Source organism: Pagrus major, chromosome 6, assembly GCF_040436345.1.
Source record: "Pagrus major chromosome 6, Pma_NU_1.0".
In the NCBI taxonomy this organism is placed as follows: domain Eukaryota; kingdom Metazoa; phylum Chordata; class Actinopteri; order Spariformes; family Sparidae; genus Pagrus; species Pagrus major.
This window is the reverse complement of record NC_133220.1, coordinates 11,137,226-11,207,708: the sequence shown is the minus strand read 5'-3', so window position 1 is coordinate 11,207,708 and position 70,483 is coordinate 11,137,226. Positions and strand designations below refer to the sequence as shown.

At 38.6% G+C, this 70,483-nt stretch overlaps 7 protein-coding genes across 7 annotated transcripts; 4 read left to right on the top strand and 3 right to left on the bottom strand.

Annotated features, from left to right (window-relative positions):
• Positions 1-295: 295 nt before the first annotated feature.
• Positions 296-6,422, top strand: slc16a1a (solute carrier family 16 member 1a). Its single transcript, XM_073468884.1, has 4 exons — positions 296-512; positions 3,878-4,021; positions 4,202-4,975; positions 6,187-6,422. Exons 1-4 carry the CDS (start codon positions 296-298, stop codon positions 6,420-6,422), a joined length of 1,371 nt encoding a protein of 456 aa, XP_073324985.1.
• Positions 6,423-9,144: 2,722 nt separating this feature from the next.
• sycp1 (synaptonemal complex protein 1) lies at positions 9,145-18,056 on the top strand. The gene is made up of 35 exons (XM_073468723.1): positions 9,145-9,216; positions 10,363-10,492; positions 10,774-10,858; positions 10,951-10,994; positions 11,109-11,273; positions 11,456-11,523; positions 11,661-11,734; positions 11,859-11,917; positions 12,051-12,117; positions 12,305-12,378; positions 12,458-12,566; positions 13,105-13,199; positions 13,286-13,470; positions 13,564-13,631; positions 13,711-13,772; positions 13,888-14,004; positions 14,141-14,245; positions 14,373-14,476; positions 14,570-14,687; positions 14,812-14,882; positions 14,965-15,031; positions 15,131-15,193; positions 15,277-15,339; positions 15,423-15,485; positions 15,594-15,710; positions 15,798-15,908; positions 16,002-16,094; positions 16,186-16,260; positions 16,343-16,429; positions 16,523-16,669; positions 17,126-17,179; positions 17,341-17,412; positions 17,504-17,608; positions 17,746-17,811; positions 17,916-18,056. The coding sequence occupies exons 2-35, from the start codon at positions 10,364-10,366 to the stop codon at positions 18,054-18,056; spliced, it is 3,123 nt and encodes a 1,040-aa protein (XP_073324824.1). The 5' UTR covers positions 9,145-9,216; position 10,363.
• Positions 18,057-21,221: 3,165 nt separating this feature from the next.
• slc5a8l (solute carrier family 5 member 8, like) lies at positions 21,222-27,915 on the bottom strand. Its single transcript, XM_073468701.1, has 15 exons — positions 27,562-27,915; positions 27,204-27,269; positions 26,910-26,961; positions 26,335-26,402; positions 25,935-26,089; positions 25,447-25,587; positions 25,229-25,358; positions 24,702-24,790; positions 24,290-24,402; positions 22,935-23,002; positions 22,734-22,820; positions 22,425-22,618; positions 21,763-21,872; positions 21,549-21,634; positions 21,222-21,436 (listed from the first exon to the last, which is right to left on the bottom strand). The coding sequence occupies exons 1-15, from the start codon at positions 27,913-27,915 to the stop codon at positions 21,323-21,325; spliced, it is 1,827 nt and encodes a 608-aa protein (XP_073324802.1). The 3' UTR covers positions 21,222-21,322.
• Positions 27,916-30,201: 2,286 nt separating this feature from the next.
• tshba (thyroid stimulating hormone subunit beta a) lies at positions 30,202-31,286 on the top strand. The gene is made up of 2 exons (XM_073468835.1): positions 30,202-30,366; positions 31,008-31,286. The coding sequence occupies exons 1-2, from the start codon at positions 30,205-30,207 to the stop codon at positions 31,284-31,286; spliced, it is 441 nt and encodes a 146-aa protein (XP_073324936.1). The 5' UTR covers positions 30,202-30,204.
• Positions 31,287-36,527: 5,241 nt separating this feature from the next.
• Positions 36,528-42,955, top strand: slc25a55a (solute carrier family 25 member 55a). Its single transcript, XM_073469066.1, has 10 exons — positions 36,528-36,618; positions 37,289-37,393; positions 37,997-38,122; positions 38,559-38,614; positions 40,011-40,101; positions 40,194-40,312; positions 40,424-40,619; positions 41,304-41,458; positions 41,557-41,632; positions 41,729-42,955. The coding sequence occupies exons 2-10, from the start codon at positions 37,374-37,376 to the stop codon at positions 41,886-41,888; spliced, it is 999 nt and encodes a 332-aa protein (XP_073325167.1). The 5' UTR covers positions 36,528-36,618; positions 37,289-37,373; the 3' UTR covers positions 41,889-42,955.
• A 2,126-nt stretch (positions 42,956-45,081) lies between these two features.
• tspan2a (tetraspanin 2a) lies at positions 45,082-56,919 on the bottom strand. The gene is made up of 8 exons (XM_073468922.1): positions 56,797-56,919; positions 53,060-53,162; positions 48,685-48,782; positions 47,509-47,583; positions 47,320-47,412; positions 47,162-47,233; positions 46,889-46,972; positions 45,082-46,086 (listed from the first exon to the last, which is right to left on the bottom strand). The coding sequence occupies exons 1-8, from the start codon at positions 56,863-56,865 to the stop codon at positions 46,021-46,023; spliced, it is 660 nt and encodes a 219-aa protein (XP_073325023.1). The 5' UTR covers positions 56,866-56,919; the 3' UTR covers positions 45,082-46,020.
• A 7,983-nt stretch (positions 56,920-64,902) lies between these two features.
• ngfb (nerve growth factor b (beta polypeptide)) lies at positions 64,903-65,490 on the bottom strand. Its single transcript, XM_073469297.1, has one exon. The coding sequence runs from the start codon at positions 65,488-65,490 to the stop codon at positions 64,903-64,905; it is 588 nt and encodes a 195-aa protein (XP_073325398.1).
• Positions 65,491-70,483: the final 4,993 nt, after the last annotated feature.

Below are 70,483 nucleotides of genomic sequence, written 5' to 3'. Positions count from 1 at the left end.
TTTTTCATATCTGAGGGCTAAAACATGAGGTTTTACAATTTGATATGTGGATGGATCATTATATTCACTTAAGTCTTCTACATTTCAACCACTTATTGAGCAATTAGCTCTCAATCAATTGACTTTTTCAACAATAGCATGTTCTTCAAACTTCTTCTGGCTTATGAACAGTAAACAAAAGAAAAAATACCAACAATTAAGTAGTTCCCTTTGCTGTTTTCTTCTCTCCTGAACAGGTCGATACACTTGTATCTGTGTAACGTGCTGAAATCGACGAGGAGTTTTGTGAGTGAAAATGGCGCCCGCTGTCGGTGGTCCTCAAGGCTACACACCACCTGAGGGTGGCTGGGGATGGATGGTGGTAGCTGGTGCCTTCATCTCTATTGGCTTCTCCTATGCATTCCCAAAGTCCATCACTGTCTTCTTCAAAGAGATTGAGGTGATCTTCGATGTGACCAGCAGCCAGGTGTCCTGGATCTCTTCCATCATGTTAGCATGCATGTACGGCGGAGGTGAGCCAAAACAGGGGTTTGTTAACACTTGACATTTCGCACATTAAGAGGATTAATGGATTGAATTCACAGCTGTAAAAGATTTATTCCTGGAGTGTTCAGTTGAAAGCCAATCCATTGCATTTTGATCAAATACAGACTCTCATTGTAGCGTTTTAGCCTCGGTTTGTCCACCAACAGGCTAGAGATTCTCAGAATTAAATCAAACTCTCGTACTGAGCTAAAACAATACTGTAACTCCTCCATTGAAGTGTTGTTTATAACGGTGCAACAGTATCTTTCCCTGGAGCGCATGAATGGGTTTTAGCCTTGTATACCTGCTCATTGTTTCCCCTAGTGCTTTGAGAGTGGAATACCACCAGGGGCTCGCTTGTTTTCCAGCCCTGATGAGAGACGTGAGATGATGTCACACAGGTCCGGCCGGTCATGTGATGATGAGGCTCTATTCATGTGCGTGATATTCAACACGGAGAGAGCGGAGTTCAAAGGAGCTCTCCTCGTCCCTCAAGACCGTCTGCTCTGAAATCAAAACACTGCACTCTTCTTTACTCTAACGTGTGATAACCTGGGAAAATGATGACTTAGGCATCTTTTTTTAATCTCAGGGAAGTTTCAGCAAAGTTGCTTCAGTGCTCTAAACTGATGTGAGGAGGAAAATATTACATCATTACTTTGTATCAAATTTTCCATTCTGGCCTGCAAGCAATAAGATAAAAGTGGACATTGTACTTTTTTGTTAGACTTGAATTGCTTTCATTTTTCCCTGAACATATTACATCTAAACGTGTCTTTACTGTATTATATCTTTGCTATACAATGTCTACACAAGTAAGTTGCGCAATGTCTGCTATTAAAGAGCAAAACTGCACGTCCAAGTTAAGCCCTCATTACTGTACAATGAGCGTACCGTGTTGCCCATAAAGGAATCAATGCTGCTTGTAGTTCAGCAGCACATTCCCTGCAGTGGTTAAAGGTCACTGAGTTACACTGTGATACCATCCGATTATTTCTAATATGTCTTTCAAGTTATATGATGTTATAATTTGATTTCAATTCAATTCAAACTTGATTACAGACTCAGGGTCGAGATAAAATACAAGCTATCCAGTAGAATTAATCACATAGAAAATCACAATAAAAGATCATGATTTAAAAGAGGATACAAGTATATATGTGTTTTACTAAGAGACAGCTGTACAAATGTCCCCACAACTGAGACTGACAGCGCGTAGTGCTAAACCTTAATATTTTGGTAACACTTTATATTGAGGTACACATGTTAAGCATTAACTAGATGCTTACTAGCCTACATATTAGTTGCATTCTGTCTTTTTTTTTAGCCGTTATAAGGTAGTTTAGCACTTAGTAACCCATACAGGTTCTACGAGTGAATTAGCTATGAGCAAGACTTCATTTTAGAAACATATTCTTAATTAGAAAGACTTAATTCAAAGGTATTTGGACTCTATTAACACTTTCACTATAATAGAAGTGTTATAAAGGGAGCATGAGAATCTGGCACCACCTTCTAAGGCCCATACTGAGCAAAGCATATTGAAGGAAAAGGTCACCTAAAAGTGAAAATTAGGTAATTATCTAAGTTTTTTTGTTCACAAAACATTTCTGGAGTATCACAGCAAAACAGCAATGCAGCATTTTCCTAAACACCTCAAGTAGCTGGGGGCTGATGTTATTTACACACTCAACACAGGCTAACACTTTTAGCTGTGCAGCTACAGTGAGGATTTTGGCTTAAAAAAGGGTGTAAAAAAAGGGTGTAATTTTGGGATCTTGAGGTTTACAAGGACATGGATTTTATGGAGCCATTTTATGTTTTTTTTTTGTTATTGTCTCCATCTACTTCAGTTGTTTAGGAGAATACTGCAACGCTGTATGCTGTGAATCTCAAGAAATTTTTTCTTTTCATCAGCATGGGGATGAGTAGATAATGAGTGAATCTTCATTTTTGAATGAACTTTTCCTTTAAAGTTGTAATTCATGGACATAAATCTCCTGATTTAATATCATAAATAGTATGTTATTGAAGGGACACTAATAAGACGCTAATACTAAACATAAACTAAATAAGACCCTAATAATAAGTGTTACCAGTATTCTTTATCCGTAGCAGCACATAATGGCTCTAAACTTTTTTGGGTTTACATGGCTGAAGAAAGTGAGATATGCACCTGTACGAACAAGTTATGAGCCACAGTGGACTCAATCTGCATGTTCAGGTTAAACATTGTTAATAAATGCAAATGTTTCAATGCAAATATACACAGATGAAAGCAAGCTATGCATTGTAATTGAAAGTAAGTAAGTCGGTGCTGTGAGTAGATGACAGCTGAGTGTGTTACCGTATGCGTTAGACATTCTGAGCACATCAGCAGGAGAAGTTCATTAACAACCTACTGTTGCGTACCTCTGTACTCCTTCAATTTTTGATTCATTACATTCATAATATTCTACATTGGTTTGTCTCCAACCTTTTTATCCTAAGCAACTCTCCCTGCAAGGCGGAAGGAAAGAACTCATTGCTAGTGTGGAGACTGCCTGCATTACAATTTAAAAACCCTTTGTCTTGCGCCGTGCTGGCAAATGAGTCTGGACAACCTCTAAACAAAAACTGTCAGTTTCTATTTAGGTTCACTGGGCAGTGCAGGGATTTGGCAGGAAGGCAGAAGTGTCTTCCATGTGGGTCCTCATACTCATTTAGGGCCGGTTGTTATAAGCCGTAGATGGAGATTTGTTTTGTGACCTGAACACTGCGAGCATTTTAGTCATGTGTTTACAAGTCATAACGATTTTCTTGAGTTAATGTTGAATTAGATGCATGCATATTAACATGTTGATTGATTGTTACCTCACGCTGTCACTCTTTCTTTGAAACTAGTCCACAAGGTGCCAAAAAAAAAATGTACTTAACAGTTGTTGCTTTAACCCCATACACACACCAGTCCCGTGATCTTCCCTTTAAAACACACACATTTATACACCCACCCACATGTCTGAACTGAGGCACTTCCAATAATCATTTCAAATGAGTCCATTTAAGGAGAATCCACAAACAAATTCTTCCTCTGTCGATTTTTATGATTCCCTGAACCAAAATAAATGCTTATTTCATTACAGCTTTCATGGTTTTCCTGACAGATCGCATTATTAATGGCATGAGAACACATCTACTGCAGTGCAGCACTGACAAAAATGATTGCAGAAGTTGTTTGATTTCGCTGAGCCACAGCTGTGGCACTGGAGCTCTCTGGTGGTTAAATATAGAACTGTGTATTCATGATTGGGTAGAAATCACCATCTTTCAGCTTGTAATATGTGTTCATGCATTGTGTTTTTTGCTTCTTCAGGTCCTATCAGCAGCATCCTGGTTAATAAATATGGGAGTCGACCTGTGATGATGGCTGGAGGATGTCTGTCTGGATTGGGCCTTATTGCTGCCTCTTTCTGCAACTCTGTTCAAGCACTGTACTTTTGTATTGGTGTGGTGGGAGGTACCTAATTTTAACTCTATATTTTTAAGTTTGCTCATGAGTCACCTATTTTTTCCTGTGCACTGTTGCCATCTAGTGTTCTTTAAAAATAAAAACACCAAGAACTGTTATGAATCCCTCAATTTATTGCTTAAATCCTTGTTCACCAACTCATATATATGTTTTAATTGATTCTTTTAGGTTTGGGATTGGCCTTCAACCTCAACCCTGCCCTGACTATGATTGGGAAGTACTTCTACATGAAGCGGCCAATTGCCAATGGAATCGCCATGGCTGGCAGCCCAGTCTTTCTCTCAACCATGGCTCCTATAAACACCTGGCTCTTTGATAAGTTTGGCTGGAGAGGAAGTTTTTTGATCCTGGGTGGCCTCCTCTTCAACTGCTGTGTCGCAGGGTCTCTCATGAGGCCCATAGGACCAAAACCCAAACCTGCAGAGAAGACCACAGAGAGGAGGACTGTGTCACAGAGAATTAACAGCTTCATTGACCTCTCTTTGTTCAAGCACCGTGGCTTTTTGCTCTACATCCTGGGCAATATTATCATGTTTTTCGGTCTTTTTGCACCACTGGTGTTTCTCAGTAATTATGCAAAAAGTAAAGACATCCCTAAAGAAAAGGCAGCTTTCCTTTTGTCTGTGCTGGCTTTTGTTGACATGGTTGCCCGGCCCTCAATGGGTATTGTGGCAAACACCAAGTGGGTCAGGCCCAGGATACAGTACTTCTTTGCTGCCTCTGTGCTGTACAATGGTGTTTGCCACGTCCTGGCACCAATATCAGTAGACTACAAGGGCTTTGTGATTTATGCCATCTTCTTTGGGTTTGCTTTTGGCTGGCTGAGCTCTGTGCTGTTTGAGACCTTGATGGACCTGGTGGGAGCCCAGCGCTTCTCCAGTGCTGTTGGGCTGGTCACTATCGTGGAGTGTGGTCCTGTGTTGCTGGGGCCCCCTCTGCTTGGTGAGTACATCAGCTCACTGTCACTAATTTAAATGTATGTCTATGTCACAGCTTTAAGTGGCAATTTGTAGGTTATGGACAGAATTTTGGTTTAAACCATTGAAAAATGAACTAACATTGTTGACGTCTACTGAATTTAGCATGCTAACCAGCTAGCCCCGGCCCATCCTGTCTCATAATAACACTTTGTACGACAAGAGGAGTGGCCAGTTTGCAACGTATGCTGCCTACCAGACAACTTGGAACTAGGGTGTATTTGTAGACAGCAGTATTTGTATTTGTACCTCGTGTGTCATGTGTGTTTCTCCTCTAATTTGTTTATAATGCAAGGAGGCTGCACTGCTGAAGGTGCAATTCTGTTGACACTTGCCAAAGAGATGTCATTTTATTCTGGTCAATTAAGTTTTTTGTTCAACTAGGAAATTCCAACCTCCAACATTGTCTGGAACACAGCATTAGTCTAATAGGTATACAGAATTTTTAAAATGTCCAGAAAGGAAATATTTCTACACATTTTTTTAAGTCTAACCCTTACTGAACAGAAGAGTTAAGTTTCTCTCTTTTACAGAAATAAAATGAGCTTAATTCCCTTGTTAACTCATTATAGAAAACACTTCATTCAAACTCATCATAAGGGAAATAAAACTCCCCAAGACAGTCTCGGTTTGTCTTTCCACAGTCTTCCCCGATTTGGTCAAAATAAATCTAAAATTCGCAGAGTAAGATGTGTATTCTGGCTCTGCACACTGTTTCTGCCTGCTGCTCTTCCACTTCATGCCTCTCAGTCCCTGCCTGTCGTGTGTTCTCTTCCCCGAATTCAAAGTATATGTACTATACTGCAACCCCTATCGTTGAACTGGAATTCGTTGGTCTCAGAGGTGTTCAGTCCCAGTCTGGTGTTCAACCGTGTTCACTGGGAGGCGGCTGAGCCTGGTTGAGCTGAGCCCCGTTGTACACGGTATCTCCCTCCATGATCCGAGGTCCTGGTCCAGGCAGACTCCTGTCAGCTAATACAGCGGCTTAGCTCCACGGCTCACTGAGCTACTAGCTTAGGCAGCTACAAGAAAGAGCACTGTGAACAGCAGTTGGCGGTTATGCTCTCCCCCATAGTGTTGGAGCTTAAATCGTGTTCTGGCCATTTCTTACCAATTACTCCTTTTAATGTTGACAGTTACTAAAAATGATGCAATGTGACTTTTTTGTCTTCACAGGGAGGTTCAAAGACATCTATCATGATTACAAGTACACGTACCAGGGCTGCGGGATCCTCCTCATCGTCTCCAGTGTCTTCCTGTTTGCGGGGATGGGACTCAACTACCGACTGCTGGCCAAAGAGAAGAAAGAGGAGGAGAGGATGGCCAGGGTGGGAGGAAGAGAACAAAAGTCTAACAGGGACAATGCTGCAAAGGAGGTGGCAGAGGCGAGGAACACAGAAGACACTGTCTGATTATCTGTACCATGTTAAGTCACAGTTATCTGTGGGGGGGCATATGTATGAACTACAGATGCTTGAGTGAATCAGGACAGCAGATAAACATTCTTCTCTGTAATAATGAATCGTTTTTGAAGTCCAGCACAAAAATCATAACCCCACTCTGAATTCCATCTAAAATATTTACACACCATCAAAGCCCTTTAAACTCTAATGAACAATCCACATAAAATACCTCTTATATGCTTATATGGACTGTTATGTGCGTTTGTTAGACTATTCAAGTTTGTTTAGCCTTTTATGTCACTTATGTTGTTAGAGTTTTATGTTTTAAATATCAGATTATATCCCTATAACCTCTCTGTAACTTTTTCTGCAGCACACTATATATAGTATTTTAACTTTTCAGAACTGTAACATATAGTTAAAGTTTTTTCAATAGAGAACAGGCTGAGTGCAGAGCTCTAGTTTTTAAAATCAACCGCGCACATTCTCTGTGAAAGTGCATAATTGTAGTGTTCGCTCTCAAACACATTTGTAAAGATCTTTAAGTGTTTACAAGGACCTGATAGCACCATGCAGTCATGGAATAATTAAAGATGTCTTTGGTGCCACTACCACTTTGTATATTCTGCACATATATTCATACTAATTCTCTCGTAAACATGTTTTACTGGTCTATCTGTGATGATGGATGATTATCGATAATTTTTGAGTGCATTAAACCTCGTTGCATAACTTTGTTTATTCACATGATGTGAAAATGTGCCACTGACTGCAATATATGAAACACACGTCAGAAAATCAAATAAACTGTCATTTGACAAAAATCCAAAAGTCCACTGTGTTCAATGTTTCTTCTACAAATCTACCATCAGAAAAATGTGAGTTCTTTAGCGATATACTAACACTGTATTTCTTAGAAACTACACTTGTATAATGTATTTCACTGTTCACTTATGACCCACAGTATTAACTAATTTTATCACGCTGTGCTCTTGTCATGTTTTTTAACGACCACAATAAAATACGTAAATAAAAACAATACCTCACATGATAAAATAGGCTTAATAGAGCATTGATATAACCTCCACTGTAATCTTAACATGTACAAATTGATCATGTATTGTTTATTGTTTCAAAGATACACATCAGAACAATACTGTATGTCTCATTAAACAGAATGACATTCAACCAGCAGAGCCAAGGCTTCACTTGGTGCTACAGGCCTACTTATGAATTAGGGAGCAGCTTTTCAAGACTAATTAATATACTTTTTCTCTTGACACAAAAACAAGTTTAAGAAAAGGATTCCACAGAATAGACCCATGGGTGTATCTTTGCCTAACATGAACTAAGTTGTAGTAATTACATAACAAAGATGGGAAGACACACATTTGTATTCCACCTTTAAACACAATGCACGCCAGTTTGGTTGTTTTTATAATGAGTCATGTTTTTAGAGAAGGGCTGTGATGGTAGTAGTCGAGTATATTCCTTTGAACGAACGTTAAGTGCTGTGAAAGGATTTCGATATGAGAATCTGAACGCTGAGGAAATGTTCTGTACAAAACAGCACGTACAGTCACACTTTTTCCATCTGAGAAAATTTCAAAAATTAAATCTGTGCTGAATTTCAGGGTCACAGAGAGGAGTGCACATGTTTTCGTTTCATTTTGCCTTGAATAATGCATGTCCTGGTCTCATAACCCAACCAAAAAGGATGTAGAAGGGGGCCCACAGTGTTTAATGAGACAATCAAATGACTGTGGAGCCTCCTCTTCCCTCATTTTGCAAAATTTACTCAAGGATTTATTGATTTATTTCTAGCTGCATGGCTTCACTCTTAAGTCTTTTCTGAACTTATGGTTATTATGAGCCAGCAAGCCTCACCAGCGTCTTTGGCATGCAGAGGCAGTCGGCTATACTTTAGTTATCTTAACCGTACGTGTCTTGTCAAATAACCAGTGTTGTAAAAAGTACCAAAAAGGCATACTCAAGTAAAAGTAAAGATATCGTGTTAAAGTATTACTTTGGTAAAAGTGAAAGTCGCACATATGAATAGTACTTAAAATAACTGATATTATATGTACTTAAACTATCAAAAGTACTTAAGTATGAAAAGTAAATAATACATACATGTATATTTTTACATGTAATACTGTGGGTGGACCAATTACCCTCCTGGATGATTATCGAATTCGATAATTCAGGATTTTCAGGATTTCTAAAGATTAAATTATTACATTAATGTAATCTTCAAAGTAACTAGTAACTAAAATTATCAAATAAATGCAGTGAGTTAAGAGTACAACATTTGCCTCCAAAATGCAGTAGAGTATAAAGTACCAGAAAATGGAAATAATCAAGTACAAGTACCTCAAAATTGTACATACAGACAGTACTCGAGTACATTTTTGCCACCAGTTTGCAGCTGGCATTTAAAAATCACCATCTCATACTCTATCTCTATCTTAACTGGTCGGTTTCTGATACCTTCAGCGGTGTTTTCTCACTCCTAAAATCATTTACATTTCAATTTAAAGACGGTAGATGTACAGAGAAGGCATATTATTGTTAATTACACACAAAGCAGGAATAATTACCTCTTGTGAGTGAACCGTGCTCCCCGCTGTCCGATAATGGATGTATACGTAAGTGCGTCCCCCCTGCTGGCAGTTTGAACGTCAACGGTCACGTTACGCACAACAGGCGCAGTCTTGCACGCGCCCACGTACTGGAGGTGAGTTAGAAGTCGTAACCGGCTTTAACCTGTCAAGTGCTCCGTATTTTACTTTTCCAGCCGCAGGTAAGTAACTTCTCGACTGCTGTTAGTCCAAATTACGTCTCGAAAACGCAACGTTGAATGTTATTTTCCTCGCCTGGTAGCTTTTTTTTATTCTCGTCTCACAGGAGCGGTCGAAGGGAGGTTAGCGAACTTGCTAAGCTAACGTCAAGTTGACTTCACGGCTAACGTTAGCTGAACTAAACGGTTATCAGAAAGCTAATTGCTTTAACTAGCTAATGTAAAGTCCGGTCATTGGGTGAAATTAAATCATGTGAAGGCGGCCTGACATTATCTCACATACATTTATCAGTAACAGCTGAAGCTCAGTAAACTGTAACAATGTAACTAAGTAGCTAGCTTGACATACTCCAGTACTGTATTTCCACTCTATGCGGCCACTTTAGTTTTCCCTTATGAGTTGAGAACATTCTCCTACTTCTAAAGATAAAATAGGTAATTAAACCCTTTTTGGATTATCTGTTATCTATTATTAATATATATTATTCTTGTTTAGTAGGAATTGCTGAAGGTAGCGAACTTGCTAGCTAAGTAAGCTTAGCTAGCAAGTATATTGCCGTATACTACTCCACCATATCTCCGAGATATATTTATGCTTTACTCCACTGCCTTTGTTTGACAGCTTTGAAGGCCTTAATACGACCAATATGCTATTTAGCGACAGGGGTGCATTGTCACATTAAAATTAAAGTTACCGCGGACAGGTAGGAAAAACAGCGGCAGCTTGTAGAGCTTTTTATTTTTATTTTTTTATAGAGATTCTTGGTTCTCACAGGATAGCAACACTACAAACATCATGATATTATAGAATATGATGTAGCTAGGTATTCTAGATCAAATGGATAAAATTAGCACTACCACAAATATCTATGGCAGTAAAATCCAACTTTCACAACTTTAATGCATTATATACTGTATGCATTGTAAGTACAGTACTGACTGGGGCCATTTACAGCGTAATGAGTACTTTTACTTTTGATAGTTAAAAAACATTTTGCTGATAATACTTACATACTTTTACTTAAGTGAGATCTTGAATGCAAGCCTTTTGCTTGTAGTGAAGTATCTTCACATTTTGGTATTAAAATGCTTTTTTTCCTGCACCGACTACTAACGATAAAAGAGGCTGTATTTGTGTTGTCATTTCAGGATGGACAGAGACCGAGGCTTTAACTTCAAACTGTTGGTACCTCCCAGAGTGAATAACGGACAGGTATCTGCTGTTCGACCTCAGGAAATCATTGAGAGCTGTGGTGATTTCATGAATAATTCGCAGCAGGTATGTTCGCCAATAGTTAGCCAACAGTAAATACTAATGAATAAATTAAAGACAAAATACTTTGCTAGCTCAGCACTGACACTGTCCTACAGCCCAATAATTAGCAAACTTTTTTTTTTTTTTTTTTACCATTAATCAAAGTCTTATACTGTATGCACACTTCTGGGTATTGTTTTCCATGCTGTAAGCTGAAAGCATTAAGGAATGGAGGCAGCTGTAGGTAAGAGGGAGTATTCATTAATACATATGATGACTAAGCATAACTGCTGTTTTCTCCCTAGGGTTACAGTAAATATTTTGACAAAGAGCAGAGCATGCCTTTCCCCCATACAAGCATGGTTGCACCAACAAAACCTACCAGACAAGGTATTTTCTGTTAGACAACACTGGCTTCATAATTTCCGCACATAGGGTATCATCAACTTTGTGATGAATAAATAATTGTCTCTCTGTTAAAGAGTTTCCCAAGATGAAAGTCGTGCCACCAATGGAAAAAGACGAGGTAATATTTTAATTGTACAAAAATGTGAGGCATGAATAGGCTTGACTTGGCCTTGGCAACAAGTTTTTTCTAAAGTATGTCAGTTAACTTCCCATCATTGTTAACATTCTCCAGAACAATTGCAATCCTGGACAGCTTTATTCCAAGCTGTTTGATGAAGTTGAGAAAATTAAGTGTTGGAAGGTCAAAGCTGACAGTGACACTGTGCAAAAGGAAAGGAGACTACAAGAAAACAAAAGAACAATTGAAACTCAACGCAAAGCCATTCAAGAATTGCAGGTGTGTGCCACAGTGACAAGTATTATTTTCTGTCTGTCTTTCTCTCTCCAAACACATACAATATTATTTTTTTTAATTACATTTATTACAATATTATTATTATTGACAAGAAAGAAAAAGCATTCTCAAAGCTGCCTTTGATATCTATAGTGCTGGTGATATTGTTTGTTCTGTCTTTACAGTTTGGAAATGAACATCTCAGCTTAAAGCTGGAGGAACAGATCAGTGAGAATGAGGATTTGAGGAACAAGTATGGGATTTGTTTTTTTTTTAAAGTGCTCAGTGTCACACTAGATGTGCTCTGCAATAGCCAGATGAACATGTATTTCTAAAAATAGATGTTTTGTCTACATGAAATATTTTGTTTTAAAAAAAATATGAATACAGGAACAATGCAACAAGGAACTTGTGCAATATCCTCAAAGATACTTTTGAGCGGACATCTAAGAAAATGCACTTATGTAAGTAAAAACTGCTTTAAATTTTTTTAACCTTAACATATGTCTTAACCAGCCATATTATTAAGATGTAGAACATATTTACACATTTCTACATATTTTATAACCATATGTTTTTATTTTGTAGTTGAATCCGAAAGAGAAGAAACACATCAATTCTTCATGGAAAATAGTGAAAGCATTCAGGTAAAACACCTCTAAATCTGTATAATAATTTATGTGTTTATTATTGGTAATGATACTTGTTTGACAGTAGTTATTTAAACTGTAGGACATAAGGTTTGATGGTCAATTTATAAGTAACCTTTTGTTCCTGTAGAAACTAATTGCAGCTTTTGAAAGCCTTCGTATACGGGCAGAAGCTGATCAGCAAGAGATGCAAAAAGGTTTTGTTTTTATTCTTTGTAAGACATTAAGGCTTTTCACGACAGTAATTCCAAATTTTATGACATTTTATCAGTCAGACATAACATGAAGGATACATTGTATTTTAATGACATAGGATGAAATTATGATGGATTAAAAAGCAAGAAAACATCATAAAGAGAATTAACCATTTTATATTTTTTCCAGTCAAAAAGGACCTGCTGCAAATTGAAGGTCTAAAAGAGAAATATCATCAAGAATATAACATGAAAGAGGAAGAGGTTAGTAACATAAAACTCTCTTCAGATTAAAGTTTTGGGGAACTTAATGTAGCCACAAGTCTGCACACTGTGTCCACAGGTTTCTGTGCTTCAAACAAAACTCAAGGACAAGGAAAGTGAACTACAAAAACTCCTGCTTGACTTCCATGAAACCCAGAAGCACTGCAAACAGCTTCAAGAAGAAACAAGTAAGATCAAGATTAAATTCCAAGTTAACATGCCCTTGCCTATATTTTCCTAGATCAAGATTTTTGCAAAAAAAAAAATCTTGATCTTCTAAAACACACTAAAACTGTTTTGTAAACATTGTTTTGTTTACCAAAACACTTTTACTGTGTTGTCATTAATGTTTTCATAAAGAATCTCATAGAAATGCTGAATGACAAATTAGGTTTGATTGAAAAATAATCAAGTTCAAGTGATAATCAAATGAATATGATATAATAAAGTTAATAGTGGGAGCCCAGCTCTCGGTTCTTAAGGTTTAATTTTATATTTTATGGTAGCTTTGACTGTACAGTGACTCTTTGTACTGTGACCACAGTACGTTGGAATAACTGCTTATGAAAATGAAATTAAAATTGAAAAAGTAGGCCTTACTAAAACATTTTTGAAAGTTTTTTAATTTTGTGTACAATGTAAGTCCAGTGTGCAGTATCTAAACACTTTGTGATTTGAAGGAGTATGAAAGCAAAGATGACAATCATTTATTTGCTAACTTTACAGAAGAACAGTATGAACTTCTCAAAAGCTCAAAAACTGAACAAGAGTCCATTCTTCAAGAACTCCACACCACAGAGCAGCGCTGCAAAGAAACTGAGGTGAGTGCATTGAGGTTATACTTCATAGTAAGACTGGGCTCTGTTGTATTCTGTCTGCTTTGATTAAAATGTTTTCTTTCTCTCAGAAAAATAATGACGCTATTGCTGCAATGCTGGAAGAGAGTAAAGAAGAATATGCACAGATGATTAAAAGCAAAGACTTAAACTTGGAGGAGCTCAGTAGAGTCCGAAATCAACAAGCAGAGAAGCTGGAGCAGATTCAGACAACGATTCAGGAGCTACAGAATTCACTAGCCTCCGAGATACAGAGGTATAATTCACTCCACAAAATTCATGGCTTTGTCCTGATCAAATAAAAAAAAATTATCATGCCGTTATGTTCCTGTTATGACTCATTTTTAAGGGCCAAGGAACTTGAGGATAAACTCATGGCAAACAACATGGAACTTAAAAGAAAAAGTACATCTTTAGGTAAGCCTCAATGAGTTAGATATGTAGATATTTTCATTTGGTGCCATGTCAGGCGGAAAGAAAATGTTTTTCTCAACAGAAGTGACCATGGAGCAGAGTGCAAAGAAAGATGGGAAGATCAAAATACTTGAAGATGAACTGGTAAGATGTATTTTATCTTCTAGAAGAGTGTATTCTTTGCCTCTTTGCTGTTCATTGTGTTCTGAACACTGCATAAGATGACTTGAAGACACTCACAGAATGATATTGTTCATAGGACAAAAGATCAAAATCCATTGAGTCCATGAAGGGCAAGATTGATGTCACTGAACTCAGAGTGGAGGAACTCACAGCTGAGCTTTCCAGGAAAACTACAGAAGTCCAGCTCTTAAAGGTAATTCAAATATACACTTCACCTCACAGAGAAAAATGATGTTTATACCATTGTCTAATACAGATACCCAAAAATGTATGCTCTATAGTCTTTACTTTACTTTACCTTACTTTACTCTATACTTTTATTGATATAGAATGAAGCAGAGGCTGCCTTTGCTGAAAATGATGAATTGAAGAAGGCTTGTGAAGCTGCTGAAAAGGCACAAGACGATTTAAACCAGAAGTCTAAAATGACAGAGGTTTTAACAAGATTTTTGTTTTCCTTCTGCACTCATTATTTCTTACCCACTCTTTCACATTGTTGGGGGAAGTTACTTTTATAAAGAAAAAAATCAGTGAGTGATATTTTGTATTGTATTCCCTCAGATCAAAGTGCAGGAGCTCAAGGGAGAGCTAATTACTGAAAAGGAGAAAAATAAAGAAAACACCTTTCAGATGGAGCAACTGAGGAAAGACATTGTGCTCCATGAGTAAGTTCTTAATATTAGGACATCCTGTAGAATATTACATTAAACTGTTGTAATCTTAAATGTCTAATTGGTCTAATCTGTGTCATTTTTAAGAACAAAGTACAAAGAGCTGTTGTCCAACTTTGATGAGCTGCAGTCTGAGAAGACAGCCATTCAACAGCAGTTTGAGAGTGCATCGTCTAATGTGAAAGCTATTCAGGCAAACATGAAGGTCTGAATTGTCCAAACAAATGTAATAGATTATTTTCATGTGTACTGTAGCTGTCTGTGTTAGGTGTCAGGGTTTTTTTTTCATTACTAACTGTATGGTATGAATAACAAATTGGTCTGTTCAGGTGAGTGAGGAGAAGGCTGCAAAGCTCACAATAGAAATTCAAAGACTGGAAGAAGAAAGCCAATGTTTACGGTGAGTTTACGCTTTAGAGACCTAAAGAGGTTTGATATTGTGTAGTTTTAGACACTTAGATTTTCATATTTCCATTAAATAGAGAGGAATTAAACTCCATTAAAACTGAAATCCAAAGAGAGACTCCGCAAAAGAAAATTGAAGATTATGTAAGTATACAAATTAAATCACTTTTTAAGAAAAAAACACAAGAAAGATGCCTGCTGTTCTAAGGTTTAAATTATTTATTTGTTCTCTTTTGTGTATAGTGTGAACATCTGCAGGATGTAATTCTAAAAAAAGAAAAAGAAATCAAAGCTTTGGCAACAAAGGTGGTTATTATACAGAAAATTCAAAATGCTGTTATTATTGTTGATCATTTTCTGGAGGTAACAAATAAATGTTTGGTTTTTAGCTCTGCAATGTCAAGAAGAATTTTGAAACCAAACTCAAAGCCCAGGAGGAATACAAGAAAGAGGTATGTGATGACTTTGAAATTGTAGATACACATAGGATGAAGATGTTATTTATTCAGCTAACATTTCACTTGTGCATTTTCAGAATAAAATGCTCAAGAAACAAATAGCAAAAGAGACTGCAAAATTCAGTCAACTTGAAAATGAGGTATGGGGATGTTGTTTTCCTCTTCCGTATCTTAATATTGATAGTATATACTATAGATAGTATTGAAGTATAACCCTGTATGATGTAGGTGGTTGTTTTTGTGTTTAGATCAATGGTCTTCAAGAGGAGTCCCAGAAACTTAAAGGACTGAACAAGGAAGACCATCAGAAATTCCTCAAGGAGCTCCACTCCACATCAACCTTTGTAGAAGAGCTTAAGAATGAGGTAACTTAAATATAACGTTAGGTTATTCGCCCCATTTTTAGATTGTCAAAGTTGAAACATAAAGAATAAAATCATTTTGTTTTACAGGTACAAAAGCTCAGAGCAACAGCGGCAGAGGCTGTCAAGAACAAGGAAGACGCAGAACTGAAGTGTCAACACAAGATAGCAGATATGGTCGCACTGATGGAAAAACACAAGGTAAGGTCAACATAGAGTGTGTGTTTTCCTATACAGCATGACTCAAATGCAAACACATGATCCATAAGGAGGAACTTGACTTGTTATTACTAGAGCCAGTATGACCGGATGGTTGAACAAAAGGATGCAGAGCTTGATGAGAACAGGAAGAAAGAGAGGGAGGCTGTTGACTGTAGGAAATCACTGGTATGCTGAAAAATCACAAATTGATGTTTACATATAACAATGAGGAAATGAATGAATCTTGACATAACCAAAACTAAATTCTTAAAATCAGGAGTTGGATCTTGAGAAGCACAAGACCGATGAAGATCAGCTGAAGCAACAGCTGAAGACAGAAGTGGCAGAGAAGGTATGTCCTAATTTGAATCAGCTTATTTTTGTTTGTGCACTGAAACAGGTTGTACTTGAGAAACACTTTTCATTGATATTAGGAAAACCTGCAGAAGGAGCTAACTGATTTGAAGAAAGAAATGTCATCCATGAAAATCTCTCAGCTGTCAGAAGTGATAAACAAGCAGGTACAATATCTGTACATTACGAAATAGGCTACTATTGATGACATGGTTTGTTATCACTTTTACTTAACGAATAATTAATCTTCATTATCCTAGTCGCCTGCCTCAAACTGTAAACAAGGGAAAAGTTCAGAGACTCCAAAACAGAGCTCTGCAAAGAGACACGTGTTTGACTTCTCCAAGACCAGGAAAACTCCCTCCTACAGCAAGGATGATGGAAGTGCTGCAGTTATGAAGAAAGCTGTGAGTCTAATCTACCAAAAACATTTTAAACAGATTCTCTCATGTCTTTCACCTTCTTAATTGTTGAGGGGGTGGAAATCAAATTATCAGGTTGTCATAACTTACTTTGTATTTTCATGGTCAGGAAAGGTTTAATAAAAATACTGTAGACATTGTGTATTGACACGGCTGTTAATCCCATTCAGACCATCATCCCATTCAGGATGCTGACATAACCTGTCAACAGAATTTGCTTTTTTCATACAGACGTATTGTCTAAAAAAGAAGAAGATTTTTAGTGTTTGATGCAAGGGCAGTGTGTTTGTCTTCATGTGCATTTGTGTGTAGGAGAAGTGTCATTCTCAGCATACCCTGTATGTCAACAGTTAATGAATGCAGTGTGAACATGTCGCTACAGGTAATGACTCAGTGTTACTCAAAATGTAACTGTGATAACATTTTATGTCTGTTGTAAAGGAATCTGACTGTGACTCCATCAGAACATCAGATAGAACAACACCAAAGACCAAGGTAGACGATTGAATCAATTTATAAAGTTCATTTTGATTGACTGTGATAGAGACCAGTATACCGTAAGAATTCAATTTATGTCATTCTGCCTACTGCTGTTGCATTAAAAACTCTGACATTCATTAAAATCTAACTAACATTAACTTTTCTTTTAATCATAGCAAATTCAAAATGGAGACCTGAAAACCCCAAGTATAATGACAAACAGGATTGGCGGAACATCAAAGATCAAAGTAATACACAGTATCATTCTGACAATTTCCAAAATTGATAAAAATATGAATGACTTTGGCTGACATTTACTTTTTTTTAAATCCCTCACAGTCCTACAGAATTAGGACACCCCCTTCTTCTCTGACAGCACGCTGGGAGAAGACCACCATAGAGCTTGACTCTAGGTCTGACAGCTCTGATCAAAACGATATCTTGGTGAGTTGGATTTTTATTTGTTAAGGGTTTATTTGTCAGATGAGTAAATTAGCTTAAAGTGTTTGTTTAGTTCATATGATCACCAATGAGATCATGCCAGAGGAGCTGATTTGGCTTTCTGTTTCTTTGCTTGACAGAGCTTTGCAAGTGCACCCGCACCCAAGTTTTCTGCTCCACCCTCCAAACTCAACATCTTGCAAAAGGTAAGTTGAACATAGTTGTATAGTCTTAATTGACATTTTATAAAGTGGACAAAGAAGAATTAGTCCATTAATTAATTAAAAAAATTGGATCAACCTGTTTTCAGATTCAGAGCCCTGTCAGTCATAAATCACCAGGGAACTCCTTGAAGCTTGCTGCAATGAAAAGGATGAGAGATGCTGGTTGGATGGCTGTAACTGGCTGTGACAAAAAAAAGAAGAAGAGCAGTGGGAATGTCTTTGCCTAAATAGTGCTGTTACAGGTCAGATAAACAGTAATCGAAACAATCTCAGACAGTTTTAGGTGTTAATGTTCCAACTTTCTTAGCATGCATATATACTAGTGTTTGGTATCAAATAGAATAGGCAAATTTATTTCTTGACATTCATACAAAGTATTGTTATGGATTAGCTAAACAGTATTGTTAACAGAAAGATTTAGGTGTTCTTATTCTAGTTTGTTTGGAGGAAGATTTTAAGTGACTGTGGAGTCTCACCCTAAATGCTTTAAAATACTTGGAAAAAATGTATCTTTACTGGTGTTCACATGAAATCGTATTCATTCTGCACATGTTCATATTGTTGGTGTGGGAAAAGCTTTAGTTGTTCTGTATTATTATCTTAATATGTATGAAATTAATATATTTGTGTAGCTTGGTATTGACAATTACAGAAGTAAAAGTAATGTTCAAATCAGTCAGCATTGTCCTTTTTTGAATGTTCTGCCCAGTGTCATTTTCCCCTCCTCTCTGCTGTTAGCCTTTCATGAAGAATTTGAATTTCACTGGGGTGAAATCTCAGTCTTGAAATTGTACTGATTTGCAGATGTGGAAACTTGGCTTAGTCCATGCCTTTCGAGCACCAAAGGTGATCTCAAACTGTAGGAACGCTCTCTCCTTAATGAAGGAACTCGAGGCGGAATTGAGATTGGTCTTCTGAGGGTGTTGGTACGTTGTCGTATATTGGATGGCCATCATAAAGTCCTCCAGAAATTACGAGTGTGTCATCGTCTGCCACAAATGCATCTGTGGAAAATTAAATAGGTACTGTATTTTTTACTGCAAATAATAAACAAAATAGTTTGTGTTGATTGTATGATGAAGGGAAACTCCTTACCCGTGTCATCACTGTTAAGAGGTCGATGCAGATATTGGATTTTGTGTTTGCATTTGTGAAGCATGAACCCAACCAGTGCCATAGCAAACATTCCAAGTACAGCGCTGAAGATAATAGTCATGTTTTTTTCTGAACTGTTTAGTCGCAAAGCTGGTAAGAAAAAAAAAGGAAGCAATAAAAGTGAATCACTTGAGTTAAATATCAACATTCTGTACGATGAGTGATTAAATTATTGATAAAACAGGAAGCCTGATGCTTACCTAGTGTGGTTCTGTCCGGTGCATCTGAGGTTGTGTTGACAGTGTGAGATGAATTTGCAGTTGTAGTTACTGTAGTATGAGGTGTACTTATGTAACCTCCTGTTGTCTGCATCGCAGGTGTTGTCTTTGCAGTGAATGTTGGAGTGTGAGTGCCAGGTGTTGTGGTCAGAGATGTACTATTGGTGAGAGGACTCATGATGGTTGTTGACTGAGAAGTCTGGAGAGGACTTGTGCTCTCAGTTGTGGCTGCTGTAGTTGTAAAAGTGTCATTGTGCTGGGTCGTGCTGGTCAATGGAGTTGTGTTGTCAGTCAAGTTTGAGCCAGTTACATGTACAGTAGAATTAGATGGCGTTACCAGAGCAGTCGTGTCTGTCAGGTTTAAGTCAGAGGTTGTTATCGTAGGTGTGATAGTCAAATTCCCATTTTCTGTTTGTGCCACAGCAAAAGAAATGGCCAGAAGGTAACAAGCCAGGGTAGGAAGGATGGTATCCATGGTCATTAAATTCTATATTGGGTGACAAAACATGAGCTGAAAAACACTTCCATAAAATAGACACAGTAAAATCATACAAGTGTTACCTTATCTTAATGTCTCTCATAAAGTTTTACAGTTAAACTGTAAAAAGTTCGAGCCCCCTGTGTTACACAATGGAAACAATACCTTAAACATTGTATATGACCTGTAAGTACGTCATTCACAGTAAACCTTCAGAGATTACAGATCTACTTACAACAGATCAGCTGCAGGAAATGACTTCATACACACTAAACATGAGTGTACGCACTAAGAAAATACACAACTTCTTATCAACTGATCTTTTGTAGTCGATGGAAACACTTCTAATCTTCCTCTCCCGTCACAAAGTTCAAAACTCGATGAATAAAGTAAACTACTTTTGTAGAACATATGGCTGTAAATTAAATCAAGAAAATCAGGCTCACCTTGTTTTGTTAGTACCTGTCAGAACTTAGTTCACTACCTTGGCAGTGAGTCTGCCTCCATGTCACGGCTGACTCTCCACTTCCTACAAACCTGATACGGCTAAAGGGGTAGATTGCTGGCAAAGTGGCAGGTAAAAGTGGGCAGGTCGATGCTTTGTAAACCTCCTCCATTGTATGTTGCCAAGGAGACAAAGGGCAGGGTTATTACCTAGACCAAAGCTCAATTTCTGTCTGCCTGCCTCTCCCTTGCTCAGCTCAAATAAATTTTATAGCCCTGAGTAGAAGAGGAACCGCGTTGCCAAATTATTAACTACACTGTACATTTATTTTTCCTGGAGCCCTGTGTTCTCTCTCACTGACATTTTAAGGTCATACTCACTGAAGGTGAAATTGTGTGTTTTTGGTCAGCACAGTAAAACTTTGTACAAAATATTTATTAACAAGTAGAATTTTTCAATAATTCATACTGGTAGTTCATGAAGAGTTTACATATTCCACAAAATAACAAGGAAATAAACAAATAGAAATAAAATATTCCAGTGTGCCCGTCTGTGTTAGCATGAAATAGAACGTGACAGTGTTCAGGTAGAGAATATAGAGACAGCAGTCGCAATCAGGGAGAACAATTAAACAAAGAGCAGTAAAAGTTGCTACATCACTGCTAGACAGGAAATGGGAGGATCAGCTCAATCAGTGTGGAGCAAAAGATGTGGTGACCCTTGTTATTTTAAATGTCTCTCTATTGTTCTGAGGAAAACTACAACAACTTAAACATCCTGGTGTAATTAAAGCTCTATACCACCAGATGTCGAAGACATTTTCCTACTATATATATATGAATTGTTTTTGCTGTTGTTTAAGCACGACAGTTGAGTAGCAACATAACAAGGCAAGGAATTTGAATTACATTCTTTTAAAGTTCTGTTTTAGTTTTGTCAGTCTATTTTGTGAATTGTCAAGTTGCCTCTTAATGTGAAATCGGAATTATTTTGTATCTCAATTTCAGCACCACATTTAAAACACATAATTCATATCAACATAAATAGGCACAAACATAAAATTAATTTGTGTTTGCAAATCAAATGCACCACGGGAATGTAGCAGCAAAACAATTGTGGCTTGTCATTTATGCGTTAAATAAAATGTGATAAAATAATAATGATTCCTGGAAAGAACAGTGAATTAATATAGTAGCTTTACAGTTTTGTGGCCATTTCAACATTTTTACTCGTCTTGTCAGAGTCTGCAAATGTTGGGTTTTCAGCGTCCATGTGAAATTCTCCTGCAGCTTTTTCTGTGACATCAGATTCCTGTAGAGAACATTTAGCAAACTATTAATAACTTGACAGAATCTTGTGTAGTTGATAAGTAACGCATCCTCACATTGTTACCAAATATCTAATCAAAGGGTCAGTCTCTTACCTCTGATTTACTACACCAGCTGAAGCAGATCAGATCACTCATCTTCACGAATAGATCAGGGTTGATTTTTTCTTGCTTGCATCCACCTAAAATGAAATAGATACCTATTCTCATAACCGTTTTATGGTAGATTTGAATGATAATATTCAACATTTCAAACATACAAGTATCGATATGCCTTTGTAGTGAAAGTAGAGGTTAGATAATGTCTCACCTGTGATTGAGCTCACCAGCAGGCCAGACACCATTGTTGTCAATGTTCCCAAGAGAGCGAAGTAGACGTAGGACAGAGAGTACCAGCTGTCTGCCAGAGGTGGTCTGAGACTGACACACAGAGGAAATCGATTTATCAGTCATCCTCCCTTCATTCTACACACACAGTCGCACCAACAGGGTTGTAACTTCTTTTTGATGAATTGCTGTATGAAATAGAGCTAAAAATAAAGATTGTCTTTATTATCGATTAATCTGGAGATTATTGTCTCGATTATTCTAAGGTTACATTTTGTTTTGTCCAACCAAAAGTCCAAACACCAAAGATATTCAGTTTACAATTCGATAATACGGAAAAGCAAATCCTCACATCTTTGCTTAAAAAAAGAGACTTAAACAATTAATATAATATCAAAGTAGTCAGGGATTCATTAAATGTTGATCGACCAATCAAATGAAATCTATTCTGAGAATTTTTTCCCTTTTTGTGATGAATTGGCTAGTGGAAGGAAATCTTTTGAGGACAGTTTAAAGCCTTGAATCATGTTTGTGCTTTGTCTACATTTACTACATTAAAATGCTGATAAATAATATTTATTGTGACCATATCATGTGTTTGATGGAACTTTATTGATGTATGTTTATTTATGTTATATGACTCACTCAGGCTGTGGGGTCAGAGTCACTGGAGTGGTCCACGTAGCTGGTGTTGTGTAGTTTTCGCCCATTGTGTTGTTGCACCCTGCAGTGGTGAGTGGGAGGGGATTTGTCTTTTCAGCCGTTGGTGGGTAAATCTGGGCTCCAATCCCCACCCACAGAGTCAGCACTAGACCAATGATCATTCCCACAAGGCCTCCCTGCAAAGTAAACTGCAGTCAAATACTTCCTCCATGTGACACATTTGTGAAGTTTTCTTTGTGTTGTGAGATGGTGCATTTGTGCAAGTGAATGTTCCAGAAAGGAAGTACTCACTATTGAATTTGGTGTGCGGAACAGCATGCCTAATAGGTAAAGACCTAGAAGAGGCCCGCTGATCATGCCAAATATGGACAGAGCTGCCTGAAAATAGAAAACCATCAGAAGGCTTGTAATTCTTAATACTTAACACATGGTGGTGCTGTAGAGCAATAAATGGCTGCAGTACTGCTAATGCATGGTGTTGGAGAGGTTTACCTGCAAAACACTTCCCATCATTGAAGCAATTCCAGCCATCCCAATGCACAGGGCACCAAAGAATACACCTGTGAAAATGTTAAAATCTGCATTATTGAATTAAAAGAAAGGATCTAATCACATTTTTCTAAGACAATCATTGGTACAAACTCTAAGGCAGATGAGCTACATTTTTTTTTTCTAAAATTAACATACATATACATTTTCTTTTACAGTTTTAAAATCAATTTAAAAGAGCTTTTTGGATTTTGGATTTTGTGCATGTTTGTCCAGGGTATCTAAAGGTCTTGAAAAGCATTTAATTCATTAAATTTTCAAAATGGCCTTTAGTGGCCGAACACTAATTTCATGTATAAAAGTGTATAATGTATAAAAGTCCTTAAAAAAACAACAAGACAAAAAGAATGTTTTTGCATTTGATAAAAGTGGGGGTATTGCGACAGTGGAATGTGGGTGCAGGCGGCTTTCTAGGCCACATTAATTTGATCAAATGTATCATTGGTAATTACTGTTATCTATTCCTGAGAAGAACTGAATCCAGGTTATGCAAACTGATTTCCCAGTAGGCTTTCCTATTGGAGGTGTTAAAAAGGTGTCTTAGTTGTCCTGAAATGAACTTTGTGAACCCTGCAGGAACTGTGTTTTGTAGCCATTTCCCTACCATAAATGACAGCTCTTATCAACACCTACAGCTACACTGTAATGAACAGGAACATTGTGACCGTCTTGTATCCAGTGTCTGTGTTGAATTAAGAAAACGGTGTCTTTGCTGCAGAATTCTTCTCAAAAGACAGCGAAGCCACACCCTTGATCTAACCCTGCCAAAAGAAGATTAGACTGTAGTTCCTACATGTTCCTGCCTGTCCAGGTTTATATCCAAGGAAATCCATCTGATGAAAGACCTGAGATTATTGTAGCATTAGCCAGTTTGTGCATCGTGTCCTGTGAAGTCTTTTTTTGGAAACTGTTCATGAGTAATGATTTAAATTTGTCTTTGAGCAAACAAGATTGTCTTTGTTCACAGCTTTCAGTCTATCTATCTCTACTACATTTGGATCATGTCGTAACCTGGACACGAGATCTGTAAACAGTTTTTATTACCAGCTAAGAATAACAAGATAATGGTTATCTTGGTGTCTACTGGTATGCTGTGAACTGATACCATAGTATTCATGATCACCAGAATGCACCGTAGACTTAATTTAGACTTTAAGTGTCTAATTTCAAAATATTTCTTTATAAATGAGAAGATTTTAAAGAAAGGAATTCTTCAAAGCAGTTAATAGCCACTCTCAACTTATGCTTAACTATGCTTTTGTAATCCCTGCTCATTTTTGGTCTACTGTGGAACTTACTCAAGCCCATGTTCATCCAGGACACCTGTTTCTCTGTGAGGTTTTTGAACACTGGAAGAATAAAGTCTTCCACAGTGACAGCAACTAGGGCATTAATGCTGGAAGACACCGTGCTGGGAAAAAAAATAGAACAGAGAGGCTGATTCATTTAAAAAGCAGATTATGTTATGGATAAGGTTAGTCTCAGGTAGCATATAGATAGTGGCTCTCATAAATATCAATGCAACAACAACTTGCTCAATCTTCAGTGGAACAATGACGTGGACTTTTCTCAGGAAGCAACATAATCTAGGTATTGCCATCTCATTCTTTTTTAGCATTGTGTTATCTGTTGGAGCATTTCCTTATCAACAGAATATTTCTGACTGGTATGAAAACAATACATTTTTTCCTTGTTCGTGTCAGGTCTCACCTTAGTGTACCACTGTAAGCAGCCGCCACAAACAAGCCAGGTATTCCAGGGTAAACTGCCAGAATATCCATCACAAGGTAGGGCAGCAACTGGTTTATAAATACAAAGCATTTTTTACTGTCAATGCTTTGATACATTACAAACAGCATGACCTGACCTGCCAACATTCTGGTTTTTCCTGAGTTTCTCCCATATTTAAAGGCCGTGTCCCAGCGGCCTCCTATTTTGTTGTTTCACCTAGGAAATGTTTGTAATTTGCATGGCTTTCAAACTTTATTATGAGTTATTTTTACGATAGGTTAAATATGTTTGACCTCACCCAAGTTGCCAGATTGTCTATGAAGTTTAATCTGCAAACAGAATTTTACAGACAGGCTGCTTAAGCGTTAGCTGCTAGAGCAGGACGGCGTTCCACCTGTATCCACCCTCACACTAAAGACCTCCTTATTTTGAAACCCAAATATTGGCAGCTATGAGCATGCCATCGTTGTGATGGTTGATTAAAAGACAGTGGCAGCTGTAATCACCTGGTCTGGGGTGTCAACATCACCGTTTGCAAGTGGATCACAGTTCTTGTAGATGGAGAACATGGTGAGGCCAGAAAACACAGCCAGACTCACAGTTAGCCACAAGCCAACCATGTTCACATACAGAGACCTGAGGGATATAAAAAGACTTGTCAGTGCATGAACCTTCGCTCACTGCCAATAGTTTACTGTTTGCATTGCACTGCAGGAACGCTCACATCTTGGCATGTCCCAAGGTTTTGCAGGAGATGTAGCGCTGCACCTGGGATTGGTTGATTGAATAGATAGAGGTCCACATCACGCTGCCGCCGATTACAATAGTCCAGAAAGTATGTCGCTTCAGAGGATCTGGGTCAAAACTGTGACAGAAGTAAAAGAACATGTGACAGAATATTGAAGGTAATGATGGGAACGTCAACTGCACAAACTTCTGATAATGTGGGGTGATTGATAAAGGCATGATTGATATTCAGTTTTCTTAATTACTGTGAGCAAAACAGATTCCAGAGCAGAATTTTAACATACTTGGATTCAAGAGCAATTAAGAGTTACAGGAAACGATTACGAGAAAGTTGATCAAATTTGTTTTACTGTGGCTGTAAACAAATTTCTCTCATCCAGGAGGCCACATTCTTTTGGTATCATAACCAGCTTAAAACAAGCAAACAACAAATACTATTGGCCACAAGTCTGCTTGTGTACTTACTCAAACGCCACTAGTCGGCCTCCTTTCCTTGCGTCCTCCCAAATGTTTGTCAGGCCTCCCTGTAGCACAGCTCCTCGAGCTATAACAGCCACAAAACCTGCCAGCATGATCACCATCTGCATCACGTCTGTCCAGATTACTGCTTTCAGACCGCCCTGAAACAACAGCCATCAAGTCTTTCCAGTGTCGTGATAGTTGCGGCTAACTGTTTTGTTCAAATGTGTACTTTTACTGTATACATTCTCATGCAGATAATTTGCCTTTGCGCAGATCAGACCACAAAATAAAATAGTATGATGACACCAAAATGTAAAATAATGACCCAGCCTGCTTTTGATTAAACAGTTATAAATACAATCATACTTGGGCTCAAGGACATTTTGACACACGTGGTACCAACCAAAGTGCAGTAGACGATGCACACTGCTCCTGTAGCCACCAGCACTCCCCATAGATCAAGTCCTGTAACTGAGTGATAAAAACAAGTTCCATCATGAGTCATATAAACAAAATAAGCCTATTGAGACATAACAACATGACTGTTTTAGTAACTTTAAGCCAAAGTCACCATAACCTCTCTGATCCATCCTAGTCATTTTGCACACGGTTGTCTCTTTGTTTTTAGAGTGAACCTGTGTTTACGATAAACATTAGAGAAAGAGACCCTGCTATATCTTTTACCAACTCTATCCATAGTACACAATCTCTGGTATCTGGAAAAAAATAGATTAAACTGAAAAGATTAGACAGCAACACCAATTGCATCTGAGGTTTACTAATTCTCAGTAAAGTTAGGCTGATTTGTAAAGAAAATCTTGTCTACCCTTGTTTGTTGTCCAGAAGAAGCACATGGGAGAGTTTGTGGCAAGTGAAAAAAGGTGAAAAGGCGTAAACAAAACACAGGACTCATAACGATGCCATTATACAAAGTAGTTTTTATTCATAATTGTAAGAAAAGCCCATATATAGACTTACTTTGATTTAGTGCAAGAGCTGGAGCATAGATGACCAAACCAGTGTAGAGAGCCTGAGAAAAAAGGCCACCATTAGTTGATTAGGTGGAAACACATCAAGCATGTGATTCCTATCAATCTTAGAATTGTTATCTTTTACATAAAGTCAAACAGAAAAAAAGACAGGTGCTTTTGACTGTGTTAAATATGGATGTTTGTTCCATTCTTCATGGTTTTGTACTTTAGTTTTTAATTATCTAAATACAAAAAGTAACTGAATATTCCTCTTGATTTCAATAAAGGCATGTTTAGTTACCGTCTGTACGATGTACATTGATGTCCCAATTATCCGAATTGGCTGACTGAAGCGCAATTCCAGGTACTAGAAATGAAAAGGAAACATGGTCAGACATCATTAAAATGGTGTTTAATTCATGCATCCACATTTTTGTTTTTCTTTCTTTTAGTTTTAACTGAAATGTCTGCCAACGTTTCAGAGGAAACACTTTTATAGCAGTTTCATTACATACAAGTTTCTACAGTCAAGGTCACGTTTTATGTAGCCCTCCAATAAAACGTGTCATCTTTATTGATATTTTCACTGTAATTTCCTGCTTCCTGTCAGCCAGCCTTAGTACCAATATAATAATTAAAAGTCTGCGACATTTCCTTACCTCATAGGCACTTGTGATCCCCAGTCTGTAGAAAACCGGGACAAAGACCTCGGCAGTGATGGCAGACATGATGGCGTAGGAGAAGCCGAAGAGCCAGAAGGCAGCTCCGAACCGGTAGGCCTCAGCAGGTGTGCCGATGACTGTGATGCCAGACATGAAGCTGGCAGTGAGTGACATGGCAACCGGCACAGCTGTCATTTGCCGTCCACCCAGCAAGAACTCAGCGCTGCTCGTCTCCTTACGTCCCCGGATGGCCTGGAAGAGGCCAATGCCAGCCGCCAACAAAATTGTTCCAGCAAACACCACATAATCCCACACAGAGAAAGTGGCCACTGGACCACCTGTACCAACCATGGTTACTTAAACAGCTTTTCTAACACTTTTTTATGAACTGTCGACTGAGGATTTCTGTTTTATGCAATCTGGCTAATGTTTGATTTTCTTCCCTCTAAATGCTCCTGAAATTGTCATTTAGACCGACGAAAGGAACAAAAATGCACACATGCAGCAAGGCAAACGCTTTTCAGTGTATTTTAGACTCTACTGTTAGATGAATTTAAATCAGCCACACTCATATTAAACATTTCCCTTCAAACCTTCAACAAAGAATAGAAAAATCCAAAGAGTTCAGCGTTTTAGTCCTTTGTTGTTTTATCCAATCCAGCTATCAGAGTCGCTCTGACTGATAGACGATAGTACATCAAATGCAAGCGGCAGCCGTCTGGTCAACTCTGATGTCTTCAGGAAGACTATAAAGATTAGTTCACTTTAGTTAATGATCTATCAAGGATACAAAGTACTGAAGTCAGCCAGAATTTCATTGATAGTAAAGGGTGGTGATCCTGTGGTGTGTCTCAGTTTGTGTTAACCTGATGCTTTATTATGACATAGTGACACATCCATGAGCTCTCTTTATAAAATCTCATGTCACTTGTAAAATCTCATGTCATGTAGTTATGAGGAAATTCAGGAGTCAGGGCAGGTCACTGCTCCGGCTATCACATCCTGTTTAATGTGTCAGACAATCAGGTGTGATTACTATTGCTTTAACTCTGTATATTTTGCTTATCACTCCAGTGATGCAAACTCAAAGATATGCAGATGTCAGGTGGGAAATGTGTCTACAGTAAAAAATCATGCAGATAACAAAAAAAAATGTAGGTGTAAGCTGTTTGCAGGGACCTTAAGTGAGTACAACAGATATTAAGTGATGACTTGTTCAATTTTATATTCTAATGAAGACAGATTTTATGGTTGATTTCATTCAAGTCACTCTTGATGAGACCATCAGTCTCAGTAAACTCTCTTTGAAAGTTAATGTAAAAAGTACTCAGTGTTAATGTTTATAAAGTTAAGTAAGAGTTTAGGAAAGGAATGAGGCGCTGAAATGGACATTGAACTTACACTGCACTGTTTATGTTTTTCGTATTCACTGATGGCTTTAGTCACTACTGGAAAAGGACAATACAGGTGAGCCAGTTAGCCGTGTGCATTATCCAAGGTAAATGTTATTAGATGAAGACTTCGGTTTAGTAAGAGGTACTGTGGTTGAAACAAAATAGAAGAAAATCAGTCATTGTGAGATAGCCCAATTCATAACACGGCAACAGGAATGCCGAGAAATCATTTTGAATTGTAAATCAAGAGGAAATAGACAAATGGTTCACGCATATGAATTAATGTGTCAGAGAGACTCTGGCTACCTTCAGCAATCATTAAACAAAAATATAGATAAGGAAATCTGGCATCGTTTGGAGGAAAACACTCCTCATTGGTTTTTGAGTCAAGGTATTGCCTTGTCAGTAGCTTGAAGTCTATCTGTGTAAGTGTATCTGAAGTATTTGGTGTTAAGAGATGAATGCTGATGTCTGCTACAGCAGTTTTTATTTTACTTACCATGAGAGCAGATTAGATAAAACCTAACCTGAATGTTTTCTGCTCATGTTTAGTCAGTACATGTCTGGACAGTGACAGCTTGTGAATTGACTTGTGCACATTGCTGAATGGTGTAGATATTTGTAACTCACAATGCACATCTCAGCATTCAGAAAGTACCTTGAAATATTTTGTATTACATAAGTGCATTTTGTTCAGTTATTTTTTTCTCAAATGAGAACCAGATTATGTTTGTTTTGGAAAAGGAAGAAAAAAGTCCTGGTTTGACTATCTCTTTATAAATTATAAATTTTTTTCAAGCAGCCATGAAGCTTCTTGACATTTTGTCAAGTGGACACTGTTTTGGACTAATTTGCACAGAAGGTTTTAGCTTGTGCAGAATCCATTGCGTCAGCTTCCGTGGTTACTGTTACTTTGTGAATGAAGCAAATCATTAATTCATGTAATCCACATAATGGAGTAAAAGTTCAGTTCTTCCTTTTCCGTCACAGATAGAAGATAACGGCTAGTTTGGATAAAGATGGATTATATGATCTTCACATAAATACTGTTCAGCGGGATGTTCAGACTCACGGCATCAACAGGCCTGCAAGCACTGGCATCTCTGGAGCAGGTGACTCACATTCAGAGCGGAACAAACAACATTAAAGATTGCAAACTTTCTGTTATCTGGTTGTTAATTTGTCCTTTTTATCTTTCTTCCCATGCAGGTCCCGAATTGCTTGGAAAAAATAACACTCGCTGAACATGGAGACTGCACTGTTCAACTGCTGGCTCCTTTTTCTACTCTTCAGTCCAGCCGTTCCCATGTGTTTACCCACTGACTTCACCCTGTATGTGGAGAGGCCAGAGTGTGACTTCTGTGTGGCCATCAACACGACCATCTGCATGGGATTCTGCTACTCAAGGGTATGTGCAGTATGTCCTTCATGGTGAAGAATAGTATTGTCATTCATTCATTCTAATAGTGGAAAAAAGTACCTAGAAATATTGACAGACAGAAAGCGAAATCATGTAAAAGTTTATGTCATTGCCATCGTGTGAATCAATGTTTAGTAACCCTTTTTTCCCCAAAAAACTTTATTAGTGAACAAATATTTGCATTTTATGATAACCAAAGTGTTAAACAGTGTAAATGGAAGGTACAATCAAATTATATTAAAGAAAACAGAAAATATAAAAACAAAATGATTGAATAAAATACACAAACACAATACAAGAAAATAAAAGTACAGACTGAATTCTAAAATATTCACAAAAATTAAGTTCTAACATTAAATTGCATGTCATCTTTTCCTGTATTGTGAAATTTAGTAAATGTATGAAATCATGAAAGAAAAGAGTAGAACAGATTAAAGCAATCTTTTGAAAAATGTGCAGTTGTGAATAAAAAATGTTCCCATTACAATAAAATCATGACATTTACCACAAAGTTAAAGGGGCTCTTTGTAAGACTTTCCAACTATTTACATTTTATATCACTTTGTATTGGTCAGAAGTGCCCTAAAGAAAGTGTAATGTTCATTTATGTGTTTGTGTATGGTGAGCAGGACAGCAACATGAGGGACATACTCGGCCCCCGCTTCCTTATCCAGAGAGGCTGTACTTATGACAAAGTGGAATACCGCACAGCCGTGCTGCCCGGCTGTCCCATCAGCGCCAACCCTGTCTTCACCTACCCCGTGGCTCTCAGCTGCCACTGTGGGGCCTGCAGGACTGACAGCGATGAATGCGCACACAGGGCCAGCGTGGCCGGAGCTCGGTGTACCAAACCAGTCAGACGTCTCTACCCGTATCCTGACCAGAGCAACTACATGATCCCGTTCTGATTCTCCTGTAGTTAGCGCTCTCAGCTTGTTGTCTTTTCTTTTTTCTTTTTTTTCCTTAAATTACCAGGTGGAAACTGCATGATTCATGAATGTTTTGTGAGGAGACACACGTCATCCTTAACCTTGTGATGGATACTGTAATGTCTGTCCTGTCTGTATTATCTCTTGTACCAGCCTGTTTTATTGTGTCTTCGTTGCCCAACTTATCTCTGCTGCAGCTCTGCTTCTCAGTTAACAATGGGGGTGGGGGGGTGGGGTATTTTCATTAGTGCCATTATTTATCCCCCTGTACACTCATGTGTGTGTGACTTATTATGTTTACTGTGGAAGGGATACTCTGAATGCAATTCAATTAAAGCTGAAGTCTCTAAATAGCTCTCTTACTAAGCTGCACATGACTTAATGACATCCTGTGCCGGACTATGGCTTTCTGTTTACTACATAACAAACACAAGGCCATGACGCTCCACAATGTCACCTCAAGATACTATATTTGCACCAGTAGTCATTCTGGAAGGCACATGATTGTTGACACAACTCTTTTTAAATGGATTATCAGTGAAGATGTTGAACCACAATGATCAGGCACAACGCACGTAGAAGAGTCACCAAAAACTAAATTCGCAGTGTGTGTTTGTAGCTGAGTAATTTTATATCAGCCCAAGTAGAGTTTATGTGTGTAGTTTCCCATTCACAAAGGGAATTTGGGAAGACAGCTGGAGCTTATTAATAGCTCAGCGGTTCAGAGTGGGAGTATGTATAAGTCCATCATGTGGAGCTCTGTGACATGTGCCACCTCATCTCCTTATTTTCTATTTAGTCACTTATGGATACTACAGCCTTCTTCTGTCAGTGACGTTTTCTTCTGTGTTGATTAAAAATAAACAGTTACTTGTCGCTATTAAAGTATTTTTATCAAAATAGTAAAATGAAATATAACCGAAAGCCCGCAAAACATCACACAGGCAGAGACAGTCTTAATTTCATGAGTTAATAGGAGTAATCATCATCTGGATCACTCCCCTTTTCAACTTATACCTCTGCCACTGTTTCCATGACGTGATTTATAGAATTACACAACTTGAAGCAACCTTGAGGGTGGTTTGTAAGAGTATGGACTGAAAACCAGTTTGTAAAATGCTGAATCACTATAACCCGGGGGAAGCTTGTACAACTTATGTCAACCCGACACTCTGTTTAACCTTGCAGACAGTCAGCTGACAAGATGGTGGAGTATTATATCCACTTGTAGATTTGTTGTCCTTTTGTTGTCCTGATCATTTCTAATCTCATATGTTTGGCTTTTAATCATAAATTTGACTTTATCACATAATTTTGACTTTTATCTCATAATTATGACCTGGGTTTTTTTTTTTCATTAAGCTTAGTTTTCATCATCTTCTTGTTTTACCCGCAGAAACGGGCTTCCATAGTGTTTAACTGTTAAAACTGAGTTAAGAAATAGATTTTGTACTTGTTTATATCTTCAGGTAGATAATTCAGTAGAAGCCTTTTGTCTGCAAACTGTCTGCAAAGGACTGTCATATTTATCAGATTTAATACACATGTCTGTATTGAGATTTATTTTCTCATGAATGTTCAAAAAATATGTCCAATACAAATGAGCTGTACATCCACATAAATGGAGGGTTAGTTATGCTTTATACACAAACAGTTGAGCTGATTTGACTCTACAATCAAGCACAATGGTCTGAATTGCCCAGCTGAAATTCCCTGTGTGGTGGTGTTTTGAAAACCCTAATACCCTAATGGATAAAGCAGTGGATGAAATGGAATTTGCTTCCATCAGCACTCCAAAAGAATCAGCTATATGCCCCACATACCGACCACTCTTTCATTCAGACAAACCACACACTTTTGTTTGTGTTGTGTTTATTCAACTGGAAAAAATGTGGGAAACGTTGTCGCTGTGTTGGCGGCTCCAGAGACGCCAATGTTGATCAGACAGTAGGTTGAAACCAGCTGAAATATTGCTAACTATTTGACAGATTGAGATTACATTTAGTGCAGACATCCATAAATCCTACAGACTTTGGGGATTTTTTGACTTTTCATGTAGTGCATGAATTAGTGCTATTAGTAATGATAGACTGCTAACATGCTAAACTAAGACAGTGGCTCTCAACATTTTCGAGTCACGAGTGGGTCCCCCAGGTAATCTTTTCTCCTACTTTGGTGCTGTTAATGTGATCCCATATTATCTGATTCCTGAGTTGTCTTTTATTCAAAGAAAACGGGATGGCAAGATGTTTACCAATCAGACAAACGCTTAAATACAAAAGAGTCTGATCAAAACAACCCAAGAACATATGGATAGGATAGTGATGTAAGTAGGAGATGCTGACTATATGCAAGGCTGCAAACATGACTTGTAGATCATTCTGTTACACAACCTTTCTGTTACACAACCTTTTAGTGTCAGTCATGTATTAACAGTAAAAGACAGGTCCTAAACCCCTGGAATGTGTCTATAGATTCAACACCGTTACCTCCGATGCTCCACTTTCAATGCCAACAAAAGCCTTCTTGTCTTGTCATGCCCTGGTAATTTTCCACATTATGCAGCTACTACATGAGCACCTGCATTTGAAACCTATCCAGTAGAATTCACCAGACGGTCTTTCTAAACCCAGGAAAAATCCCTTTGAGTAATTCAATAGGGTACTTTTTGTTCCTGCTAGATAGACCATGTTTGTTTACGTAGTTATCTGAGGTGAATTCATTGATATCTCTTCCATCCAAACCTGTTTCATATGCACACAGTTGCACACAGCCACACCTGGGAGTTGAGTAGTCAAGAATAATGTGTACCTTCATTGAGGACAACAATGAGTAAATAGAGGGGGTAAGAACTCAGCTACTCTACCTACATTTATCCTGTTGAAGGTGGCATGAAGAAACCAGAGCCAGCTGACGGTGTAAGTAGTACTGTATTCAGATACTTGCCAACCACACAATTAAAATATATTCCTTAGTCCTGTGTTTAAAACCTTACTTTAGTAGAATCTTGGAAGTATTGTCAGCAAAATGAAGATAAAGGCACCAAATTCAAATTACTCTTAATTCAGGAAAATGGCCCCAATCAGATTTACGTATCTAATAGTTTTTTGTGTGTTTACAGACCTACAAGATGGAGGTGCAGCAGCTGTCGGTGTTCACCTAAACCTGGCTTGGTGAGTCCCCTGCGCAGCTTTCTCTGATTGCAGGCAGAACTGAAAACCTGCAAATCCTGTGGTCAAAGCTGTGAGGAGGTGGAACAACAGGGCAAAACTGGAATTTGACAACACTGGGTGGAGTGTTTTTGAGGCTGCTGCTGGAGTCCTGGATTAACTCACTGACTGAGATCTTGCATCAGTTTTTGTGAGGATATGTGTGCCAACTAAATCCTTTTGCACATACAACAGCAATAAACCTTGGTTCGCAGCTTTGTTAGGCCAAGGATGAGGCCTACCGGAGTGGGGACAGAATTCTGTGCAGCCGCACCAGAAACACAGACAAGGAGATTTAGATTAGCAAAGAAAGACGACACCCAGAAGTTGAAAAACAGGTTTTTGACCCTGCTTCAGTGTCAGAAGGAATGAAACGGGGCCTTTCTGCCAGTGGCACTTTTGGCAACGCCGAGTCAACACATGCAACACTGATTTGCATTTCCATTACCAGTATAGACTGCTCTTTAATTATATAACAGGGAGAACGAGTATTTACAGCCTCTCCCTTGACCACTATTCAATACAAGCACATCATCAGTTAAAAACACAACTGGAAAAGCAAAACCCTGATGCACTGGGCTGAAGTGCCGGGTCAAACCGAGTCAAGGCCAGCACGTGTATAGAAAAGCCCCAAAGGACATTCCGACACCAGAAAACAATAGGTCATCGGCCACATCCAGGGTGGTGGCTTGTCTGCATACAGACAGTGATTTATACCTCCTGCGCCACCTCAGGAAGTTCAGCCTGCCTCAGGAGCTGCTGGTCCGGTTCTTCACTGCAATAATCCAGTGTGTTCTCTGTGATGCACTTACCTGACCTTGACACTGAGGTCCTTGAATCACTCTGCATCAGCTGTGTCCTGTTGTTTGTGGGGTTTTTGTATTTTTTTCATTTATTTTTTACGATCTAGCTGCAAACCAATATTCCTGAAAGACACTTTGAACTCACTCACTATAAATGTTTACAGACATGTCTACATGTATATATTGTACATCATGAACATCCATTTATTGTTTATTTCTTTGCACTGCTATGTATTTCTTTGTATTGCTGAGAACTTACAGAACACTTTACATGTATATAGTTTTATTTATGTTTCTGGCCATTGTTGTCTTCTATACAGTATATTTCTACACACTGTGCACTTAATAGTCATGTTTATTGTCCTTGTTCATAGCTGCCATGACTATTCCTGTGTAAGTGCATTAAGAGCAATGAAAAAAATGTGTCAAATGTATTTTATTTGCACTCCTACTTGGCCATTAAAGCTGATTCTGACATTTTATAAAGTGATGATGTGTTTTTATGGGAAATCCTAATCTGTAAAGTAACTAGCAACTATGGCCGACAAATGTTGAGGAATATCAACTATAGTATTTCACCCTGTAATTTAGTGGAGAAGAAGTACAAAGTACTCAGTAAAGTAAAAGTACCTCACAGTTGTAGCCTCCTTCAGTGTATTTGTGTATTTAGTCAGTATTTAGTTACTTAGTACTACTACTACCAACCTCTAAGTAGAATAGATCCTAATGGTGTAGCCAGCAAGCTTAGCAGAGTGATCTTAATGCCATTAGGTTTTAACCACGAGACGTACTATGGGAGCAAGATCATCCTAATCTTAAAATCCATTTGGGAAATGACGCTCTGACCCCTTCACCTACTTTACGATAATCTCTCCAAAGGTATGTCTAGCCTTAAACATGTGTACACAGCTAATCTTTAACTTTTATAATTAAAATAATTTAAAGTTCCTCAATGAATGGTTTTCCTCTTAAATTACGCTCTTGACAATGGCTCTGCCCTTCACAATCTCCTGAACTACACGATTGGTCGGACGGTTTGATTGATCAGTCTATTCACCAATGAAGCAAGGGGCAGGTCAATTCAGCCAATCAGATCCGAGTATGTAAGTTAGCTGCTCGGTGATTGGTCGTAATTCAACGATAGTTCAGACTTGACTGAGCCCGCCCCGCCCCCGCCGATAAAATTCAATGGAAATTTCCAGTCACGTCTACTCACAGAGGAACCGGCGAAGATAGCGGAGGTACACTATCACAACGGCTCGAAACAAGCATAAAGAATAACTACAAGACAATACTTTGGTGAGTAAAATGTTTAAATGCATGTTTAAGTGACGTAGTGTGCGTGTTAGAGTCAGGAAGTTGTCCGCCAAAGCTAGCTTGTTCGCTTTCAGGGACGGTATTGTTCTGAATGAGCATCATAGCTAACGCTGCCCGCTAACCTTATGATTGAAAGTGAGAGTAACGTTACGAGACGTGGATGCTCGGAAATTGTTTCTGCTCTTTAAACCTAAATATTTAAGTAAAACTGCCTGCAGTGAAGGATACTCGATTTATTCCTTTACTCCTTTTATTTGACATGCATTAAAGCATCATATTTGCATTTAAAGAAAAAAAAAACCCAAGCTCTTTCTCATCATCTCGTCGATCTGCATTGATGCTATTTTATAAAACTTGGAAGAAGTTAACGCCACTGCCTGCACGCCGACGTTTCTTAGACATTCAGCTAGATTAGTGCCATTATCAAGAATGTATGAAAGGCGGTAATGCCCATGTATGGTGTTCCGGTATGTGAGCTAAGACACGCCCACGGGTTGTACGACTCATGTTACAACTAGCAGAGCTGCTACGTCACAGTCACATGACCCTGTGTGGTGTGTAGATAAGCCAAAGCCTCTGAGCTGCAGCAGGATAAGCTCTGCCAACCTTCCCCCCCCCAAACTCCAAGTGACTTCCGCTTTCTCTGTCTTAGGACTCTATTCATTGATCTGACTGAAGAGCACCTGGACCTACATCACTACTTTTACACGTCTACCTTCATCTAATTCAAAGTCATCATGTCTCAGCAACAGATTAGGTAAGTCTTAATTCATTTTCTTTTTTACTGTTGGTTGGACTAAGCAAAACATTTTAAGGACTTTCCCCAGGGGGAATTTTGATGGTGTCAAGATGAATAATTGAGAGAATAACTGTTTACTGTTTGTTTGTTTTTTTACTGTGAGAAAAACAGTTATTTGAAAGGGGTACTATGTAGATTTGGAGAAGAAATTCAAACTCAGAATTTCAATATTTATGATATTAACAAGGTAATTATACCAAATCAGAAATATGTATTTTTTCCATGAGTGATTAAACAAGCTGTTCTCAGAGGAAAACAAGGTCCTTGAAGCTAGAGAGGTGGCAGGGCCCATCAAATATATATTTTAAAAATCAGTCAATGAAGATCTTTCGCTTCTGATTACAATTTCTTCCCCAAAACTACATAGTGCACCTTTTGAACATGACATTTTCATTTCAACCCCTTATTAAAGGTCTTTTCTTTTTTTCACAATTTTACAGTTAAGGATTCATTATCATATTTATGATTATCTCTGATGTTTTATTTTCCACTTTGAAAAGCGTTATGTAAATAAAATGTATTACTATGTGTTGACATTCTTTTTTTGTCCTCTCCTTTCAGCCTCCCAGCCAAGCTCATTAATGGAGGTATTGCTGGCATTGTTGGGGTTACTTGTGTCTTCCCCATTGACCTGGCAAAGACCAGGTTGCAGAATCAGAGACACGGTCAGCAGGTCTACAAGAGCATGTGAGTATTTTTAGTCACTGTTGTTGTTGTAAGTGTGTTGTCCTGCATGACAACACACTTATTTCCAAATCTTGTCTACATCCATGTATAATCCAGTACTATTACTGCTAATCCTGCAATGACACATGCTGGGCGTCAGGATGGACGTGTAGAATTAGGGACATTCCTGATGCGATAGACAATAATGACTTCATCCTCTTCATTCCTCTCCAATGAGTCGATCCAAAGTCTCTGAAGGATGGAAATTTACTGCTCTATTTACCCCTCCCCTTCTTAGTTGCTCAGAGCAGGCACCATTACCATTACTGTCATTGTGATAATTCATTTATTTAAATGATAAAGCTTCTGTAAAATATTTTAATGTTTCTTTCTTTTTCAGTCAACTTAAACTTCAATGTTTCATACCACTTATATTTTCCTCTTTCTTGTTTCGTAGGATGGACTGCCTTGTCAAGACAGTTCGATCAGAGGGTTACTTTGGAATGTACAGAGGTAAGATTCATACGCTTCTGAATATTATTAACCAGTAGGCCAGAACATGTAGGAGATGAATAGATATAGTAGATCCTTCTAATGGTGAGGCTGAACATTGATTAAATGTTTATAACTCAGTACAACTCAGATTCAGATCGTGTATTTTGAGTGCATGGGTTGCTTGATTTATACAACAATATAGCCATAAGAGGAAGTAAGTTATAAAAGAGAGGTGGCCCAACATGGTTTTGCAGCTTTCAAGGTCCAATTTATTAAGAAAGTTGATTTTCGAGTCTCATTCCCAACTCGCCAAATACACTTCGGGATGGCAGCTAACCCGACCTACAATCCCAAAGCGACAGTATTTGAAGAGTTGGAAACAAGAAACCAAAATCAACTTTCTTCCAAATTGGACCTTTTTTAAGCTCTGGTGTTTTTTAATAGCATTCATGCAGTAAAACACATGTCCTGTTTTAAAGATCAGTTGTGTTGATGTGATGTAGAACAGGAAAAGTGAAATCTTGTGGTCATAGTTAAATATGAGGAAAATCGAGACCTTTTTAGTCTGGGTCTCTGCTTGTGTGAGGAATGCTGTTTGTTTGCATCTGTGTTTTTCATATTACAGACTGGGTCCCCCTGGGATATTGAAGGCTAGCCGATAAGGCGCAGCCACGCTGGAGGCAAATCATTAAATGGTTCTTACAATATTGCTCTATTTAAAACTATAGGCACAAGTTTTTGTTTTGCCATCTATTTGTTCTGTTATTTGACTACTTGTTAATAACTTCTTGGCTGTCTCTTCACTGTCCTGTCAACTTGTAGATCCTCATTTTCTAGACAATGAATTGTGCCCTGGCAGACTTTGGTTGATCTTAAAAACTGATGTGAAATAAACTTAAATTCACTTCAGATTCATTTTTAAGCTTGCCCATAGTCTGCAGACAGTGTACATAGTGGAGGATTAGGTCTGTCCTGTCACTAACACCTCTTCATTTCTCTTGTCTGTTGTTGTCATTAACCTACTTACTGACTTGGAGCCTTTCAATAGACACAGATTTCCTTTCTTCAAGTTTTCTCCACACAATGTGGGCCCTGTTATCATAAACTGTCTCCTTCGATGTTTGCATCTTCTTCTATATTCATTACCCTCCTCATTTGTTCTCTTGTCTTGTGTTTGGCTTGTTTCTCATTTTCCTTTTATGATGTTTTTTAATGTTATTCTCTTGAAGTAATCCCCCTCAATCATCATGACTGAAGCTACTTTAAATTGAGCATTTGTCTTGTCTGTGTGTAGATTAGCTATACAAATGGACTTTCTAATATTGTAATGATAGTTGCGGGGAATGTTTTTGTGTGTTATGAATGAAAACATGATTGTGACTTCAGTACTAACTGTGTGTTTGTTTGTCCTCAGGTGCTGCTGTAAATCTAACCCTGGTCACTCCTGAAAAGGCAATCAAGCTGGCTGCTAATGACTTCTTCAGACATCAGCTCGCTAAGGATGGGTAAGCAAGATCAACTCATTAAATCATCATCTTTGGAAAATACAGCATCCCATAAATTGTTAATTAATATGTTTTTTTTAATCTGTTAACAGAAAGGGGCTGACAGTGTTCAGAGAGATGCTGGCAGGTTGTGGTGCAGGCATGTGCCAGGTGATTATCACCACCCCGATGGAAATGCTCAAGATTCAGCTACAGGATGCAGGCAGACTCGGTGAGAAAATACAAAATTGATTGAAAATATAATCATTCTAAGCATTAGAACATATTAATATGTATGCAAGAAGCAGCAATTTGATTTTTTTTTTTTGTCATTTGTTCACAGCGGCCCAGCAGCAAAAACCAGTCATGATGTCTCCTACCAAGCTTGTGGCCACCAACACCATGCTCAGCCGCTCCTACAACTCTGGCATGGTGGTCTCGGCACCGCGAGCTGTGTCTGCCACACAAATCGCAAAGGAGCTCCTCCAAAAGCATGGCATCCAGGGGCTCTACAAAGGCCTGGGGGCAACACTGATGAGGTAAATTCTTATTCTCAGATGAAGAGGAACTAGGGCTACATGATAATGGAAAAAAACAATTGCAATGCGTGTGTTGTCACAGTAGGTGGACGTCACCATGGTTATAATCACTGAGTTGCAGAAAGACTAGAGTTAATATTTGTTGACTGTTAATATACGATTCAAACCAATACTAGATTTTTGGGTCCATTGTCGATTTAGATATTAGAAAGTTAAAAAAATTGGATATCATTAGTTTGGTTGATTCACACATTTTCTGCACTGATCCCTTAAATGTGGCTATCTAACACTTGTGACAAAGATATGTGACGGAGAATAATTTACTGTTTAACAACTGAGTTTAGTAATTATCATCAGCATCTTTTTCCGCATTATAATCTCTAACAAAAAACTGTTTTTCATACGGGCCAACATATAAGCAGATAGCGATATCTCCGATAGGCCAACACCGTCCTGTATTATCAGCCGATATCAGTCATGCTCTAGTTAATATTTATCAAGTGAATCTTAACATTCACCTTGAAAACATATCTACATATCTGTCATTGCACTTCCTGCAATGTGACTATTGTTCATGCGCACAATATATAATGCAGCCTTAAGAGGAACCATGTTGACTTGTTAGACCAGTTACTTCTGTATCAGGTTTTCAGTCTGAATCAACTTGTTGGTTTTTGCTTTCAGGGATGTTCCCTTCTCCATCGTCTACTTCCCGTTGTTCGCCAACCTGAACCGTCTAGGTCAACCCAGTCCCGGGGAGTCGTCACCCTTCTATTGGGCTTTCCTCTCAGGCTGCGCTGCAGGATCTACTGCTGCTGTGGCTGTTAACCCCTGTGATGGTGAGTCTGAGAGCCATTTTGTGGTGTCTTACTTAGTAACGTCTTTGTAATGTTTCTGAACTCATACCTAATGCGTTTCTTTTTTTTCTTTTATCCAGTGGTGAAGACTAGACTGCAGTCACTGAACAAAGGAGCCAATGAGGAGGCTTACAATGGAGTTATGGATTGTGTGAGGTAAGTCATTCATTGTAACATAACCACCTTTCTCTTTTTTGTCCTTTTTTATTTGTGCGTGTGTTTAAATAAATGTATCTCCCTGGTTGTCCACAGTAAAATAATGAGGAAGGAGGGACCGTCCGCCTTCCTGAAAGGTGCTGGCTGTCGAGCTCTGGTCATCGCTCCTCTGTTCGGCATTGCACAGGTTATGTACTTTGCTGGCATTGGTGAATACATCATGGACAACTCACCTCTGAGCCTCCTGTCGCCATGAGCATATCAACTAGCTGGCTATGCACAGGACCTTTCCGAGCGTCAGTGGTGGAACAACTGGCAGCTACTGTACAAACTATCAGTTTACAAGTCTTGTCTGACTGAGTCAGAAAGTCTGACTGAGTCAGAACGACTTCGGGGTGTGAAGAGACCTAAGATTTCATCTTCTGTGTGGTCTGACAGCTGTGTTGCACTTAAAACACTTTTGTGACTTATTATTCAGTAGGCTGTGGCCAACGTTTGCACTTGAAGCTGTTAGCCTTACTGGACTGGGGGGACTCAGAGTTGCAGTGTTATTCTTTCTTTGTCCCCTGCAGTCCTGTTGTTTCCCTCTGTGAGGGAGGGGAGCTCACTCCATTGAAGAGACAGATCTATTTTTGTGTTTTTCATGCATTTCAACTTTCATATTATTCTGTATGTGTATGCTAAATTCATTTTAAATTGCAGAACTGCAGCAGCTTGCAGAGCTCTGTATGTTTTTCCTCCTTTTCAGTCTGTCTCATGTTACAAAGCCTTAAGTTGAATAAAAAGGCTTAAAATGGAAGATACACGGGGCCCAATTAACACCATTTATTGCAAAGGGATTTTTTTTATTTATATATTTTTTTTACACATTTCAGCAATAACTGTCAGTGTTTATATGACTGATCATGAACCTTCCTACTAACATGGGACCATATACATGCCAAAGCATCGAAGTGTCCTGTTACATACTTGATATTCGCCCTACAGTTGTTTGGTTGTTGGCAAAAATTGTATCTTAATATCTGCAAAAACTTGAGATGCATCCATGCACATTATATATATATATATGTATGTGTTTTGTTTAACCTCGGTTTATACATTTGAATATGCAGACCTACTACTTCACTAAAAATAATAATAATTAGGGCTCATGCCTTAAAAGATCAGATTGACATTGATCTGTGAAGAAACGAGGCTCCTGGCCAAGAAAACAGCATTATTACTGTGACTGTGAGCATGTGAAACATTACTGTTACTATATTTTGTTTTGTGATGGCTTTTTGTACATACCATATACATTCATTAAAATTTGCAATGCATTCATTCTGTGTTCATGGATTTATTGACTGTATGGCCATGCAGAAATAGGGAAACAAGTATCAGTTTACATGAAGCGGATGGGCAAAATAACAAATGCTGCATAAAGCAGCCAGGTAATTAATGTTGTTATTGTTGGATTACAATTAATGTGCAGATCACATCACACTAATGTTGCAGCCGGTAAAGATAGGGCTAATTTTAATGATATGACAGCTGAGTAGTCTGTTAATTTCCCCCTGGGGCTCAATAAAGTCTATTAGTCACTGTTGTTATCAAGTAGCATGTGATGGAATAAAAACAATGTTCCCATTTAATATGTGGTTACGTAGTAGTTGTAGAAAACAGTGTTGTAAAAAGTACCCAGAAGTCATACTTCAAGTGAAAGTACTTTAATAAAAGTAAAGATATTGGGTCAAAATATTGCTTTTGTAAACTAATAGTAACTGAGTAAGATAATTTTCTTAAAGGTTATTTTCTGGCAACAAATATACTTATATATCAAAAGTAAAAGAAAATTCTACATATATTTACATCTCTGTATATACTGTTTACCATGTGTTGACCAGTTATCGGCCTTGTTGATCATCAGATTCAATATTCAGGATCTTTCCAATTATTGGAATCAGTGTCCTTTTAACTAACTGCAGATAAAACAAATTCATTTAAAAATCTGCCGCTCTGGCTGAAAAACACCGGGTGAAAACATGACCTTCTCGGCAGAGCTACATAAGACTGTTATACTATTCTGTAACCATGTCCACGCACACATGACAACACTCACATAAACATCAGTGTGATCTTGAGATAAGGCTCGTAAAAATCAGTAACTCAGAATCGCACTTCTATAGGCTTGCTTTTACGTGAACCCGCTTTTACTCCTTTTACTGCTCTTAGTCTGTTTATGTTTTTATTTGTTTATTCTTAATCTGTTTATTGTCTTTTATTATTTTTTTACTGTCCATAATCTTTTTATCTGTTCTTAATTCCTCTGATGTCGTCATCTTATTGTCCTTTATTGATTTTGTCCTTTTACTTATCTTTATTTTTGCATTACTTTCCCCCCCTCGCTCTTCCTTGTTCTGTGATTCTGCCTGTTTTATCGCTTTTATTCCTTTTACTTGCAGTTATACACATTGACTTTTTGTGACCTTTTCTGTTCTGCCATCTTGTTTTAACTCACCTTAGATTCAGCTTCCTTGTGTTTGGCTTGACTGTTGAGTGTTTATTCTGTAATATTGTCTTCCTGAGTTCTTGCTTTTGCTTGCTTGGCAGAGCACTTTGTAAACTCTTTTAAAGGTGCTATATAAATAAAGTTTATAACTATAATAATAATACGTACAATTATTATTATTATTATTATTATTATTATTATTATTATTATTAAGATAAAACCAGTCATCTTGCTGATATTTTGTGTCTCTAGTCTTTATTCACATACGTTTGGTATTGAGGTAATCAAAAAGTAACAGAAAGTAATCAAGTTACTTTACTTTTATATTATGATTCTTGGATTAGGTCACTGACAAAATGTTTTAAGAGGTAATTAGTAACTGTATCTGAAAAGAAATGGCAAAAGTCTTCTTCTGTTGAGAAATGTAAAGAAATTACAGTTTAGCAAATGACAACTGATACTGAGGTCACTGTAGTGTTAAAGCTTGGAGGTTCATTCTCAACACGAGGTCCAATTGATGTTGGCAAAGCTTTCAGCCACATCCTGTGAACTTCCTCTGATGAGTGAGTTTTTAAAATGTGTCAGAGCAAGTAGGCAAGTAGGTCAGTGGGCCTCCTGCAGAGATGAGTTTGTCATGCCAATGTCGTATTGTGTCAAGAATCCTGACTTTGTGTCGTTACGGTCTATGTGCAACTGCATTACTTAGCATGGCTCAACTGTTCCGCCATTTCATGTCAGCGAGTCCACACACACTGAGCTCTGACGTGTCCAGGAAGCTCACCGACCACAAAATTTACATCCTGACACCGCGGCGCCGCTTTGACTTTACAGGAAGCCGACGGGAAACAGAAAGCAGTCAGACACATGGATAATAGCACCCAGTATTGTTTTTATTATGGTTAACAGTATGACATAAACTATATTATTCTATAATTCACATCTTATTGGCACACCAACAAAATTTACATCCAAAAATAATTCACACAAAATGCAAAAAACTAGCTCACTGTTACAGTTCACACGTGCTCCAGAAGAGCTCAGGAAGAAGTGTTACTCATGACCTTTTAGATGAATTTGGAGTGGCAGTTTATCATCAGACCTTTTTCTAACCCTTTGGGTTGATATCACGTCCACACTTCCTCTATTGTGCTTTAAAGTAGAAATACTTGAGAGTGGTGGCTGGGATCACGCACGGTCATTATGTACATATACAAATCACGAGGAGGAGGTGAAGAGCACAGCAGCTGGAGGCTTCGCTGTGTGGCTAAATATACAGTAGGCACATCATGGAAATTTACTTTGCAAAGGTAGAACAGTCCTCAAAACATTTAAGCACACAAAGTATGATTGGCGTAAGGCCTATAAATTACATAAAAAGAGCTAGAAAGGGCACGATAAATAATGTTAACAGCCAAGTGCATAAAATAGGTGCCTGTATTTACAGCAATACTCCTCAGACCGAACAATCCTGTGTCAGAGAAGGCTTCGTGTGCTGTGTTGGAGCTACAGTGCAGCACTGTCGCCTCTGTGGAGCGTCAGCAATGAAACAGAAACTTGTTAAAACCGAGGAATGTGACAGGGTTGTGATGGAAGCAGAGCGTGTGTTACGGAGAAGAACGGAGAAATGAATTTTCAGCGCTGGTGGAGTCGAGGAGAAGGTGTGAAGATAACGATCCAGCGTGTCGTGTTGAATTTGGCCCGAGGACAACTGGGACAACTGGGATGTGCTGTACTCTCTCTCCCTCTGTGCTGCTCAGTGAACCTCCCCACCAGATCACTCTGGACTATGAGAAATGACTTTGAAATGTAACTTTGGTGTTTCCCTTCTGACGCAGGTGATTATGAAGGGATCAGTGAGCGTGTAGCGGGCCGGCTGGTGGGGGGGTCAACTCACCGTCTATATCACCTCCCTGTTGTTCCTGATGGCACAGCACAGAACCATACTGAAGATCATTCCTAAGATCTGAAAGCAGAGACGTTTCGGGACAGCTTAGAAAACATTTACAGGTTGGTTTAAAGGTAAGGTCACCCCAAGATCTCTTGAATATAATGGAACTGGGTGACACTCAAACCTCAATAGCGCCCATCCTTCTTGCAGACGTCAGTGCGAGTTACACTGGAAAGACGTAGTATGGGGAGCACCTGCTAATTGGGAGGACGTTGGCCTCACCAATGTCTTCCCATACTATGTCTTTATTCTATGCATCAACATCTGCAAGACGTTGTTGAGAGCAGTTCCATGTAGGAACTATTTTCTTTCTACCAAACTACACCCACCAACCGCAGGAGGAAGCGTGCATCTACTCATGGACGAGAAGCTCGTGCTCGTGGCAGCATGGGACGTGAATATAAATGGCGTCCTCCTCAGTTTAGCAAAGTTGGCTAGCTTAGTTAGGTAGCCTCACATTCATGAGTAGATGCATGCTTCTTCCTGCGCGGTGATGAGGAAAGAAAATAGTTCCCACGTGAAGCTGCTCACAACAAAGGCTGTGGATTATCTTCAGTAACTGGGTCATGATTTCTGTATAGAGACATCGCTGTTGAGTTCCTCCAAGGTAATTTTTTTTTTTGTACCAACTACTTCCATTATATTCAAGAGAGGGCAGACATCTCTAGGGCCAATATCTCTAAAACTTGGCAATTCAAACCAAAATAATCTAGATGGACAGATAGCACTACATGTAAGAGGAAAAAAATATGTATTTTAGATTTTGTGGGGAGCTCCACGTAAAGAAGTTTAAATTCAAGGTTTAGTAAATTCTCACCATGACTCCCGCAACACCGATCCCAATGTATCCAATAATATGAAGCTTTTCGTTGAAGAAGTCTGTTATTGCAGTGAGACAGTCCTGAAAACAATAGAGCATTCATATCATTAATTAAAGGTACAGTACACCATCCTGCTGTGAATTATTTTACATGGAAAAGTACCAGTGATACATGAGTGACCCAATGCTAAACTGAAGCAGATACTGTTCAGACAGTGGTATGCTGCCACCATGTGGATATGGAGTGTCACAGCAGGTGTGGGGGTTCACCTTGGTGTCCTCTGTAGCCTCAGCGCAGAGGGTGTTAGACACGTCTGATGTGGAGCCTCCGCAACAGTTCAGCTGTAAATGTAAAAAGCAAAAAGAATAAAATGATTGTGTTAACTGTTTAAGTCACGTGAGGGAAACTTAAGTGAAGTTTGACTCACGGTTTTGTGGTAAATTAAAGCGATTGCAGTGGCGTTGGCATTGGTGACGTCGGCGATGGAGCTGCTGTAAAACTTCTGGACTTCCTCAACAATCTAATCAAAGATACAAAAAAAAACACACAAACAATAAATTTCAATAAATTTCGAAGACATTACAGTGTGAATAATTTATCACTTGACACATCGTACCTGTTCCTTGTTTATGAATCCAAACACACCAGCAGCGATCTCTGCTCCAAAGATTATCAGAAGGCAGGCAAAGAACTGCAGAACAGACAAGAGGCTCATTATCATTGTTGCCTTCTAGTGAGAGCTATCGAAAAAGAGTCAGCGTTAATGGGTTTTTTTTATTGGCTAATAATTTCCTATTACTGAGATTGAAAGTTCAATTCAACGTTCATTCAAACAGCATTTGGCCAAACAATCTCTGAGATTAATTTGTCAATTTCTTCATAATTTCCTTGGAGGAAATATGTTATATGGTACTTATAATATGGAATGTCCATTTAAGCCAAAGTAAATATTCATCCATCATCATTAATTATTAGAAACTTTCTCCGTATTTGTCCAGTTGCTTGCTTTTCTGCAGACAAATTTCACTTTGCTTTCACCTGCTGTGCACCAACTAAAAGACTCAGCAATTAATCAGAATTAATTAATTGAAAGTACACCAATCAAACTCCATTTCCCCTATAATTAGTGCTAAATTGCCCACAGATCTTTTCAGGAAATTTTAATCTGTGCACTGAAGTATATGGACCGTATTCTTTTATGTTTCATTATCCCTTTAAACTGCACTGATTTAATTTTAATGTGCAATTGCTGTGTCTCAATGTGCAATAGTGTCAATATTTTTGTTTCTTATTTATATTGTTTCTACTGCTCTTTTACTTATATTTCTTATACGTTTTTGACTTATTTATAACTATTTTAACTGATGCTCTCTATTTTTGCTCTCCCCTTTGCTGCTGTAATATTACAAATTTCCCCCGTTGTGGCACTAATAAAGAAATATCTTATCTTAAATTCTGTTTCCTGTATTTCTTACCTGTAATTCTACACTTCTGAATTGTAAATGTTCTTTTGTTTTGCTGTATTCTTATCCTGTACAGCACATTGAATTGCTTTATGTACGAAATGTGCTACACAGATAAAATTGCCTTGCCTGATTTGGGTGTAATTTCAAAGAAATTTCAAGTATATTGTTTGGTAATCACCACCTACTTACCATGAAATTTCTGAATCTGTAAAATGAAGTGTTACTTTAAGTCTGTGAATTACCAGTAAAGGAAGATCAATGCATAACACTCAAGTCCAAAAATTCCCCCACGAGAGGCAGAACTTTCATCAAGCACTTCAACCCACCGATGCAAGAAGACACTGAGACTCACGAACAGCCCCGAAACATCCGAAGAACCCAACGATCATCATCAACGCTCCTGCACCGAGAAGGATGTACACAGCTGGGGAGAGAAAAGGTCGGACATATTGTTATCTTCAACCAGGAAATTAACAATCCTACACCTGTGCAATTCTCATGATACAGTCATGTATAACCTAAACAGACAAAGAAGACCGGAATCTAATCTCAGTGTGTGGCTGCAGTTCACAGCTTGAACTGAGGATGGCAGCACGATCCAGCTGCTTTCTTCTCTTTGTTGAAGCAGAATTCATAAAAAGCTCTGTTGTTGTGTTTGACTACCAGCAGAAAAGTGTAGGAGGAAACTCTCTGAGTTGCCTAAAAACCTCTGAATCGCCTCCCACAATTCACTCTGATTATCGGCCTACTCCTTCAGTCAAGCCGCTTTGAGTCGAGATGAAAGAAGTCGGAAACACAAAGAGGATCTCTCTCTGTTCTGTTCTCTGGTCAGAAGTTCTGCCGCTTTGGCTGAAAATAGTACTTCTTTGTAGCTTTGCCTCCACTCGGTATATTGTGTATAAACTGTTATAAATCCGTAGGAAAATATTGGAGACGGATCAGTGCTTGGTGAGTAAGTCCAGAAACTGCTGAAATAAAATATCTTTGGCCATCTGTCCATCTCTGTGAGTGTGTTCGACAGAACAAGATGCCGCCCCGCTGCAGGCGGGCTGCAAATAACTGGACATCTTACCCTAAAATCTGAGTTAAAGCTGATATAGTAGCTGAGCCTGTTTGATAAGTTGTGTTATTTCCAATTATTTCGACTGTCCTGAGGGGTAAAGCAGTAAAAACAGAAGCCATCTGTCCTGTAAAAAAGACAAATCTAATATTCAAGGGTTTGATCTCTGCAGAATCAGACTACATCCCCCAACATCCCCGCTCCCCGTGAGCCTGGATGTCGTCACCTCCTCTGTCTACTCCCCTGCTCCCAGCCCTCACTACTGAGCCCGGCACACTGTAACCATACACCGGACCGGTCTCTGAGGCCCCTGCTAAGGGTCTAATCAGTGACATAGACAGCCACCATTGCAGCAATTTAATTAATCCACATGGGGGGGTTGCAAGCTGTTGTTTTCCTACTGAGGAGGTAAAGACGAGGTGAATAGACGGTTGGGAGCGAGGGATACGCTGCTTCAAAGAAAAGGGAGTCAGCAATGGAAAATATTAACAGGCCAAGACATTTTCTACTGTATATACAATGTGTCGACACAGAGCTGATGTTGGCTGCTGATGTTTTCCATCGCTTGATCGCAGATGTTAATATGTACTGTTTTACTGCAGCACCTCCAGGTGAAATCCAGCAGATAGCCACACTTCCCGCTTGTTAATGTACATATTAGTGAGTGTAAACATCTCTTCATCTCTTAAGTTATCTTGTATATGGACCTAAAGGCTGTTTACGCGCACAGAGCAACAAAGGTGATAGAATGGAAAGTGATTCACCCTCAGGGAATGCTGCCACTTTGCCTTGTTATGGTATCACACACTGTTCACACTCTGTTCTTTGCGAGAGCTGAATGTAGCTCTGCCAGGCTGCTCGGGAGGCTCGTGACGATATTTATTTTGTTGCTAAGGCTCCGCAGGAAGACGATCGATCCTCTGCAGGATCGTTCAGATATTTACTGTAGATAAATTGGTAACTTTGCTCTGCTTCAGGCTGTTGCTGCCTGACAACAAGGGCTCAACACTTGTACAGGAAGCATTCAGACTTTTTTCTTAAGTGCCAATACGCTGTTACAAGTAGGGCTGGGAAATATATCGATATTATTTTGTTATTGTGATATGAGACTTTCTTGTCTTAGATTAGATTGTTATACCGTGATATGTCATAAGTGTTGTTTCCTCGTTTTATAAGCGACATTACAGTGAAGTGATGTTATATTCTGAACTTACCAGACTGTTCTACTTGTGCTAATACTTGCCTTTGCCCACTAAGTCATTATTTATCAATATAATCAGCAATATTTTGGGTCAATATTTTGTGAAAGTCATAATAGTCATCCCAAAAGTATTGTCACAATATCAATATCCAGGTATTTGGTTAAAACTATGGTGATATTTGATTCTGACATCCAGTTCTACCATAACAAGGCTGCTCCTGGCTAATGTCCCGTCACGGGAAAATTAAACGGATGGAATTGGGCTCAGACTGGCCCAGCAACGTAAAATGAAAGACTGTTGTGCCCACATCTTTGCAGGGATCAAGCTTTTGAACTCGACGGTAGGACCTTGTTTTGAGCCGACAGAGTGCAAGACGAGGAGAGGTGGACTCTGTGTTTACTTCATTGATGCTCGGTGCTCAAACAAAGTGAAAGTGGATGGACAGTGTTCACCTGATGTTGAACTTTTAGTGTGAAGGTGCCGACCTCATTATAATAAACTTTCATTTCATTAGGCAACCCTGTGTAGTATAAATAAATCACCTTGAAATTGAATCTTGAACCTTATGAAGTGTTTTAAAGGAGATTTTAAAATGTCAGAATATATATTGTGTATTGTGATATAGCATAAATATATTGCAATGTGATTTCAAGGCCATCTCGCCTAGCCGTGTAGTTACAAGTTCCCGCATTCAAACATTTCCTTAAATGTGCTATTTGTAAGAAAAGTTGATTTTAGAGTCTAATTCCCAACTTTTTTCCCCTAAGATTTTAAAAAGGATGTATATATATCATGTTGTGATCATGGGGCTTGTGAAGACTTATTACGCTGGACAAGCTGTTTGGAAGCTCTTTTAGATAATGGGTGAGTAGATAATGACTGAATTTAAATTTTTTGGGTGAACTGTTCCTTTAAGGTATTTGCATGTCAAATGAAACCAAGCTGAAGAAAAATTATCTCACCCCGAGTAGTTTGCATAAACAGTCAACCGTGAGAACATGCATATATTTTACCTCAATAATATCCTGTTTAACCTTGTACGCTGAGCATGAAAGCATAACTGTCCAGTTTACACTCTGTCTGTTTTAAATAAAGAAACAGAGATACACTGCATGGTACGTTTTAATGACTGCTGCTGAAGGAGTCTTCAGGATCGTCTCCTGTCACCTGCCCCGCCCAACCTGCTCCTCATGTCCTGAGGGAGGCAGCCAGTTCCATGAAACGCAGCACAGCAGAGAGCTGATGAAGTGAAGTCACCATTTTAGGTCATGGTCTAAATGGGAGTAACAAGAATAGGCTTCATTCTGATCATCTGCTCCTACGCAGCGCGAGGGAGAGAGGGCCTATTGTATGAGCACTGCGACGCTACTACACACTGAAGGGTGTTTGTATCGTCTTCTGCACGTTTTAATCACATACTGTGTGTTTTATTCTGAGCTCTGCGGAGGAACTCTTCATTCGATATCGATTATCAGCCTCCTGAAAGTGCTGTGAACTTGCAGGATGTTTCAGAGAAGAGACAGAGCCGTTCATTTATCAGTTAGAGGCTCTGGTCTATTTGTCTATGTTGGAGCGCCTCTGATTGATCAGCTTGTATTGTTCCAGTGAAAGGAAACTCAAATCAATATTTGTAAACACGAGCTATTCCCTCCATAACTCATAAACCAGAGTCGTTACACTAATGGTGCATTTCAATCATCGTTTGACATGTGCTCTTTCACTTCCCCTCAGCATGTAGCACCCTGTTTCATGTGAGTGAAGCGAGGATATGAACGACGGTAAAACCACTCAACAGTTTCAACGGTTGTGTGCAGAGGAAGTGATGAAACATCACCATGCATTGAGGGTCAGATGTGCCAGTTAAGCGTTCATTACTGCTCAGTAACACCTGCGGCCCCTGAAAGTTAAGCTGGTAGAGGGGAATCCCCCCGGGAAGTTCACAAGGGTTTGTTAAACGATTATTATAGCACGCCATAAACCACAGTGCTGCCCTGTAGAGGACAGAAAGACCTTAATTAGATTTATTTTATATGCAAAAATGTGTCTTGATCTCCAGAGAATGCGTGTCTTGAAGCATCATTCGTAGTCTCACATTTTATACTTGTTATATAGATGTCAAACATGTTTTGTCCTCGACTTTCTGGCGTTTCATTACAATTAATCAGCAACAAACCATTTAAATCCTGCAACAGAAATCAAGTTTAAGCTGTTTCGTGGCGGATAAATCTTTCTTTATATCATCACTTGCACGAAAAAAGCCGCAGACAATATCTGGATAATGCATTACTGTTAATAAAAAGACGTCGCCGAAGACAGAAACACGAGAAAATCCAACAGTTTGTCAGAATAAAATAAATAAATACCTGAAATCATTTCATTTCGGTATCTTGCACCATATTTTATGATCTGTTGATGTGTGAGTGTGGAGGCTGCACGTACCTATGAAGAAGGTGTCGGGGGCACTGTCATCTGTCAGCAGCTCCACCGTTTCTGGGTCAAACCTGAGCCAAAGTCCCACAGCCAGCACCAACAGGCCCGACAGCTGAGGAACGATCAATCATATCATCATTAATCATGTCATGATTACATACTTTTTTACTTTTCTGAATAAAAAAAGCACAATTTTCTATTCTCCTTGAAAACGTGCTTCCAGAGTTTTCCCTGAAATGTCTTCACAGTTAAACCCTGAATCAGCCATCAAGTGTTTTTGTCTCTGACTCTTGTTGATTAAGATTCAGGAGGTGCTTCCCTTGTCTTTGTCCTGTCACTGAAGTGGCTCTTGATGCTCACAGCCTGTTTTCTTCTTCTGGTTATTCTAAACAAACTCCTGACAGAAATGTTAATACATCACCTCTTGAGCGAGTCACAGCTTTAGATTTGTTTAGACTCTCAAACAGATCATTACCAGCACATGTAGCCAACAGAACATCTATTTCTATTAACTTTTTTCTCTGTTTCAGACAAAATTACATGAAATAAGTTTGTCTAGTGTTTATATGTTGAAGTATAGCCAAAGTTGAAGAACAGAATATCAGGTGTCACAACATTACACAAGGACATCACCACTCCCCGGGCAAGAAAGACCAGAAATAAACCAATCGATTAAAACCAGGAGTCACCCTGAGAAAGTTAATCCCTCTGACCTTCTGCACACACCGGACTGGCTTTATTTGGATTAGACTGACGATGTTAGACTGTGTATTAGTGTAGTTTGCTATGGGATGATAAGTATTGTCAAACACTTGTGACAAAGATATGTGACAGGGGCAGAATATTTAACAGTTTAATCATAAAGTTTATTTATCAGTGAACTGATAAAGTAAACTTCACTGAGAATTTAATAATAATAAAAAACCTGAGGCATCTTTTTCTGTATAATAAACAACATATACCTCGATACAATATATCTGTGACAAGCAAAAATCAATAATATTGGCTGACCAATATATCTGTGAGACTTTAGTTAACACCAGTTTGGAAATGAAATTAAAACCCATGTGTGTCTTTGTTTTATATATCAGAAATGACGAAGGTGATCCAATCATCTCAACCTTTTCAGCCTTTCACAGTGAACATGAATTTGAAAAATAACTCATTCTCGGAGGAAAACAGTAATCAAAGCTGTTTAGTCTTTGATTTCTTTTCTTGGCACGATGGTTGCACTCTCACTGTTGCCAGGGAGCTGATGTAAAAAAAATGCTGGAAAGGGAAGACTTGAACACTCTGTAACAGCGTCTTTATTACCATATGGACCATCAGAATATCTAACCGGCCGTCCCTCTCCCATGGTGCATTTCAGCCACAGGCTGTGCCAGCCTCACAGTGCCTTGGTGATGTAACTCACACTGGCTCCGCACCCCAAAATGACTACGTACTGTAGACGCCCCTCCTGGCTCCGGCCACAACAGCTCTGCTTTCAGTCCTGAAACTCCTCAACAATGAGGCCGCTGTCTGTGAGTGTGACACAAGTGATCGTCTTACAGAGCACAGATGAGTCGATTCAGCCGCTTACATCCATATATACTGCATCAATTAGCAGTAAAACATGAGCATCCAGGGCTGAAACACTTGGTCGATTGATTGGGGTAATCAATCAATTGTTCAAGTGATCTTCAACAGCAAATATGCCAAATATTTCTTCATTCAAGGTTCATCGCAATGTGCTGTTTTTATGTCTTATCTGACAATATATTTAATCTTTTTGGGGTTTTAGACTCTTTTTCAGACAAATGTAGCAATTTAAAGACATCATTTTCAGCTTCGGGAAACTGTGATTCATACATTTTATCAAACCCCCCAAAAACATGTATGCAAATCCTGCAATCTGAAGTTGGAGGGAGCGTAAACAAATGAATTTGGCACTGATGTTGTTCTCTAGTGGATCTCAGCCTGGGAGTCAGGACCCCCTGTGGGCTGCAGAACAAATCTGCAGAGTCGTGAGATGATTAACTGAACAGGAGAGCAGAAAAACACAAACCTTTCTGACTTTTTCAGACATTTTTCAGACATTTTTCTTTGATTTTCTTAATTATCTTGAATGCAAGCGTATTGCTGCCAAGCTGGAAAAAGAAAAACAGAGCAGAGCCATGATATAATGTGAAAAGTTTATTGTTATAACGAGTTGTTTTTCATGTTATGATAAGATATTTTCACGTTACCGATCATACATAGTTTACACATTATAAGAAGAAACTTTTCATTGTTATAACATGAAATTTTTCACACCGTTACATGATAAAATAACGTGAAAATATCTTGTTATTACATGCAAATATCTTGTTATAATGATATAATGTGAAAGTATCTTATTATAACATGCAAATATCTTGTTATAACGTGATATAACTTGAAAGCATGTTGTTATAACGTGAACATATCTTATTATAACATACAAATATCTCGTTATAACGTGCAAATATCTTGTTATAACGTGAAATAATGTAAAAATATCTCGCTATAACATGATATAATGTAAAAAATATCTTGTTATAACATGATATAATTTAAAAATATCTTGTTATAACATGATATAATGTAAAAATATCTTGTTATAACATGATATAATGTAAAAATGTCTTGTAATAACATGATAAAATGTAAAAACATCTTGTTATAACTTGAAAGTATGTTGTTATAATGTGCAAATATATTTTTTATAACAAAAATCTTTTCATATTATAACGTGATACTGATCCATTTATCTTTTTCTGGCCTGGCAGCAGTACACTTCTATACTTTTGTGGCTCTTAAATCATTAAAATAAAAAAAATGAAAAGGAATAACCGCTCTTACATCCTTAAGTTGAACTAGTTTGCATATGTACACAACCTGTGAGGATGGATCACAAACATACAAACAGCAGCTTTGCTCCAAAACTTTTGGAAACCAAGTCCCTAAACTATTTCAACCAAATGTATATCCCATCATCTCTACTGATAATAAGCTACTTCATCTGCAGCAAAACAGCCCAAAACAAAACCTGCTGTGATGTGCCCAAAACAGATTAACCCTGTGTGCAATAAACACCCTACACACCCTGAAACCTGCAGCAGGAAAGTCACAGCACAATGCAAAGACATGGGAGAGGATCTGAACAGTGGGTGTGTTGGAAAAGTAGCAACACACTGCAGCTTCACAGTACATTACATACTACATAAATCACATGAGGCTTAAAGGAGTTTGTGGCTTACAGGCTCTCAGTTGATTTACTCATTAATTATTAAAACACTTTACAGATAGAGGAGGCTTTAAGAGCTGTATGATGAGGTATGAGTGCTGAATGATGGGTTTAAATGAAAAGAAGGTGACTGATAATATGAATAAATATTGATTTGACCATTTAAAGACACACAGGTGTGGGTCAGAGTTTGCACTGAGCAGGTGGATGAGGGCAATCTGCAGGATTAACGAAAACCAGGTTAATTAAAAACCATATCTGACTATTATCAGCAGGCAGACAGGCAGCCTGCAGTGTGTTGAACATGTAAACACCACAAAAGGCGGAGCACTAACAGGTTTTCCACATGCAAACACAAGCATGATAGGCATTTAAATGAGACAAGTCATGTATCCGCTCCTGTAATAAAACATAAAGATAAAGATGACCCGGCTGCAGAAAACACAAGGTGATATTAAAATAGCAATAACGTTGTTTCCATGCAAACCGCTTCACTTACCCAGAAGATGAAGTTGAACACGAAAAGCAGATATTTCACGCATTTCATCCCGCCCTGCACTTTGCTCATGATGCCACCTGATTTGTCGCTATCTCCGGTCTGAACGCGTGTCTGTTCGCTTCTCCCAGTTGGACATCAACCATGAAATGATGCTGACCTGCTCCGCTACATCCAAACATGCGCACAACCAGCTGCACAGACAGACGCACGGACAGACGGGCGGGCTGAGCTGGCTGCTGCACGCCGCCTCGCACCGCCCATCGGCGTGTACATCCGTGTGATGAGGTACCGGAGTGGGCTTCAGGGACCAGCCGGGACCCAGGGGGGAGCTCCAGGTTGTCACCCCACAGCATTAACAGGAGTCGGCTCATTTCTGTCTGTAATATCACTGCTAGGAGTTTGACACGGTGGTTATAAGGGTGAGGTTTGACACATGTTTGCTAATTTAAGTAACATGTACCTTAAAGTATAAATAGACAACTTTTCAAACCCCCCCTCTAGTGTTTCTCTGTGGTATTGCTTTTGGCGCCACTGTCGCGAAAGAGCAAGCAACATGGCTATGGCAATAAACCTCATTTGAAAATAAAATTTCTGAGAAAATACCAAATTATAGAAGGTATCGTATATCTATATGGGCATTTTTGCTATATTTATTAGCCTAAGCCTTAACATAATTGATTTTAACAGCTCGTTCAAAGAAAATATATTTCCCATATATGTAGATCTAATATATTAACATATTGTAAGCACCATTTACAACTGCACGTGTATTTTATTTTGTCGTGTAATATAATTTTCTAGAGTACAAAGAAGAAGGGGTTTATTTTATTGGATTTGGTGAGAAATATGGTTGAATAACTGCTGTAACTGTCCTGTATAGTTTGACTCATGGATGTTTGCGGGGATCCTGTGTGCCCACCTCGTCATGATTAACAGGAAGTGGAATTTTATTTATCAGATATTCTGTCAATGCAATTTGTAAATTGTGATTTTGTTGTTCAGTTTTTGTACATGCAAAATCTGTCTGTACATTGCATGTCTGACCGTCCTGGGAGAGGGATCTCTCCTCTGTGGCTCTTCCTGAAGTTTCTTCCATCTTTTTTTTCCCCCCACAGTTCTCAATATGGCAAGTTTTTCCTCACTCGGATCGAGGATCTAAGGACAGAGGATGTCGTTCACTGTACAGTTTGTAAAGCCCACTGACGCAATGTGATTGTGATTCTGGGCTATATAAATAAAATTGATTTGATTTGATTTGATTAATTGGACTGAGCAAGACAATTTTAACTAGCCATTATAAAAATCTTTATATTGACTTCTCTTTCACCTTTTATACCTCCTTGACTTTTACACTAGACATGTATTCACTCAGTGATCCTTATTTCCCACGGACACCTCCTGCATGTCATCCTACACCAGGCCTCTCATATCAGTGTATTATGTAAATATGAGAACGTGTGTACAGTATGCACCTAAAATACCTGACCTGACCTGAGATAAGTGACTGACACAGTTATGAGAAGATGTATCAAGGCCTTGGTCAAGATTTTTAGAAATACTGAAGTCAAGAGTGCCTAGTTACCCACAACTCCAAAATATTTTTTACTAGAAACAAAGTATAAAGTCTGAAAATTATTCTTAAAAAAGATGTTCGCACTGTCAAGAAAATACCTGTGAAGGGGCCAATTCTGAATCCTACATCACGAACATTTTAACATTTTTAACATGTTTCATTTTTGTTGGGTGGTCCACCACTGTGGTCCATGCTGAAATATATCAGAAAACAACCATTGGATTGGATGCTATGTAATTTGATAGCCATAATCAGGGTACCAAGAGGTTGTACCCTAATGACTTTGGTGATCCTTCAACTTTTTCTCTCCGGTGCCACCATAAGTTTTGACATTTAAAATGATCATAAACTATTGGAACAAATCAACGAACGCTATGATATTTGGTTCAGACATTCATGTCATCCTCAGGATGAGCTGTAATAACTTCAAATATTTAATCTGTGACCATCATAAGTTCCAAATTGACCTTTTTCCAAACCTGATTTAATACAAAATGCATGCAAAACTATTGACATTCACATGAGCCTCAGCTGTACTTTGTGTTTACTGCTGATTATTAGAGAATGTTAGCATGCAAAATGAGATGGTGAACATGGTACATCAGGACTTTTTTTTTTTTTTATATATATAGATCTGAATGTATTGAGTCTAAAATATTAAGTTTTTGTTTTTAGTTTTAAGTGTGGCTTTAAAATGTAAAATCCCTGCAGGTTGCTATAACCCAAAACCAAGGACATGACTTCTGTGTGCTTCATATAGCTATAGATTGCAGTGTTAAGTCTTTAGTGTTACATGTCAGGACAAAAATCTATACCTACTTGCTTGTGTAAATATGTTAATATAAAAATTGTAATTGGTATCCCATATGAGGACATAATATTTGCTTGATAACTATTTGTGTCATTCTAACTTGTGTGCATGCACAGTATTGTAGTCTTGCTTCGCACACTGAATGTAAGCCAGTTCCTGTGAACGTACTGAGCGTCACCAAAGCTCTTCTGTGTCTTCTCTGCAGGCCGGAGGGGGTCAGCTCGGGTTCAACAGCTCTGACAGTCGAGCTTCTCATGTTTGTGCAGCCTTTGTTTGCAGCATTGATGTGGGAGGGAAACAGCGACCCCCTGTTTGTCTGCCAGACTATCTGTGAGGATCAGTCCGGGTGGATCATGAGACACATCACATCACTGCCTACATCCTCTTCTTATCACATGACAACTATAGAAAAATGATAAAAGGATCCATTTATAATAGACAGACAGACAGACAGACAGACAGACAGACAGACAGACAGACAGATAGATAGATAGATAGATAGATAGATAGATAGATAGATAGATAGATAGATAGATAGATAAGCACCATGTTGAATTACAAATGATTAATAGTTTCCATGTAACCCTGAATAAGATCACTGAACTGCATCAATGTTAACCTCATATGACTCTGGTCATCCAACCCTGTCTTGAATTCAGAGCTGTAATTATCACAGTGGAAGTACACGCAAACTGAAACCATATCCTCTGGGTATAATTGAGTCAAGATCCCATTATCCCTCCACTGCCGCCCTCTCCTCACCCTCCTCGGCTCCACTTCTGTGCTTGATATGTAAATGTGGTGCAATAATGTAACCTGATCTCCATATGGCGCAACTGTGAGTCATCCTTAAGATCCAAGACAAATCAGAGATGAAGAGACAGGGAATTATTCAATCATGCTTGTCAGTTAGTTATATATTATGGGCCAAGGTCCTTTTTAAGATAAAATAAAAAAAACATTTTGGTTGACTACCATGAAATCCAGGACCCGTAAGTAATTAATGAACAATTCAATTTAGTGGTCTTCACAGTTTGTATCATCAGCTGAAATACAGGAACGTTTACTGTGGAGACCTAATAAATGACCAGGACTGCACAGATACACTGTAGTATCATGGGACTGAATATTCATTCATGACAATGTCTCCATCTAGTGGACACACTGAGAAGTGTAAACACAGTCTGTTAGCTGTAGTTTGTTTACACTAGTTTATATATGAAGGTAGTTGCTTTGTCTGAGACTTTCCGGATTTATTCTAGTATTATTGTCACTTATTGTGACCAACTGCATGTATATGCTTTTACATTTATAAAGTAGTATTATTATATGATACACGATTATCAAAATTACCATTCATTTTCTGTCTTACTTAATAACTTAACTGCCCTGATTTAGTATACTTTCTTTATTCTTTATTAAGCAACCTTAACTCAACCTCAAGGTTTTGATTTGTCTGGAGCTTTCATATTCACCTCTAAGTCTTTGAAAAGTAAGATTATTTGTGACAATAATCTGTCAAGGATCGTGCTTTGTTAATTATTATTGTTAACCTTCTTCAGTCCTACATTTAACTGCCCTAAAGTTAGCATTACTGCTATTATTATTATGTCACTGTCAGTTTATCGTCAGCTCATTTAAAAACTGGCCTTTATCAGGACATTACAGTTTCCTGTTTCTAATGATTAGATTCATTAATGTCTTAAAATCTGTTTATTAATTCTGCTTTTAAACTATTTATTTGCTTCTTGTTGTTGTTTATTGTCTTTTAAATGCATTTTTTAATCTCAAACTCTTTATTTGCTTATGTTGGGCTTTTGTTTTATTGTCTTTTAATTTCATTTGAAAAAAAATGTTAGTGTCTTATTTTGAATATATTTCTATGCACTATTATTATTCTATTTTTTGCTAAAATGTGATTCCAGCAAAGATGCTTTAAGATTAACTTAATGTACGCAAAATCTACAAGTACTTACTTGTTTTGACGCTTATAAAAAATGTGTTTTTGTTTCACACAAAGGCAGATTCTTTCTCTTTAAATCAAGCTTTGTGTGATAAGTAGCTTTCTTGCTGAAGTCATATTGCCTAAACTTATTAAACCTATCTGCTTTCTAAGATCTGTACCTGTATGTAGGACTCGTGCTAGTTCTTCTTGTGATAAGAAAGGTATGAAAACATATAATCCTTGTTAAAATGATATTAGACTTGTTTTACTGTGGTTTTGTATTAATGAGGTTTTTTTCCCCACATTTTGAGTGTCTGCATCTCAAAAGCCCAAGCTGCGTTTGGGTGCATTGACGACATACGTGTCATATAAAAGAAGATGGGAGCACAAAGAAGAAGTGCTCTTTTGTCCGAGTAGACTACCTGAACTATGAACTGAACATGACGCATGCGCAGTCCACATAGTCACTAACTAGCTTTTAGCTTTCTTGTTAGCTATCGCCCGTATTTCTCGTAACGTAAGTGACGTTTCTTCGTGTTGCTTTTAGTTTGTGAATGTATGAAAGCGTAAGTAACAATTCCTCTTCAACTTTTTACCTTAACGTATTGATATATTGTGTTTATAACAGATACAATTAAGTTTTTATCTCAAGACGTGTTCCCGCCTGTGACCACTAGATGGCAGTGTTGTATTGTATTTTGAGGCAGCGCTGTGGAGCAGAGGTAAACAAGCAGCAGCAGTAAAACAAACAAGTCGGCACAGACAAGTCGTATTTACAGTTTACAGGTAGACAGCTCAAAGGGGAACACTTATCCTAAAAGTGAAGTTTTTCAGAAAAATAATCTCAAGCATCTTCTTTGTCTCTGTTTCCACTTTAACTCCGAGCCTCAGACGTCTTAAATGTCAGCTGTGATCCAACACTGGGCTGTGAGCCTTAAAGGAATCACTACTGATGCTGACTCTGTGCCTCGGGGTACAGTGTGTTATGCTGCTGACTACGCTGAAATGTCACTGCCAAAACAAAGAAAATGACAAGCCATGATATTATCAACCAGAGTTACCCTGATGAATCAGACAATCTCATTTGTGTTTCTTTTGTTTCCCACCTAGTGTAGAATGTAGAGCGGGAAAGAAAACACAAAGCGAAGCCAAAACACCAAATTACTGAAGCCATGTGGGTTTTCTCTTGGTTTTTCCTTCAAGGCCAAAAATGTCTTTTCGTGTCGAAATGTTACTCAGTTTTTCTGGAGAAGCAACAGGCTTACCATCCACACAATAAACCTCATAAAACACACAGTGTATGTATGGAAGTGTTTAATAAATAACAATATCAACAACAACATTTTAACAAAGGTTTTGCTTATATCAGACCTGGGTCAATTTGTATTTCCAGAATTTGTGGGTTGCATCACCTGGAGTGAGTGTTATGTGCTATAGGACAATATAATGGTTGGCAGACAAATACTATAATTAGCATGATTGTGTTGTGCCGCCAAAACTCTTAAGGGGATGTTGCTCTGTCACCAGCCAGTGGTTTCAAGGTTTATGACAGGTTTAAACCCATGCTGTCTTCTAAGAAATCACACAGCTTCTTAAACACCGTTGCTGTGTCTCTAGAAGCTGCAGTTTAAAAACCAGTGACGGTCACCTTAATGTCATCAGAGCTCGGGTTCAGGTTAAAGCTGCTGCAGAAGCTGAGAATCTAGACCTTAAACGATGAAACACACACAAGTTAGTGCTATTTTTACATTTCCTTCCCTTGCAGATAATCATTAGCAGAGTCAGACAGCTGAAACTAATTTCCTCTCAATTACAATTTTCAAGTCTGAATCACCCGTGACCATGTGAGGCAGCTCTCATGAGGTAACTTGATCGTGCAGTTTGATTGTGGTTCAACTGTAATGAAGTAAATATCCAGAGATATTTACTTCATTCGGTCATGGTGGGATTTTTATTCTAAAATTTTGCAGCGCTTTCACGAAAAAGTGAGAATTCCTTCTAATCCGCAAAGTAAGGCTGAGCTTTGTTGCGATATATTAATATCCGTTCCTCAGGGGAAATGAAAAGCTCGTCCCACAATGACATTTCAAGGGCACCATAAAAGTCGTTCACTTTCACCCATACTTTCCATCTGAAAAGAAATATGAAAAGTGATCCGGAGACTCTTAACCTGCAAAGAAGTTAGAGAAAGATACAGATGAAGGCAGCACAGAAACAGAACTGAGGGCACAAACTCTTATATTTTATGATCGTATAAAATGTCATTGGTCATAATAAATATTTGCACATTGAACATCTGATAGGATGTAACACCACTGTTTTTTATTTAAATTATGGTTAGCTTTTCATGCATCTTAAATGTCTGCACTTGTCAATGTGGCACTAAATTCTCCTGTAATGTGATTTTTCTGATTTACCCTTTATACCAGCAGCAGAGTGTCTTTCCTGCTTCAGTTTTGTTTAATCCATATTTTAAATCTTTATCTATTTTAAATATACTGTATTAGTTGTGATTTTACATCTTAATTGCTACTGTAGATATACAAAAAAATATTTAAAAAAAAAAGTTTTTGCAGAGTAACACATAATTTACACAATTATTCTGATGTAGGGTGAAGTCTTGTCTCTCTTGCGCTTGCTCTAAACATGCATGATCAATCATGTAACCGTTTCAGATGTGCTGCTAAAGTTTACTCTTACAATTCACTGCAAGTTGGAGCAAAAACACTGAGCGAAGAATATTGCCCCTAAACTGGCTTACTCCGAAATGGTCCATTGTGTAGGATTTTGGGAGATCTGTTGTCAAAAATGGAATATAATTCATCATATAACCACCTGAAATTAAGAATTGTTGTGTTTTGGTTACTTTAGTATGAGCCTTTCAGTAGCTCAGATCTAAGAAAATAACACCTATTGCTGTTTGTTTGTAAGCATGTAAGCGCATCGCTAGTTGTATGTATTTATGTATGATGACGTGTATGTTCTGAGAAAATGCTTAACTTTGTAAATTTAAGATGGATTTACGAGTTATTTCCAGCGTTCTTCTTCCTTCCTTGTCAAAACCCTGGTGCCTACATCACCCACAATGCCACTTAACTTATCTTGGGTGTCTTATGCTAATAGCAGCTAATGTAGCCTCAAGCTGTTAGCCTCAAGAAGAGATGAGGAGCAGGCTGCAAAGTTCTGGTAAACTTTCTTCTTTTCCCACGTTACACCAGATCTTTTTTTTTAAACTTGTAGTCTTCGGCTTTAACCAAAGCTGACTCAAGTGACATCAGTTGAGGCTATTTATCATATTTCACACAGCTCTCTCTGGAGCCACAAAAGGGTTTATACAACTTTTTTTTCACATATGCAGTACTCCCCAAGACCTGTTAACCGACTTCGACTTGAAAAATAAGTGGAATTTCTCTTACAAAGTAATTCTTAAAGGTTTGATAAATGTGCTCATGTTGACTCAGCCGTCACGTTCCACTTAGGCCTGCTGGTTTTAAGCCTTTGCAAGCTGAACCTGTAATAAACTTAAGCTGAGACTGTCAGGTATCAAGTGACACAGCAACAACCCCTTAATGTTTGGTTCTCCTAAAAAGGTAAAAACAACAGCTACAAACGTCAGATCCTCTTTGACCCAGGCCTGGTGTATATTCATGCAGTCCTGATACTAATAATTTACTTTGTGCAGAAGGTGAGAAGTCTTTGGTGATGAGTATGTCTGTGTTTGTACTGTATTTCACTGAGTGTGTGATCCTGTGTGTGCGTGAGGAGCAGGTAAAGTCTTCATTGCCGCCATGACTTGCGACTCAGCACACACACGCAGGCCACGTTGATGCGTATGAGCCTCCACGCCACCAGGTTCTTGAAGGAAGTCAGCGCTCGTACAAAAGTGTGTGAGTTGGTGCAGTAGGAGTTCCAGTGTTTCGCGTCGATTCCCAAACAGCCAGAGCTGCCTGATCGGGCGCTGTGACACGTCGTCTCAAAGAAGTACTGCTTCTTGTTGACATTGTTGATATTCACGTCTGGGAGCACCGTCACCTCGTTGCCTGAGATGTCTGTGGCTGTGGTCTTGTTGCCCACCCAGACACTGATGCTCTCACACACTGAGTAAACTCCACGGTGCTGAGGCTGCCCAGCTCGCCTGTGCCTACTTCTGCCGGCACCCTGTGACCCTGCTGGCTCTGCATCAGGGGGCTGAGCGCTGAAGAGCACCCTGGGTGAGAGGTAGCGGCGTTTGGTGAAGAGTTTGGGGTCCACTGTGTGGACGGAGCTGGGGTTGCTGCCTGGACACTGCTGCTGTGCTGCTCCTCCGATGGCCGCCACAGCCTGGGCACTGAAGAGGAGGAACAGGACCAGCATGGACGACCTCATGGGCACACAACCTGAGGATGTCCAGCACAGAAAGCGTTACTGCAGATATACAGAACACTTCAGTACACTTACTTATTGACAAGACCTTTACTGGTATGTTCACTATAGAGGGGTTATGAAGTTTACATCTTAGATATTAATCTAAACGTTGAAAATAACGATTTTATTTACTTTTCTTCACGATAATGAAAGACAATGCTGAGATGTAGACCTGCTGTACAGTGTAGTTTTTAGTTTTTAAAACTCCTTAATATCAAGAAGGCCTTGTGACCTCCCGTGAAGCTTTAGGGGACCCCTAGGCCTTTAGAGGAATATTGTGTTTCAGGGGAGTTCTACCACAAAAACATGGATACCTTTGTTATATTTCTGATGCAGTCTAAAAAAAACAGACAGGTATGACCATCGTCTAATAGTAAGGCCACATGAAGGGTAACAAATTCACTGAAGTTTAAATGAAAAGTCTATGAACACTGGATTAAAGCTCTAAATCCTCCAATTTTGCTGCATTCCAGTGAACTTTCAGAAGCTTTAATCCTGTCTGTGGATACTCCCAATTTTTCCTCCCCAGTTTCAAGGTACAACATGTCGTTAAGCTGATAGGTGTGTGTAGCAGCTCCTCTTCAAACACACCTTGGCTATAAGTAACGTTGATCCTCAGTGATCATTGGCTTAGCAGTGAATGTTTCTAGAAGTACAGCACGAATTAAATACTGTGTCTGACATGTTTGACAGGAGATTTAGAGGAATTTCTTGGTCAGCTTTCACTTGTTGTCCCGACCACATGCGACCCACAGATCAGTCTAGTAATCACAGGGAAAGGGGGAGGAAAGGATTCGGGGCACTGCCTGAGAGGCTCCACAGAGGGCAACAAAGTCCCTGATTTTATATTAAACCATGTAAACAGGAAGCGGTTTAATGTTTGATTTGTAGTTTATTGGAAAATAGTGAAATGATCAACCTAATAACATCCACCGAGAGAGCAGGGAACTCAGTGTTGTATGTTCGGCTATCTTAGATCTTCTAAAGAAATATGGAGGGTGAAAGACATCATTTTGACAGTAAACACACTAAATAGTATTTTTTTTTTGTTTCAGAGGTATATGACAGTGCAGCCAAAAACTTGTAAGTAACTAATATAAATTTCATTTTAGTTTGTATTCTGATGATTTTAATATGTGGTTTTAATTAAATGATAATGGGGATGGGAGCATGATTTTATGGATGGATGAGTTGAAGCTTGAATAAACCACCACATTTTGGAGAGGCTTTCATTTTGATATCAACAATGATCTGAGCTGAGCTCGGCTAAGCTCACAATATAATCTTCACATTGTGTTCGCAGACATGAAAAGGAAATCCGTGATTTGTCTCCCAGTAGGCAGGAAATAATGTTTAACTCTCCAGAAACTGACAGAGCTGAATTCCCTTTGAAGAATATTATATTCATGAATAGATCTTGTATGTTTTCTGTGTTCACAGGTGTCACATTATCCATAGGAAACTAATACGACACTGTTGTGACATCCCATCAGTTTGATATTTCTTCATCACAACATCTGTCTTTACCAGCCTGCATAAATTGACAGGCTGTGTACTATATTTAACACAGTAATCATAGGCGTGTTTACACCTGTGGTGGCTCTGCTAGCAGGCTCCATCAGGTAGCTTTATTATATGCCATGTTTGCCTCAGGGGTCAGCGAATGCTCGTGGATTAAAACTGTTGGCACAACAAATCAAAAGAAAAAACACAGCCTGCTTGATTATGAGGTCTTTCCAATTCCAAGCAGCGTCTCTCCTCCTCACAGCCGCCTCTCTGCTCTCTGTTCCTGTGCATGGTGCAACATTTGGACATAAACAAAATTGCATTATGTGCCCATTTGAATTGCTTCAGGACACTCAGGAAGGCTGCTTTACAACAGGAAACAGTGGAAAAAGAGCTTTTGGTTGTGATGAAAAGGGAAAAAAAAAAACTTGAAATGAGTAAAGTGCCTCCCCAGTGGCAACATCTCTCTGCTAAAGGAAGCAACAGGCTCTTAACTTTGAGAACAAAATCATTGATGAGAGAAAGGATCTTCTCATTGGTTTCTTTGACAATTATAAATCAATTAATGCTTCAATTTCTGGACATGCATCGCTACTGATGAAACACATATATGTCTGTTATTATCATAGAGGCCCAATGAGGATCCTTAGTCACCTTCTTCTTCAGAGGTTTTGATATGTCATAGCAGAACAGCAGGCGTATTCAATAACATAATTGATTGGTGAAATCTTTAGGAAAGTCTTTAGGTCCAGGACTCTGGTGTTAAGCTGCGGTCACACATACACAAATGCAGGCGAACGAAAATTGCGTCTTTGCTATTGGTTGGCTGCAATTAAGCCAGTCAGAGTTCACCAAAGTTGAACTCGACACGAAGCCAAGATGCGGATTTGCTTCGCCACCGGATGTGAATCGCATAGAATGGAAGTGAAATAGGGGCCACGGTTGACTTTGTGTACGTTCGACCACGACCTTATACTGCTGACTTACTAAAAAATGGCTCACTGGGTCTGTTAACAAGTGGGACAGACTGTATAGTTGTTTTGTGGGTATGAGTCGAGGCCTGTATCCATCAAACAGCTTAAAGTGCATTTTTTAACTTAAGGAGAAGATAAAAATATAGAACAAAGCTACCAAATTCCTTTCAGCTTTAAATTGCATTTGAATCTGAGAAAGTGCCAGGTCGTTCTGGAGTCGGTTCAGAGTTGATCCGAGATGACCACAGCGCAGAAACAGATGTGAACACCCAATAAAAAATCAAAGTTGAAAAAAGCTGAACAAAGAAGTATAGAATAGGACCATTTTAGCCAATCATTTGCATTTGATTTGAAACGTTTGATGTTGTTTGACAGAATGTTAGGCCACGTTTCCTTTTTGCTTTTCCTGGCTCTCATTACATGTATAATGAGAGTCAACAATAAGAATAAGGCACTTTCCATGCATCTTCACTGTCGTTGTGTCACTACAGGATTTCTCTGATGCAGAATTGTTTTTCCAGTCTGTTGTTTGCTCCATCCCTATTATTATATGTACGTATAATGAAAATATTAGATGGTTTTTGTTTTGTTTCACGTGTTAATTGCTACCCTGGAGATATGAAAGATTTCACACAAAACTAGCTTTTAAAAAATAATGTGTAACAATTCACTCCAACTGTAAAATCTAAGTATTTTTTAAAGAATAAACAATAAGTTCAATTTGAATTTCTACAGTGTTTATTTGCTTATTTGAAACCTAAAGCTAAATAATTACTACTTTTTTAATGTGGCATTTTAACCGAGCAAGTCTCTTCTTCACTAAAACAAATCAAGCAAAATGAGAGTATTCACATCAACATTCAACATTCAACTAATGAGTCAGTTCAGTATCGAATAATCTGCAGAATATTTTACATTTAATCGATTAATCGTTGTCTATAAATGCCAAAAATTTTTTAAAAAGCTCATCGCAATTTCTCAGAGCTCAAAGTGATGTGTTCACATTACTTCTTCTGTCCAACCAACAGTCCAAAACCCAAAGACTCTTCTCTATTCTTAGGTTTAGGAAACTGGAACCCGCAGATGTTTGACATATTTGCTTGAAAAACGACTGAAATGATTAATCGATTATCAAAATAGGTGGCGACTAACTTTCTTTCAGTCGACTAACAGATTAATCGACTAATTGTTGCAGCTCTATTAACAACTTGTTTCTGTTCGTGACCCCACACTAGCTTTGACTGATTGGTCTATATGCTACTGCGTCCATCCATCCATACCTTGACAGTGTCTCCACGTGAACTGTAGCCCCTCGGTGGCTTCTAGAGGACGTTGTTAGAGCTCAATGTGTTCTGGGCTCCTGCCATCAGGCCCGGCTGTGGCCTCCATCCAGCACACCTCTGCCCTCCTCTGCCTCCACTCTGTGGCCCTGTTGAGAGACAAGCAGAGAAAGCTTTTCAACCGGCTCATAAACACAGTGTAAACACATTCTTCGTGAGACTGAAGGAAGAGAAAGTTAATATGCTATTCCCGCTAACCAGATCCTCACATACTGAACATACTGAAACACAGAAGCAGACCTGCATAATGTAGGATAGATTATAGTGGAAACATTTTATATTAACGTTGTAAACTCTGTCTGCATTCCTTAATATATGAGTTTTGACAAGTTTGTTGAGACTCAAACACTCCTGTACCTTAACAGACAGAATTATCGCAAGACATTAAAAAGATGAAAGATTATTTAAGAACAAGTAGAAACCAGATCGTTTAGGAATTTGGTATTTTACACACATCAGAGTAATTAGAAAGGTGTCAACACCATGTAACATTATTCTTCAATCAGGATGTTCATTGTCTGTTTCGTCTCTCTCTGTTAAATTATTCCATCAGGCTTGATTTCCTACGTTCAGCGCACCATGATTCATTTTCTTTTGTGCGGCGATGAAACACAGACACCATCCGAGCCGGTTAATCCATCACAGTAAACCAAGAGCCTTAATTCTGTTTTGTCATTTTGTTTCATCGTTATGTCGCCGCGCTCAAGTGTGCTTAAGTATCAGCAGACTACGTGTTCTGCTACACCTTACTTAGTGTCAATCACCTGACGCCCACAGAAACAAAGTCTAAAAAGCCGAGAAAAAATCCCCGAAAACATCTCGTCTTACAAAACTCAATTTTATTATATATTTATTCTTAAATTCAGAATATCTTTGCAAGAACTTGAACAGGATGTTAGAAACAGTCAGTAGGTTATGGCACGCTTGCAAAATGAAAGGAATGTAAGATATACATAAACAGAAGCAAATGGGCTGTAAATCTAAATGACACCACTGTGTTCCAGTGAAGAATCCATGCTGGCACAGGAAGTGTTCTCGTTTACGGGCACCTCAACTACGGTGGTCCATGGCTGTCAAGGGGATGTAAACCTGTGACCTTTCAACTGCCTGTTTAACAAACGAGCCACCCTGCTT

Coding starts and splice junctions, on each gene's coding strand:
- slc5a8l (XM_073468701.1), bottom strand. CDS start 27,915: ATGGTTGGTACAGGTGGTCCAGTGGCCACTTTCTCTGTGTGGGATTAT. Junction 26,090..26,334: donor GCATCGTCTACTGCACTTTG/GTTGGTACCACG, acceptor CTGTTGTTTCAG/GGCGGTCTGAAAGCAGTAAT. Junction 21,873..22,424: donor ACTCTGACCCCACAGCCTGA/GTGAGTCATATA, acceptor TCTGTGTGTCAG/TCTCAGACCACCTCTGGCAG.
- slc16a1a (XM_073468884.1), top strand. CDS start 296: ATGGCGCCCGCTGTCGGTGGTCCTCAAGGCTACACACCACCTGAGGGT. Junction 513..3,877: donor AGCATGCATGTACGGCGGAG/GTGAGCCAAAAC, acceptor TTGCTTCTTCAG/GTCCTATCAGCAGCATCCTG. Junction 4,976..6,186: donor GCTGGGGCCCCCTCTGCTTG/GTGAGTACATCA, acceptor TTGTCTTCACAG/GGAGGTTCAAAGACATCTAT.
- tspan2a (XM_073468922.1), bottom strand. CDS start 56,865: ATGAGCAAAGTGCAGGGCGGGATGAAATGCGTGAAATATCTGCTTTTC. Junction 48,783..53,059: donor CCCCGACACCTTCTTCATAG/GTACGTGCAGCC, acceptor TTCTCTCCCCAG/CTGTGTACATCCTTCTCGGT. Junction 46,973..47,161: donor AGGCTACAGAGGACACCAAG/GTGAACCCCCAC, acceptor TATTGTTTTCAG/GACTGTCTCACTGCAATAAC.
- ngfb (XM_073469297.1), bottom strand. CDS start 65,490: ATGAGGTCGTCCATGCTGGTCCTGTTCCTCCTCTTCAGTGCCCAGGCT.
- slc25a55a (XM_073469066.1), top strand. CDS start 37,374: ATGTCTCAGCAACAGATTAG. Junction 37,394..37,996: donor ATGTCTCAGCAACAGATTAG/GTAAGTCTTAAT, acceptor CTCTCCTTTCAG/CCTCCCAGCCAAGCTCATTA. Junction 40,102..40,193: donor CATCAGCTCGCTAAGGATGG/GTAAGCAAGATC, acceptor ATCTGTTAACAG/AAAGGGGCTGACAGTGTTCA.
- sycp1 (XM_073468723.1), top strand. CDS start 10,364: ATGGACAGAGACCGAGGCTTTAACTTCAAACTGTTGGTACCTCCCAGA. Junction 12,567..13,104: donor ACAGCTTCAAGAAGAAACAA/GTAAGATCAAGA, acceptor CTAACTTTACAG/AAGAACAGTATGAACTTCTC. Junction 17,812..17,915: donor AACTCAACATCTTGCAAAAG/GTAAGTTGAACA, acceptor ACCTGTTTTCAG/ATTCAGAGCCCTGTCAGTCA.
- tshba (XM_073468835.1), top strand. CDS start 30,205: ATGGAGACTGCACTGTTCAACTGCTGGCTCCTTTTTCTACTCTTCAGT. Junction 30,367..31,007: donor TGGGATTCTGCTACTCAAGG/GTATGTGCAGTA, acceptor TATGGTGAGCAG/GACAGCAACATGAGGGACAT.